The 71,405-nt window shown below is 50.0% G+C and overlaps 1 protein-coding gene across 1 annotated transcript; it reads left to right on the top strand.

Moving 5' to 3' along the window:
* The first annotated feature begins 18,286 nt into the window (after positions 1-18,286).
* Positions 18,287-68,664, top strand: Vdr (vitamin D receptor). Its single transcript, XM_032885736.1, is given in 11 exon segments — positions 18,287-18,311; positions 36,786-36,860; positions 40,562-40,709; positions 49,539-49,669; positions 55,507-55,691; positions 55,924-56,032; positions 58,331-58,502; positions 66,326-66,477; positions 66,673-66,789; positions 67,935-68,248; positions 68,250-68,664. Coding segments are annotated over 11 exon segments (1,656 nt in total). The 5' UTR covers positions 18,287-18,289; the 3' UTR covers positions 68,481-68,664.
* The last annotated feature ends 2,741 nt before the right edge of the window (positions 68,665-71,405 follow it).

The following is a 71,405-nucleotide window of genomic DNA, read 5'->3' as shown; positions in this document are numbered from 1 at the left end:
GATGTCTTCCTCTGTCTGGGAAGATCTTCGGTTCATTTCCTGAAAGCTCATTTTCATGCAAGTAATGGAACTGAAAGTAAGAGTGTAAGAAGTTTGGGGAAAGGCCCGTTTCAGAGTCTAGGAACGTTAAAAAATGGTTTCACTATCGTGACAAACTGAGCTATCAAAGTCAGTATGAAAAAAGAAAAAGAAAAGAATAATTGGCATTCACGAGTGCGCCCTGCGTTCTCCCACAACCTTCTAGTACTTTCTGCGCTCTGTGTGCTGATTGCTGTTTACTTATGTATGGAGACGGGCTCTCACTGTATGTATTTAAGGCTGATCTCAAACTCACAATCTTCCTGCCTCAAATCCCCACATGCATTATCTTACTATTCATGGTACCTGGGCTGAGGAAATGGCTCACTGAGTTAAGCACTTGCTACACGAGTGAGGAAGTGAGTTTGGATCCCTAGAACCCCTGGAAAAGCCAAGCAGCTATGGTAGCCACCTATAAGGAGCCAGCACTCAGGAGGCAGAGGTAAGCTGAACTCTGTGAGTTCAAGACCAGCCTGGTCTATCTACATAGTGAGTTCCAGGACTGTTTGTAAGACACTCAAAAAAAAAAAAATACAATGCACGTATTTAGATAATTGCGAGGCCATCTTCCCCTTTGAATCTGTTAATTTTTTGGCTAGTGGATCTAGTTGGCTAATATTTTGCTTAAGACTTTCCTTAATTAAAAGTGAAGTGATGGTGATCTTGGGCATTTGCTGTGATTTGCTGTATACACTACTTTCTGTGCTCACGTGTGAGGCGAGCGCCCATCCCTGCCCCTGTCCTCTTGGTTACTGCTGTGGCAACCAGCTTTACACAGCTGTAACTTGAAGGCATTTTCCTCAGCTCCCACATCCAATTCCCTCTCCCAGGTTCCAACTTCAAGGCCTGGTGTTCGAGGGTTTGGAAGTCTAGAAGTTCATGACAATTAATAACCCACAAGGCAACTCTTGGCCCCGGATGGACAGACGTGGGTCCTGCTCCCCTCTCTCCTCCCTGGCATACAGGATCCAGAGGAGCGCTCTACCCAGATTGCTCTGCCATAATTGTGTTGTCTGTTTTTATTGTTCCTTTTTCTTCCTGGTTCCTCCTGCCCTCTATAAAACACTTTACTTTCCCAAACGAATCGCCTACACCCAAGCCTTTGACTTCAGGTTCTGCTCTCCTGAGCGCCAGTTATGGTCCTTACCTTTTATTGAGCTTTCCGGTCGGAAGCTAACTCGACTTCTCTCCAGCAGGCGTAAGACCCCTCAGACTGCTGTTTCTTAGTCAGCCTTAATACACCCCATTCCCAGGAATGTAGCCACTTCTAAAATGTCTTGGCTTCGAGTTCTTTATTCTAGTTTTTCAACCATTTAATTTCCACAGCATCTCCAGCTAGATCCCTTCAGGCCCCTAAACGGCTACTTGTTCTTCTTTCCTCCTGTGTCAGTTAGGCCTGACATGAGCTTGGCTGTATTATTAAAGATTCAACTTTTACATCTCTGCGTTACATAGTTTAAACTTTTTAAAAAAAAATTTGTGATCTGTTAACTTAGTTTCTTGCGCTTTTAAAGTAACTCATTCTCCCCCCACCCCCTTATTACGCAGGACACTCATCCTAATTTTGAATTTAGAGCTGTCTCGGTGCAACTGCTCTTCAGCTGTAGCTCACGGACTGTGAAGCTCTCCCATAGTCTGCAGGGCTATGGCTGGCGGCTTTACACTTCAGCTTGCCTGTCTGTCTTCCTCAGGAGTCCCGTGGCTGTGATAAAATATTGTGACCAAAAGCAACGTGAAGAGGAAAGGATTTGTTTCAGCCTCCGTATCCCAAACACAGTCTGCATGAAAGGAAATCAGAGTGGGAGCCTGGAGACAGGAGCTGATGCAGAGGCCATGGAGGGGTGCAGCTTACTGGCTTGCTCACCGTGACGTGCTCAGCCTGCTTCCTTATAGATCCCAGGGCCGCCAGCCCGGGAGTGGCATCACCCTCAGTGAGCAGGTCCCTTCCACATCCATCATTAATCAGGAGTGTATACCACGGGCTTACCCACAGGACAATCTGGTGGGGGGTATCTTTTCAGTCGGGGTTCCCTCTTTAAAACAGCGCCAGCTTGTGCTGAGTCGATATGAAAGTAGTCAGTGCACCATGTGTACCTGCTTCACGGGTTGTCACAAGAGTGCCGCGATCTGCAAAGGACGTGAAAGAACTCCTACCTCGGAGTACGTGTCAAGCAACTGTCAGCGTTGTATAGTCTCATACAAGGACTATGTTAGCTGCACTGACAAGCTCCAATGTTTCATACGTACTTACTAATTCTACGTATTTTCTGTTTTACATAGTAGCTTATTTTTCAAAAGCCTGTTTTAAAAATCTCACATTGTATAGCACTTTCTCACGTGCTTTGATATTGCCTGCTGTGGGGTTCATGGTTATTCCCCTCACCCCCACCCCACCCCCTTTCCTGGACCAGACCGAGGCAAAGAGGCCAGAAGTTAGTCAAGATCATGTGACTCGTTTTGACCATTAAGTATGGCGGACTTTTAAAGCACAGTTATGAGGACTGAAAAGATAGCTCGGCAGCTAATAGCACTGGCTGCTCTTGCAGAGGCCCCAGGTTCAGTTCCTGGAACCCACATGGAACTTCTGTAATTCAAGTCCCAGGGGATCTGATGGCGTTTTCTGACCTCCCTGCACACCAGGCACACATGTGGTGCATGTGCATACATTCAGGCAAAGCACTCGCATAAAATACAAATAAATAAGTAAATGCCGAACCAGATAAAATACAGTTCAGAGCAACTTAGAACCTTGGCCCATCCAGCTGGTGACAGCCTGCCAGGGTGTCTGTTGACACCTTGAACAAACATAAAATAAAAGAAGAAACTTCTGTTAGGTCAAAAGTTCCAAGGTAGTTTTGTTGTTATCGTTGTTTTGTTTCGTTTTGATTAATTTTTAATGATGTATATGTGCCGTGAGGGAGTTGGGTGTGTGCACTTGTGTGCAGGAGCCACAGGGGTCAGAGGTGTCAGGTCCCCTGGAGCCAGAGTCACAGGTGGCTGTGAGCCACCAATGTGTGTGCTGGAACCAAGCTCCAGTCTCCAGCCAGAGCGGTTCGTTCTCTCACCTGAGGAGCCATCTCTCCGGTTTGTTTGCTGTTGTGAAACAGTGTATCTTGTATCTCAGGCCGGCCTCCAACTCCTTATGTAACTGTGGATGACTTTAAACTTTGTGCGTGGTCGCATGGAAGGTATGTGTGTGTGTGTGTGTGTGTCTGTGTCTGTGTGTGTGTGTGTCTGTGTGTGTGTGTGTGTCTGTGTGTGTGTGTGTGTCTGTGTGTGTGTGTGTCTGTGTGTGTGTGTGTCTGTGTGTGTGTGTGTGTCTGTGTGTCTCTGTGTGTGTGTGTGTGTGTGTGTGTGTGTGTGTCTGTGTGTGTGTGTGTCTGTGTGTCTCTGTGTGTGTGTGTGTGTGTGTGTGTGTCTGTGTGTCTCTCTCTGTGTGTGTGTGTGTCTGTGTGTGTGTGTGTGTCTCCAAGTCAAAGCCAGGAAGTTCTAGCTCTCCTCCTGTCTCCAAGCCCGGAGTGCACGGCGCTAGGGGTTATGGGTGCTTCCAGGTGCCGAGATTTCAAATCAGATCCTTCAGCTTGCATAGCAAGTGCTCTACTCACTGAGCTGTCTTCCCAGACTCGACCTTGAGCCTCCTGTCTCTATCTCTCCAGTGCTGCATTACAAGCACGTCCTACTATGCCGGTTAAGTCGCTCATTTGACTCTTGCCCCCTCTTGCTCTCTCTTGTTCTTACCCTCTTCCCCCCCTCTGTCCCCTCTCTCCAAGTGCTCGTTGCAGGCCTCTACTCTACTCTTCTACTTCTCTCTCTCTCTTTCTCTGCCCTACTACCCTCATAACTCCCCTCCCTGTGCCCTGAATAAACTCTGTTCTGTACTAAAAACAAAAAATTAAAAAAAAAAATGTGCTCATTTGGTGTTGCCGGAGCAACCTCCCCTATCCTGCTTGATCTTGCTTCTTCTGAGTTGGATTGTGGTCAGAGAATGCAATTAGTATGAAAGTGATTCTTTGAATATTGAGACTAGGTTTATGCCCCAACATGGCCAGTTTTCATAAACACCCTACCCGTGTTCAAAACAATACTTATTCTCTTAAGTGCTGGGTGGAACGTTCCGTCCTTAGAGCTTAAGTCACGTTTGTTCGTTCTCGTCTCTATCTTCACCGATTTCAAATTTTATCTTTATTTCGTTTTATTGGTATGTCTGGGTGAACGTATACACAGAGACCAGAGAGGGTGTGGGACCCCTTGGATCTGGAGTCACGGGTGGGTGTGAGCTGCATGACTTCCGGTGCTGGGGTCAAGGTTGAGCAGCAAGGGTTCCTAACCACTGAGCCACCTCTCGTGTTCTTGTGCCCGCCCAGGCTCCCTGGCATTGGGACATTTCTCAGTGTGACTCTGCAATTTTCATCTTGCTATCCTGCCCTTTGGCTGTCCGTGTCTGTGGCTCTGTCATGGCACACACACGAGCTTAGCACCATTTGAGAATCCTGGCAGACTCTTCAGAGGCATCTGAATTTTAAGTCAGTCTTGTTCTTTCCCTAGGATGTTTATTGAATGTTTATCGGTGCGCGTTGACTTGCCTTTTTGGGTGCTTTACCCTGCTTTTGCCTCTACATCTGACTACGGCTGAAAAGTCAGCCTCAAGCCCGGTCAGATCGCATGGTAGGTGGCCTTTCTCTCACAGCTTTCATTTTCCTGGATGTGAGCTTTAAAACACAGTTCTCCCGACATCCACTGGGCTTTGTGGTTCCCCAGTGCTGGAACTACCTTAGCCATTGCCTCTTTGCATATGACCTGGCCTTTCTAGAACCCCGTTGCCCTGACGGAGCACAACTCATTTCCTTCACTCTCTCTGCCATATCCTTTAACGCTCACGTTTCCACGTCTTTGCCTTCCTGCTTACATTCCTGGTCCGGGGTGGGGGTGAGGGTGGGGTGGCTATAATTTCCAGTTCGCTCATTTCCCCCCTCAGGTATTGCCAAACTGCTACTTAATCTACCCAAAAGAGTTTTAAGATTGAACACAGTATTTTCTATTCTTTCTAGAAATTCATTTGTTTTTCCCCCCAGTCTTAATACTTATAGTTTCTTTTTACCTGATTTTTTTTAGTTTCTCTTTTATTTATTTAAACTAATTAAACTTACTTTATACTATGACTGCATGTTTTAATATCTGAAGTTCTTGGAGTTCTTTCTGCCTTGCTTTGTGTCTGTGTGTCCTGGGACTTTGATAGCAACAATATTTGAGGACTGGGATGGGACAAGCCACTCCGCAGAAACCAGCTCTGTTGGATTACACCAGTAGCAACATGGAATCACTGTGCATATATTTGTTTCCATTTGTTTGCTTTTTTTGAGTCAGGTTTGCTTTGTGTAGCCCTGGCTCTCCTGGAACTCACTCTGTAGAACAGGCTGGTCTTGAACTCACAGATCTGCCTGCCTCTGCCTCCTACATGCTGGGATGAAAGGCATGAGCCACCGCTGTCCAGCCCTTTCATTTATTCTTTTGGGGGACACTATTAAGGATTCAATCCAGCACTTCACGTACACTAGACAAGCATTCTACTACTGAACTCATTCCCATCTTCTCCTCAGTTTTAACTTGGAGGCAGAGTCTCACTCCATTGTCATACTAGCCTTGAACTCACTCTGTAGCTCAGGCTGGCTCTCTCTAAACTTTGACTCTCCCACCTTAGCCTCCACAGCTGGGTTACCTACCTGTGCCAGTAGGACTGGCTTCTAGGATCACTTTAAATATATCATATACGGAAGTTTTAGGATCTGGAAGCCTGTGATTTTGAACTGTAAGCCCAAAGAAGCGCCGGGTTTTGGTTACAGATTTAGGGTGTTATTTCCTACCATTTAGAATAACCAAAGCGAGCTTCCCCATGACTGGAGAGGCTCACGGCTCAGCCTCGCTATTGACAGCTCCCAGGAACACTTTGGGGGCTCTCCCCTTCACACAAGACATTTCTTGAATTTTATTTCCCACCACCACATCCTGCGAAGCCATTAAAATGAGTGAAAGCTCGAAGACATTTCTTTTTTTTTTTTTTTTTCTTTTTTTGGAGCTGGGGACCGAACCCAGGGCCTTGCACTTCCTAGGCAAGCGCTCTACCACTGAGCTAAATCCCCAACCCCTCAAAGACATTTCTTTATCTATTTATTTTATGGGACTAAAGACCTACCCACGGCCTCCTGAACGCTAGGCAAGCTTTTTACCACTGAGTAACACCTCTAGCCCTTTTAATCGACTTATTTATCTGTTTTGACATGGGCTCTTGCTAATTGTCTGGTCCTGACTTAGGACCTACCTGCCTCTCTGCCTCCTAAATGCTGAGACCACAGCTCACTTTCTTTTGACCTCTGTGGATGTCTTTCTTCAGTGCCAGTTTGGTGATTAACTTGGGATTTTAGAAGGTTGTTGTTTCAACTGGGAGGTATCGAACCCTTCCAGTGATGAGAAACGAACTATCTTTTCAACCTTGGCACAGTCCCTCCCAAAGGCTCTGTCCTTAAAGGGTACGTGATGTTTGGAAGAAAGAAAGAAAGAAAGAAAGAAAACAACACAGCAATAAATTTTTAATTGCTAGGGATCAAATGTCAATCAATCATCTAATGAAGGAAGATAACAAGCGATCCCGGGAGGGACTGTGACTAACCACAAAGCAGGGATTGTGTCTGCTCACATGAAGAGCTTTGAAAAGGAAGTAAATGAGCTGTAAACAGGAAAGGAGACGTCTTACTGTTGGGCCTGAGTGCACCGGCACAGCCTGCAGGAGATGCGGTATCAGTTCAAAGTCTAAGATCCAAGGAATCAGGGGAAAGGTGGAGGGTAGGGTAACAGACGCGCTGGGTTCTATCTCGTGTCAGCGCCCACACAGAGGACAGCATAACTCAATTCAGTTATCCTAAAAAAACGCAAGGGGTTTTGGTTTTTTTTGTTGTTGTTTTGTTTTGTTTTGTTTTTTCACATTCACCTTTGAGATTCGCTTCTAATTCCCATACGATGAAGCATAAAGTTACTGGGGGGAAAATAGCATCAAGAATTCCGTTGTTGGGGATCATCATTCTCGGTTGGGCATCCTGTTCAGCCAGCTCTTTAAGAAACCACAGGCTACATTGTCCTGTCTAGAAACCTTGATTGCTAGTCGAATATGGAGCCCTCTCTGAACACGCAGCACTATGCCGGGTTCTGGAGCACACAAAAGCATGGTTCTTTGCCTCAAGGGAGCTCCTGGTCCCAATGTAGCTATTTAGTGCCAGTGCCAATGTCCTGTCTATTACCTGATGGTTACATTTATGAGAGGGATCTCAGCTTTTCACACTGAGTCTCTCTCTGAGCATCAGTTTCCCAGCAGCAAAAGGAACATGGTAAAGAACACCGTGAAGGTGGTCTTTGGAGAAGGCCACCGGATCTAGGTTTTAAGTGGACTTTTTCTTCAGTTATAACATGCAGAGAGGCAAGACCCCAAAGAATGTAGTGAGTTCTCATAAAGAAAATGCATACAATTAATTGCTACCCAGGTCAATAAATAGCCAGGCCCCAGAACAGGGAAACCCCCAACTACCTTGTCCTATGTCAAGACCTCCAACCTCTTTGCCAAGGTATCTCCCATTCTAGCTTCCAACCCAGTGAACATCCCAGGCTTTTAGCTGAACCTACCCAGCCGTTTGAGCTAGCACAATGCCACTCAGGGGACAGAGTGTAAGCATACCACAGTTCTAACCTGGTGAGACCCTTTTTCTGTGGTGAAAGTTCCAAGCAGATGTTTCTGGAGTACTCTGAGAATTTGTTAGACGTCCCTCCAAATATTTTGAGCATTTATCCTATGACCCCTCCCCCTAGGGCTATAACAAAGCATGAAGAGGCCATGTGAGTCTATAGGACCATGGATGTCAGCATCCTGCCTTCCATTAGGACTCACAAATGCTGCCTGGGCCCTTGGAGCAGATCATCAGGGGCTCTTTTTAAGACTGGCATGTCCACTAGCTTGCTGTCTACAGCTGCTCAAAGGGCAAATACATCTTTGGGTGACACTGGACAACAGAAGCTTAACAGTCTGCACCGTGACAGATCCAGGCCCTGGTGTCAAACAGTAGGTCTCCCTCAGGGTGAGGCCATTTTGGGGAGGAAAAGCAACCTATGCCTTGGAACTAACTGCCGGAGCTTGCGAAGTCCTGGCGGGTACTCGTAAGCGCACAAAGCAAGCGGAGCAGTCTTCAACAGGTCAGGAAAATCTTTCTTCAGTTTAACCCTTCACCTTCCTCATTAACTTCATCCTCAACTGCAGAAGGCAGGCTACAAATGCCACTTTGTTCTAGAAATCAAGAGACAAATTCCCCCATGGGTCTGGGTCTTTCTAGACAAAGAGTACAGTTGGCATAAAGCCAAAGCAATTATGGCTTACATGAGGTCCTCTAAGGATCCTATATGGTCTTGCTCCTGTGCTGGTGTGAGCGGCTTCTGTTTCTGAGTTTAATTTTCACTCTTGCAACAACCCCAGGCAGCCCAAGCCTGGGACAGTCAGATTGCACTCCTTCCAACACCCATACGGGCAGCACTCTGGGCAGTTCTCTCCACCTGGCTCTATGGTTGGTCCCCCCACGTCTCACAAAGCAGAAGCAACCAGTCGGAAGTGATCAGCAAAGGCTCCTTCAGGCCAGTGAAACTCCCCCCCTCCCACGACCCCACCATCTGGGGGCCTCTGGTTCTTGGCTGATCAGAGCTGACTCTCTCAAGCCAAAGATCTCTAAGCTACCCTAACTTTAAAACATACTAGTTGGGCAGGAGAGACGGCTGGGGTTGAGTGCACTGCTCATGCTTCCAGAGGACCCAGGTTCAATTCCCCGCAACCACACGTGGGGGCTCTTAACTGTCTGTAACAGTTTCAGACCACCTGGGATTCTACCTAAAAACAACCTATAAAGATCTGACACCTTCACACAGGGCAAAACACCAATGCAGATAAAATAAAAAATAAACACATTTTAAAACAATCAAACAAAAATACCATACTAGGTAAAAAGTAAAAGTAACCTAAAACTCTGTGATGGGGATGTGACGCATTGCCAAGTGTCACTTACTATGTCCCTGGTTTTAAGATTAGGTACCACCATTGACGGCATAACTATTGATTCCTCTTTTCATTATGTAAGGCCAAGAATTCCAATTCTCTCTCTATCTCATGACCCCCCCACCTCATCTCTAATCTATGAGATAAAAAGATCAAAGGGCTGGTGAGATGGCTCAGGAGGTGGTAGTCTTGCCCCATGAGCCTGATATCCTGAGTCTGATCCCCAGAGATTGCAGTAGAGAGAACTCATTCTGAAAATCATCCCATGACCTCTGCATATGAGCTGTGGTATGCACCTAGCTCCATTCACATGTACACACGCCACAGATATAATCATTACACGTTAGATTAAATTAAAAAGTAATTCGAGCAGTCTGGAGGCAGAGCCAGGCATATCTCTGTGAATTTGAGGCCAGCCTCATCTATATAATGAGTTTCAGGACAGCCAGGACTAGAGAGAGAAACCCTGTACCTAAATAAAAATATTTATTGTCAATAATATAATATTTCTATTATGTATCTTATATATTTCTATAATTTGTATATTATAGTATCATTATCATCATTATTTAGAAAAGCATATAAGCTTTTTGGGGGGATTTAAGGCCTGAGTCTGATCTTGAGTCTGAGTCCACACTGGGCTACCTCGTAAGGTTTCAGACCTGCCTGGGTTCTAAACACAGCCAACCTACGAAGATCAAGGAAATATGCAGCTGAGACCCCAGAGAGCAGCAGGATTTTAAGGGGCTCTGCTAATGACTCCAATTAGCTAATAAGTTCATCCATCCTTCAGCAGCCCCCCTGGAGTCATCAACCCTGTGACTGGGATTTATTCTTATTCTATTGCTAATAAATCACACGCTCAGAGAGATCCAGCAATTGACCCCACGTTGATCAGCCAATAAGAGAGACGCACGCAACCCCAACGTGCCTCTCCCTACACTCTCTATTCTTGGGACCTTACAGAAGGGTGTCAGGGAGCTTTCTAGGCAAAGAGAGATCACGGCTAGAGACTCCTGTGTTTTCCAAAGTTAAAACTCTTTCAAACCCAACTGAACATGGCCAAACCGAAGACTCCAATTAAATCATCCTACATCCAGAAGCTTTAACTTTCCGAGGGAGAACGTCCATGAAGGGGATATAAGACAGTAACTATGTCTAGCTCCCTTTCCCAAAACCAGTGTCTCCATCGAGCCAAAGAGCAGCCCGGAGAAAAGGGGCAGAGTGGTGTAGACGCTGGGCATCAGACTCATCTGCTGAGTCGCTGTTTGATAGCTCACTAAGCATAAAGTTTGACAGCGAATCTGTCGTGCAGAGACTTCTGGATCCAGACGCTCCCTCTCTCCTTGCTAAAGCAATGGCCTCTAAGAGAAGATGTTCTGTGTGGTCCCCTGTGCACAGAGAGGCAATATTCTGACTTTTTTTTTAAATTGTTTTGAGTTTTGCTTGCTGGTTTGTTTAAGACAGGATTGGTGTGGCCCAAGCTGGTCTTCAATTCTGTGAGGGTATGGCCTCGAACTCCTGCTGCCCCATCTCCCACGTCCTGAATTCCTGGAAAATAAAATCGCTGAGAGAGAAAAAAAATCAAGTGTTAATATGTTGGTTATGTTCAAGAGACACCAATTCCACCTTCTGGCCCTCTTATCGGGGAGCTGAGTGCCAAATCTGCTTTGTGAAATAAATATCTCAGTGCAAAGAGTAGAGGCCGGGGACAAAGGTCCAAACGTATCAAGAATATCAGTTGAGGTTAGGGCTGATATTCACTCTGGTTGTCGATGAGTCCCACCCCGAGTTATAGCAGGACTTGCGATATCTTAGCTACTGGTAATAGTTCTAAAGAGATTTCTATGCGTGAGCACTGACAAATGGCTAAGATGCTTATTTAACACATCAAAGCATATCTGACTGCCAGGTTCTCCCTGTGACCCTCAGTCCCTGCCGGTTACAGGGCCCCCTCCTGGCTGTCATATCTCACCGTCTACCCCAAACTTTTCCAGCCCAGCTGTCTTCCCTATAGAATAGAATCTAACCATTTGGGTACCTGGTCATTTTTATTTACTCTCTCTTGTGTCTCCAGGCTGATGCACCTGGTTCCCCTGCTCTCCCCTCTCCCGTGCCCTCCCCCTCTCCTCACATGACTCAGGGTCCTGTGCACTCTGGACTCTCCCAGATGCCTCTGCCTCTGACTGTGCTCTCCCCTTTGTTTACAATAAACATTCTCCTCCACCATAAATACATAGGGGCAATCATGTCCCTCCCTTTTTAATTTCTCTTTTTCACTTGGGCATGACAGTTTCTCTCCTGCCCGTAGGCTTTCACAATAAAAGCATCTCGAGGTCACTTCTCAGATGCAGGACATTCCGACAGTGCACAGCACAAGACACCTCTGCCACCCTGTCCACGATAACTCCAGCTGGAAAGGGTGGTGGACCGCAGGCCCACAAGCTTTAACCATGCTGACGTCTTTGACAGCTCAGAACAATGAAACGAGGGCTTCAGAGTGGGGCAGCCAGGATTTGTGGTGCGCTTATCCCAGGCTGAAGGCCAAAGGCAGAAACGAGGAGCTGTCAACGGCCACCTCTTTCTGGAGTCGGGGCCCCAGGGGAGAGATGTTTAACGCATTCCTGGGCTGCTGACGGAATGTCCTCCCTGTTCTGAAGAAATACATAGGCGTGTCCAGGACCTGGGCTACGGGGCTTCTGCTCACTGGTATGAAGGAAGGGAGATGGTTGCCCAACCACCCACCCTGGAGACTGTTTTACACGGGGAGGGATTTTAGAAGGCAGCCAACTTTCCCTTGCGGACTTCTGCGGCAGCGCTGTGACAGTAGCGTAACTCTGTTGCCATCTGTGTCAGCTCTGAACCACAGAGCCTCTCCACTTACCTCTCTCACTTGGCTCTTCCACAAGACCTTCTTCCTTAGAGGAACAAACTACATATTCCCCGATGGGCTGTAAATGAGATTCTTTTCACCCCCCTGCAGGACTATTCACGAGGCTTGCAAAAAAAAAAAAAAAAAAAAAAAAAAAAAAAAAAAAGAAAGAAAGAAAGAAAACAAAACAAAAAACCGCTCAGACAGTACCCGGATGGGAAAGGAGTGTGCTCTGAACATCTGACTTACTCCAATGGTATTAATGGTTGACTACGGGGGTTGGAGAAGTGTCATCATTGTCTGCTGCAGATTTGGACAGGAGCCTAGCAAATACCTGGGAGTTGGGAGAACTCCGTGCTGCCTCTGCTTGGAGGTACAGGTAGAAGTCTGCACCTTCCCATCTGACACCCCCCCTTCCCCAGACATGCTGACTGACACCGTGTGCGGGCCAATGGATTGGCAACCTGGACTTGAAGATGTGGGAGCCGATGAGAAACAGATGCCCAAAACCCTGGAGGATAGACATGAGCTGGGCTGCTGGGAATGGGGCAATGGAGCCAGAAGGATTTAGAGCCAGAAGGATACCTGGCAGTACCTGACTATGTCTAGAGCAGGCCGGCGGGTCTGCAGCTCTCACTCACGACTCAGAACAGTGGTAAGGTCACACTTGACTTAAGGCCACCAAAGCAAACTTTGGTAGGCAGCGGTTGCCTCAGGGACCTTGTGGTCAGCATAGATGAAATCCCCAAAGCCTTGATGCCACCATGGAGCCCCTGTGGCGTTCTTGATGATGCTCTTACAGTCTCTCATCTCAGACTCAGTTCTCCAGAGGTGTCCCATGGTGTGCTGGACTCAGAAAGGCAAACCTCAAATCCTGATTGAAGTCTACAATCTAGAGTGTGTGTCTGTGTGTGTGTCTGTGTGTGTGTGTGTGAGAGAGAGAGAGAGAGAGAGAGAGAGAGAGAGAGAGAGAGTGAGAGAGAGAGGGGGAGGGAGAGAGAGAGAGAGACAGACAGGCAGACAGACAGACAGACAGAGAGCTAGTGGGGGAGGGAGCTAAGGAGTGGGGATCTAAAGAGGGAGGGAGGGAGAGTAAGAGAAAGGGGGGGCTCAAACCTAATTAATCCATTAACATACCAAAACAGACCTGGTCACCAGGTTCTCCCAGCATTCCTCAGACCCTACTTGCTATAGGGTATATCAGGCACGCCCTGCCCTCTACACTAAACTTTTTCAGTCCAGGGGCTGGGCTACCCTTCCTGATATAATCCAGCCATTTTAATCTACCTTTACTTTCCTAGGGTCTTGGCCATCCTCTTGGCCCAGGCTGCACCTCTTGGCTGGAGGCTCCCCTCCCCCCCTGCCCTCCCACCTCCTCACCTCGCTCTCCCCCTCCCTTTCCATAGCTCAGGGTCATGTCCACTCTGGACTCTCCCAGAGTTCCCTGCCTCTGGTTATGTTCTCCCTTGTATCTACAATAAACCTTCTCCTCCACAACACCTAGAGGCCGGGCTGTCATGTCCTTCCTTTTTAGAAATTTCTTCTTGTTTTATTTTTTTTTTCACCCAGAGAGAACCCATTTCAGGGCATCTCCTGTTTCATGGGAACTTTTCTGTACGTATTCTGGGTCGTGACAACATGCACCTTTACTGCACGACAGCTGGCAACTAGAAAGCCGTTACCCTGGAAGGCCCCTTTCCTCGCTTGCAGCTCCTCCATTTATTCATTTCATTTGCATCATCTGAACACAAACATGAATCCTAAAAGATGGCTAAGTTAATCTTCCCAAACTTTTAATTTCATAAAAGCATCTACGTGAGAAGACAGTTTGGACCTTTCTCCCACCACGACCCTGCAGCTCTGTGGCTCTCGGGGCATCTTTTTTCCTGGCATTTGTTGAGTGAGAGGTTTGCTGTCTGTCTTCCCATGTGCTCATAACAGTAAAATATTGAGGAGGAGGAAAGAGACCTAAGGCGGGAGAAAGCCAATGGTCAGAGGGAAGCGGTCCATTGGTAAGCACAGGTCTGTGGGAATGTCAGAGACAAGGATCTGCTTAGGATCTTACATCATGGCTAGGAACCAGAGAGGGCCAGCCAATCCCTGAGACATTGCTCAGGTGCAGAAAAGAGGGGCTCATCGGCTGACGACAGGCCACGTCCGCCCACACCACCCATAGGCACCCAGGGCCTAGTAGAGATGGCCAGAGACCAGCGTTTTTACCCTGTGGGATACACAAGGTGGTCTGAAGCCCTGAAGTCCCTCCTGCAGAGAGCATGCGCCTTTGTTAATATACAAATGGCTGGGTTACAGAGCTTTGATGTAGTCCCTGGTAAAACTGACCAGAGGTAGTCTGACCATGTGACCAACACCACCCCTCTAAAGACAACAGAGAATGAATGGTATCTTCAGAGGTGGGGAAAAAAGAAAATTCTTATTTTACTCAGAGGATCTAGCAGATGGTTCCTGCAACAATCTAGCAGAAGTTTGTTTTGTTTTGTTTTGCTTTTTTGAGACAAGGTTTCTCTCTATGGCCTTCCTGCCTGGAACTCTCTGTAGAGCAGGCTGGCCTGAAACTCACAGATCCACCTGCCTCTAAAGGAATTTAAAGCTACTAGCTCTGAAGTAGAGTTACCGGAGAATGCTCTCTGCCCTCAAGGCTTCCAGGAAAGGAAGTATGAGCTAGTAACCTCCCTTCCAGGACCTGGGGGTGGGGGGTGGGGTGTCAGGAGACAATGGCAGGTTCTAGAAGAACAAAGGGAGAAAAAAAATACTGCTTTTTCCACTGTTACAAAATTACTTTTCTGAGAACAAAGCTGGGTTAGAACAAATTCTTATTCAATATAAATACTAAGTATCTTGTTCTAAGGCGAAAACCTATGATAGAGTAACACACACCACAGCTGATCATTGGTGCCTGGAGATGGTGGAAAGGGTTTGATGGACAGGGGTATGAAGGAGAGCAGAGTCCGGAGAGCCAGGTGAGAGGTGGTGGTCCAGGAATTGGGGGAGAACGAGGAGGACGTCACTAGGTGTATGGCTATTGGACCAACCACGGAGTATGCTAAACAGTGAAGACATCTAGAACCTTGTAAATTCGCCAAACCTAGAACATCTGAGTTCACCGTGGCGGCTGGTTTTTTGTTGTTGTTGTTGTTTTTAATTTTTTTGTTGTTTTAAGTAACATTGAGGGTATTTATTTATTTATTTATTTATTGTTCATTGGTGACTTGACTGAATGGATGTCTGTGTGAGAGTCAGATCCCCTGGAACGGAGTTACAGAAAATCGTGAGCTGCTATGTAGGTGTTGGGAATAACTGAACCCCAGGTCCTCTGGAAGAGCAGTGTTCTTAATGGTTGAGCCATCTCTCCGCCCCTCTCCGCACATGGTTGGGTTTTTCCTAGACTGTGATCCAATAGGTGAAAAGTACATGGAATTTTGTTCTTTTGGAGAGGCAGTATGAAAGAAATGATGCCCGTTAGTCAGAAAGAAGCCAGGGTTCCAGTGGCTCTGTCATTGCCCAGCTGTCAAAATGCCAAGTTTTAAGATGGGGGAGGCAGTTTTTGCTGCTCTGTCTTCAAAGATTGACACGAAGTTTGAATAAAACATCCAGAGAATTCCTTTCAGACTCTTGACCATGCTCCCTATGTTAAATTCCGGGTCACTGCTGTGAAGAAGACTCATAGCCAATCAGTATGGAGTATGTTAGCTCTCATCTTCCATCCACTCCTGCACAGGCTCCTAGGATTGCCCTAAGGTGTTGGCTGTTGAGATTTCTTCCTGTGCTTTTCTTCTCACGAGAGACTCAGCTTTCCCATGATGCTCTGGGAAGTGATTCTTTCATTTAGAATAAATGATTTTTTTCCTCATTTAGAATGAATACCAGACTAGGTACCAAATACCAGTAGGGTTGGCTCCCAAAAGGTCACTTCTATCCATTCATTTGACACAGATTGTCCGTCCCTGAGTTTAAACACCTTGTTTTCTGAAATTGTTAGTCCTTCCAGAATGTTCCCATGACAGTCCCTTAGAGAGCTGCCTCACAGCTTCCCCCCTCAGACCCCACTGTCTGGAAACTCTTCCTTCTGTTTATCCTCTTTTGGTTTCTTGTAGGGACAGTCATCAAGAGCTGGAAGGGACTGTATTTCTTCTACTCGAACACCCCTGTGTCAGGCTTAGCTCTCCTCTGTCACTGGCTCACCGGGTCTGCCTGGGCAAATCACTCAGTTCTCCTCCCTGTTCCCACGGAGCCTCCTCAACATTATCTTCCCTGACTAAAGGAGGTCACCAACTGTCTGGTGACATTGTGGGTATCTGTATTCTAGAACATTCTTATGTTTATTTGTGCATACATCCTCCTACTCAGAGGGAGTCCTATCGACCCATTTCTTTCAGCATCTGGTGAGTAGAGAGTAACCTTTATCTAATTTTTCTACGAGTTCTCAGTAGCCACCCATAGTTCCAGGTCTTGAGGTGTATTTTGTGCCTGTTTCATTCCTTCACACAAGGTCTCTGTGGCAAGAGAGGATCTGGGAGGCAGAGACCTCAGAAGTTAAGGCAAAGCCCGCTGGAATGAGACGCAATTAGCCAGGAACATGTTCCGTCGCTGTAGTTAACAGAGGAATGTCGGGTAGGAGAGAGGCCGCAACTCCAACCTCCATTCCCGTCTCCTTGTGCTAATCCTAACCAGTGGAGTCCGGCTGAGCGCCCTGCAGGAGAAAGTCGTCGGCGATTCCCCACTGGCGCGCCGAGGACGGCTCCCTGCAGCGCGCCGCGGGCATCGGGGTCCCGGGTCAACTCAGGTACGGGTGACACACCTGGCGGAGGCGTCTACAGCAGACTGGGTAGAACCACGGCGGCGGGGGTGGGTGGCGGATACGTCACAGGTCACCACCGGCAGAAACGTGTATTTGCACACACGATATCATCAAAGATTGCCCCACGGAAGGCAGACGCCTGCGCTGCGCTGTGACCGGCGATCCTAGAGCCTCGCACAAGGCAGGGTCTCCAAGGCGACAGTGCAGTGGTTGCTTCCAAGTCAAGAAAGTTTCAGAGCTGCAGAGGACTGGACCTAGTGGGCGTGGTTGAGGGGCAGGGCGATCCGGAGGTGGGGCCTTGCAGGGGCGGGGCCAGGTGCTGAGCAGTCTCTGCTTGTCAAAAGGCTGCTGTCGAGCCCCAAGCGCAGGGAGCGCCAAGCAGTGTGTCCACCGCCAGACCAGGTGCGAATCGGGGAGCAGGGGGAAGGGGGTCCTGGGTGAGTGATTAGACCCGGAGCGGGCGTCTGGGGTCTAGAGGTCTGAGTGTCCAGGTACAAACACTAGAGTCCAAGACTCTAAAAAAGCAAAAGTTGGGGACTGAGAACCGGGCTGTGGTGCCATGAGGTTGGGACTCTGAGAGGGCACCCAAGTCTGAGAAAGCTGAAGTTGCGATGCTCAGGACGCTCAGCTTAGGAGTCCTTCGCTAGGCGGGTGCTCAGCACTCGACAACAAGAAGCGTTTGTTTCTTTCCTCGGACGGGCGCTTTGGCTTTGGAGTCGGGGAGTAAGAAAGGGAACGATTGGCTGTCGATGGTGTTAAGGTCTCTGGAGGTGGAGTGTGGGGAGCCTGTTTATTACCCCGCGGAGCCCATGTGTGATCACCTGTGATAATGGAGCGGACTAATTTAAATGGAATTTTCTTTTCTTGACTTTCTAAAGTCACCGGTGCTTTGAGACTAGTGTGCTGGGTTTCTCTTTCAGGAGAGCCTGTCTACAGATGTGCGAGGTTGGGGGGTTTCAGGGGCGAGCATGGAAATTGAGAAAGGGGTTTTAAGGAATAGTTTCTGTTTGGAGAGGGAAGGGACTTGATCCAGGAGGAGAATCTAGGTATGTGATCTCCAGGTCCACGGTCTCCTCTATGACTATCCCCCCACCCGAGGCGGAATCTGCCCGGGCTCTGGGAGCCTTGGCTCTCTGAGCCTAAGCCACCCTTCTCCTCCTGCTGCTGCTCCTCCTCCTCGTGCTCCTCCTCCTCTTCCTCCTCCTTCTCCTCCTCCTCTTTGTGGTGAGTGAGTCAGCCTCCTGTCTGGGCCCAGAAGCAGTGAGAGGGGCCAGAGCCCAGGCAAGCAGTTGGGCAGGCATTTTCTGGGCATTGCAAAAATTCCCTTGGACAGAGTTCAGGTCTGCTCCAATGCCCTGAGGAAGGCATCTTCTTCATGACAGCAGGGGGTAGGGGTGTCAGCAATGGCTGTTTGATGGACAAGGGATGATTCCAGGAGATGACCATGAAGCGACAGTGGTTTTGTGGTAAATCCATACCTCTTCCTATTCTTACAAACTAGAGGTACAGCCCAAGACTGTGGACCTACCAGCTACTGGTTCCATTTCTACTTTGCCAGGTACCCATCTTGTCTCATAAGACAGGCATGCAGGAGAAATCAGAAGGTTCAGGGATCAGAAAATGCAAGGAATGGTTTCCCCAGGCTTGGGAGTGAGGACCCTTAACTCTGTGAACTAAGGGTATTTTACAGTTAGGGGACCATCTCTATTCCTTCCTTAGCTGAAGACTAGAAAGAATTGCATGGGTCTCACTGAAATACTTCTCGGTACTGGCATGCAGCCAGAGCAGGAGGCAGTAAGAGTAAAAGTCTCTGGTTTTGTTTTGGATACTAGAGACCCCTTGAGCAGAAATAGGTGACCTGGGGGCCTTACCCCGTACCCTTTACTAGCTTGTCTGAGGCCACAGGGAGGCCATAGTAACATTGTCTCAAACTGCAAAAGGTAGGAATCCCCAGTCAGTGTTCCTGGTCCTCTGTAACTTGGTTCCCGACCAAGATGGAGAAGGGACTAGGAAAGGAGAGAAAGAAGGAGAGTTGGGCAGCTTAGAAGAGAGCCTCATTCTTCTCCAGGTACAATCATAAGGTCTGCATATTCTCTAGAGGCCCTGATGCGTTGAGCTCTACTTACTTATAACACAGTCTCTCAGTCTCCCTCCCACCCACCCACCCACCCACCCAGCCCACCTTTGAACTGATCTCTTGGAGGGACTGAGTCCCTTGAGAAGCCCCCAAAGACCCCCTGAATGTGCCTTCAGCACAGATTGCAGATGCACAAAGCCTAGGCTTCCAGAAGGCCTAGGGTCTAAATGGCGAGACCAAGAAGTTACCCAATCTTATACTTTAGGGATTGGCTGAGATCAGCCCCGTGGCTGCTGTTGTCTGCACAGCAGAGAGGCAAGGCCAGGGTGCCAGGATCTCCCACTCTAATTTGTAGCTGGAGAGTGGGTCAGGGGGCTCAAGCTTCCGTTTGCCACTGCTGTGAGCTCATGCAGGTGGAGGGAATAAGGACAGGGCCATATTCAACTGGGAGCCTTCTGTGTGTCCCAGCATGGTGGCAGCCCCCTCCTCCAAGGGGTGCCAGCAGAGGAGGGCTCAACCTCCAAATCAAGCTCCAGGAGGAACGGCAGCTCTGGCTGTCTACCGTTGCTGTTCAGTTCGGGGAGGCTCTGACTGGGCTGAAGCCAGCCTAGCAGCAGCTCTGGACTACCAGGCCCTCCCTTTTCATTACGCGTCTCTCCCGTTTGCCCTTAACCTTGCTTCACGCCAATGTCTGATGGATGCGCCAAAAAAGAAAAAAGAAAAAAGAAAAAAAAAAGCGACCGTATGATTTATAATCCGAACTGGGATTCTCATGAGCGAAGGGGTTTTTGTGTGTGTGGCGATGCCAAGACATTAACCCAAACCAGGGTAAGCTGGATACTGAACCATCCAAACCCAGGAGAGGTCACAGTGAGTGATAAAGGGACAAGGGGGTTGGGGGAGACTTAACGCTGAGGTGAAGGTGGGGCAGCACGATCCTGAGGGCAGCCCCAGCACCCCAGCCCACTCTCTGGCCTTGTCAGCCAACTCCAGTCCTTCCTTAAGGGTAGAGTTGCCCCTGGCCACTTTGTCCCCAGACTCAGCCCACCGCTGAAGCGACTTTCTTTTGTCCTTCACTTGTGACTGCCCTTGCCATTGTTTTGTTTTTTCCTGTGCCACTGCAGCTCAGAGAGAGATGAGAGGACCTGCCAGCCCTTCTTTAGCCTCCCCAAGGGAGCTGGGATAGAGTTAGGCTAAGACTCAGCCACCTACTCGCTCTTCCCTGTTTCCTACAGCTGCCTTCTTGGTCCTTCTAGCTTCTCAGACCTCTGGGGACTCTCCATGTCCAAAAGAAATCCCACTCTAATGTGAGTGAACAGCCAGGGGAGGAAGGCTATTCAGATCTTGTCCATGTAGATAAGGAGCACAGGCCAACGAGAATCAGAAATCTAGGAAAATGACAACCGAGACAGGCAGTGGAGCTGGGAAGACTGAGTCGGGCATAGAACTGCTACCCTTGGATGCTAGTGTTTGAGTTTCCTGTCTCTGACTACTGGAGAAATGGTCCAGGGTGGGGACAGACACATCTTGCTCAACCTAAGTGATAGGCGTTGGTGGTAGTGACAGCATCCTATGGTAGTGACATGTGGAAGAGAAACTGCCCTCCCCTCTGAGTCCTGGGCCTTGTGGTTCGGATACTCAAGGCAGCCTCTCTGGAGAGTCCCCAGAGGCCAGGTGTGTGAGCGTTTAAGGCATAGAATACAGGGGGGGGGGGAGTGGAGCCTCCATGACTATGGAATGACTGTTTACTCTGGCAAGCCAGAAGTCACTCTTTCTCATCGCTTATAATGAAAAGATCGAGTAGGACCTCTTGGGAAGTCCCGCCTGCCTGTACAGATGGGGGAGGTGGGGAGAACCCCGTCTCCCTGCACTGAGATGGCTCGGAGAGGGCAGGGTGGCTAGTGGGCAAACGGCAGAGGCTAGAGGAAGAGGCGGAGGGAGCTGTGAGAGTCTGAGTGCGAGCCACGCTTCTCTGAACCTGCCCTGCAGGTCTCGTGCCAAGGAATAAAGTAAGCAGTGTTCCCAGAACCAGATGCCACACAAAGTCCTCATTCTGCACAGGGGAGAGCCCTGTCGTTAGCAGGGTGTAGGCAGCTGTACCAGCGGGAAAGTGGAGTTTGGGCAGCACCAAGCTCCGTTTCCTGGGAGGCTACTACCTCTCACTGGACTCCTGATGCCAAGCCGAACCCTTTAAGGACTTCTGCAACGTGTGATATTCCAGACACTCTGGAGCTCCCAAGCCTTTGCTGGTGACAGGACTGGGATGTGCCACCTGCTGGCGCTGGAACTGTAACTCTAGGAACAGTAGCTCACTGGGCACTAGATACCAGATGCTGTGCACTTGATGGGTACAGCCTCCCAGTCCCATTGTTCTTCTGTGTTAAGAGGGAAGGACTCCTGTGCCCATCCTTTACATGGAAACACTGAGGCTTAGAGCGGTTGCAGTGTGAAGACGGAGAGTCGGGACTGCTGAAACCACAGTAGAAACCCCAGGAACTCTACCCCCCTGCGTTCCCAGGACAGTCGCAGACACTTAGGGCCGTGGCTTCCATGTTATTGGCTCGTAATCGGTGTTTGTGAGCCGTGGGGTCAGACTTACTCACTCGTTAGAACGAGCTGACCCGAGTGTAGGCTCCCCTGGGCCAAAGGTTGCTCTGGGGCTGGTAGTGTCGCGAAGGCTCCCTCCGACTCCTGTGCCTCTGTTGTGGTCTTAGATACGAGTTCCATTTCAGAAGCATCCAAGAAACTTAGCGTCACACGCAGAGTCCAGCAATACTTAGATGGTCTGGAAGGCAAAAGAATCCTCTTTCCGTTTCAAACGGCTGTGGTGTGCTAGGTGAACAGGTTAGAGAGGCCACTGTCCCAACAGCTCGTCTGAGCTCCTCTCCCTTGTCTGGCCCCACCCTGCTCCGACTGTCTCTTTCAGGCGCCTGACCCCAGCCTGCTTCCGTACCTGGAGAAACGGACTCTAGCCAGGTCTCCGGTTCGGCCTTTGCTGAACTCCTGAGGGCACTTAGAGGCTTCGCCTTGGCGCTAACATTCCACAGTGCCCTCTAGCAACAATCGAGGCTTGGAGGCTGGGTTTGCAGCTGGGAAGAGCAGGAGAAAGAGAGTCAGAATCCTGGATTTGTCACTTTGGGGGCAAATTTCTTTTTTATTATTTTTTAATTTAATTTTTTTTTTTTTACTTATTCACTTTACATCCCGCTCACTGCTCCCTCCTGGCTACCTCCTCCCACGGTCCTTCCCCCAGACCCTCTCCCCTTCTCTGAGCGGGTGAGGGTCTCCTGGGTATCCCCCTATCCTGGCACTTAAAGTCTCTTCAAGACTAGGCACTTCCTCTCCCACTGACAGCAGTCCAGCTAGAAGAACACATCCCACGTACAATACAGGCAACAGCTTTTGCCCATTTCAGTTGTTTGGGGAGGGGGAGCAAATTTCTTAATCCCTCCAAACTCCCATTTCCTTATCAGTAAACTGGAGGTGATCGTAGCCTCACTGCAGAAGTGCTGAGAATTAGCAGAGGAAAGTCAAGTGCCCGGCACAGAGGAGACTTCTAAAAAGCTCTTACAGTCGCTCAGTGGACATGGACTAAGGATGTTTCTAAGCTGATAGCACATGGGAGGAGAGGAAGGAGGGGAAACTGTGGCCGGGTTCCAAGTTGATAGCACAGAACCCCATTATGAAAGATCCTGTGGGATCTCAGGAACGCTTGTCCTAGCATCTGGCTAAATGCAGATTTGGTAAACTGGTGTCTCATTCCTCCGTGTGTGAGACGAGGAACCTGGGAGAGTCGCCGAGCTTCCGTCGACTCCCGTTCTTCAGTTGCCTTTTGTTTTTGTCTGTTGTTTTGTTTTGTTTTAATTGAGAAATAATATATCGCTCAAGAGTATATAACATGCTTACAGAGGTTATACAGCTACGCTAACCACCCAAGTTAGGAGGAGAGCATTTACAGTAACTCATTAAACTTCTTAAAGTATATGTGTGTCTGGGCTGACAAGAAGGATCACCGGGTAAAGGCGCTTGCTGCCAGGATTGACAAGCTGAGTTCAGGCCCCAGAATCCACATGGCAGAAGGGGAGAATTGATTCCTGCAAGCTGCCCTCCGGCAGCTACATCTATGTTGTTGTGGTGAACGCACATGCACACACACACACAATAAATAAGTGAATAAATAAATAAATGTAAAAATGCAATGTGTGCACATGCGTGTGTGTGTGTGTGTGTGTATGTGTGTGTATGTGTGTCTCTGTGTGTAGGCATGTGGGCCATGTGTGCACATGCATGTGTGTGTGTCTTTATGTGTACATGTGTGTGTGTAGGCATGTAGAACATGTGTGCACGTGTGTGTGTGTGTGTATGTCTGTGTCTGTGTGTCTGTGTGTCTGTGTGTAGGCATGTAGGCCAGAGTACAAGCTTAGGTGTTAGCCTTAGGAACACCGTCCACTCCTGAAGCTCATTAATTAGGTTAGACTGGCGGTGAGCCTCAGGGATCTGCCTGTCTGCATCCCCAGTTTGGGGTTACAACTCCCTGACACACTGAGATCAAGCTAGGTCCTCCCGATTTGGGGGAGCAAGCACTTTACCAGCTATGTCTTCTCTCCAGACTAAACAGTCTGTCAGAATGCTCTCGTCATTCCCCAGGGCGAGGTAGGTCCGGGCTTGTTACCCCTTGCTTTCTTTTATAAGTTTTCACGTGGGTTTTTGAGACAGTGTCCAGTGCTGGGTTGCACGGCCTCGAGGGTTTTACACACCGTTCTCTGTCACATGCCTTTTCACGGGACCTATGTGCTCTTCCACACCGACACACATCAGTTCATGCTGCGACGGAGCATTCCGTTGTGAAAATGCCACACACGGTATGTCCTCCCTCTGGTGGACAGTCATCTGCGTTGTTTCAATTCAGGGCTACTGTGAAATAATACTGTGCTTGCCCATGCTTGGAGTTGATATTAAAAACAAACAAATAAACCAGAACTCAGAATCCCCCCTTTGGCTGTGAATGGAAGGTCCCTTTCCTCCGCCCTGGTTTTCAACACCCAATATCAACTTCATCTCCAAAATGACAGGATTGTTCTAGACAAGTCTATGTAGCCACCTTTAGCTACTGTGGTATTGTCATGGCCCTGGTTTCTGGCTGGTGGGTGTGATTGTCTGAGGCACTGTGGACAGGTGGGCCAAGCATTGTGAGACCTCTGTGCCTGATCTCTAAGTTGTATCTTTCTGGCCTTCCATCGGTAATAGACAAGGGTTCGATCCCAAGCCTGCATGGTTGCTAAAATTTCACAACTCTTCAGTCCGTCCCAGAGCCTGATGTTAGCGCTGAACCATCTGCATTAGCTACTTGGAGCACTGAGGTTGGGACTATGATGGGATTCCATATAGGGATTCTAAGCTACTCGAGACACCAGTGTGTGTGTGTGTGTGTGTGTGTGTGTGTGTGTGTGTGTGTGTGTGTGTGTGAGAGAGAGAGAGAGAGAGAGAGAGAGAGAGAGAGAGCTCAAGACACCAGGGAAGAGAGAGAGAGAGGCTTCATTGGTCAACTGTTCAGAGTCTGACCTTGTTTCTTAAGCTTTCTGACTTGTCTTGGAAGCAACTGGAGGGCTGAGACAGGGGTACTGCCCGAGAAGTTGCCATAGGGAAAGAAGCCAAGTGCTATCAGTGTTGAACAGCCCAGGGATACTGGGGAAAGGAGTTATTAACTGCCCAGCATCCTGGTAGATACATAAACAGTCAGCTGCCCACCTAGCCACCCACCCACCCACCCGACTAAAGAATGTGGCTGGCTGGGCGGTTGCAAGGGCCACCCTAGCTGTCAGTCAACTCTGTAATTACTCCAGCCAGTCTGTGCCTGTCGATTTACAGAGCAGACAAGTGCCTTGAGCCTCGCTCGCCTTGGATGCCAGGCCCAAGGCTTAACTAAATCCAGGTCCTGTCTATCTTCCCCCCCTGCTGCCCACACCCCCAACTCCACCCAGCATCTCTCCGTAAACCAACCTTTGGCCCTTATGAGGTTAGCATATTATATAAGAGTCATGGTAACCAAAGGTTAGTAAAACTTAACATGTTCCAGGCACTATATCAAATGGTTTTTTTATACCTTTTTCTCCTTGCTTATGCCACTCTGATTTACGAAGAGGAAATGGAGATTCAGAGGATTAAGGGGTTGGCTTTCCTGCCCAAAGTCATTAAGTTACCACGAAAGAACCAGTACTTCAATTATGGCCTTTCTGAGCCTGAGAGGAGCTCTCTTCCCACGGCAGCTCCTGCTTCTGTAGCGACCTTCGTCCAGCTCAGACCTCAGATCCCCTCCCCTTCTTGTTCACTTGGAAAAGAGGTGGCCAGGGGGCTTTGGCCAGAGCAAGCAGGGCAGCTTCAGGCTGGCTGAGAGGTGCTGGAAAACACCTTCAGGGCAGAGTTCTTCGTTCAGAATGGCTCTGAATTTCCGGCCTCGTGCCAGGGATGGGAAGTTACCTCTGCTCAGCCTATTTGGCAAGCACATGCACATCTTGGGTGCCATGATGTTCGGGAGTGGAGGAGGGGCTGCCTCGGGTAAAATTCCATCTTAATGAACTCTGTTTGAGATCTGAGGCCTTTGTCCTGAGTGCAGCCTGGGAAACTGGAGGGAAGGGAATTAATTCAAGTTAGGTGTCTCCTAATAAGGTTCTCAGATGTCCTGATTCTGGGAAAAGAGAAAGAATCAAATCCATAGCAGAACCCCTTGGACAGCAAGGGCTGAGTAGTTGAGGACAGGCCCCGGGTGAGGAGATCTTGGACCCGACAGCGCTGTGACTATGTGTTCATTGTCGTCCTCCTCTCTACCATGAGCCCCAATAACAGATCCCATCCCAGAAAAGTCCCGACTCAACACAGGGTCCTAGCGCATCCCAGAGTCGTCCAGATAAAGTTTACCAGGTACAAAACACCTTGGTGTGTAGACAGACCGAGCATGCTGTGGTATGAAGGTCAGGGACCAGTAGCCGTTTACACGGTTACGTTATCTTTAAAAGCCAAGCCGAAGTTCAGGTGAATCGTCTGCGGTGATTATACCCACTGGGCACAGTCACCAGCACCAAAATTGACGGAGCAGGCACCGTGTGCCAAACACGGGACTAAGCCGTTGGCAAGAATTGGCCCATGGACTCCTTACAGGCTTAGAAGGTGTGGACTGTGATTTCTCTCATCTCGCAGATAAGGAAACAGAAGCTGAGAGAAAGAGAGAGAGAGAGAGAGAGAGAGAGAGAGAGAGACAGAGAGAGAGACAGAGAGAGACAGAGAGAGACAGAGAGAGACAGAGAGAGACAGAGACAGAGACAGAGAGAGACAGAGAGAGAGACAGAGACACAGAGAGAGACACAGAGAGAGACACAGAGAGACACAGAGAGAGACAGAGACAGACAGAGAGACACACAGAGAGACAGAGAGAGACACACACAGAGAGAGACACACATGTACACACACAGAGAGAGAGAGAGAGAGAGAGAGAGAGAGAGAGAGAGAGAGAGAAGGTGGTGGTGAGTACAGCCAGTACAAGGGAGGACTAGGACTGGGCCCAGCCAGGTAGGCTGGCCTCAGAGTTGCCCTTGTAGCCGTGTCTTTCTGAACGCTGAGCTCTGCGTCCATGCAGGCTGGTGCAGGGGCCAAGGCCAGAGAGTGAAGCTGTAGGGCGCGGTGAGATGGACTGAAGGACTTTGGGCTGGTATTCAGATGGGGCCGTTGGAGGCCTGCACTGCTGGAACTACATCCCAGCGTGGCCTCATGATCCAATTAGGTTTTCATAGCAAGCTAGACATGTAGGGTTTCGTTTCTTTCTGTTTTTAAGTGAAGTTCACCCACCTCTCCCTGTCCCTCTTTCTTTTTTTTTTTTTTTTTCTACAATGCATGTAGGGTGTGTGTGTGTGTGTGTGTGTGTGTGTGTGTGTGTGTGTGTGCATGTGCGGGGTCAGAGGTCAATCCCAAGCGCCTTCCTCTGTCCCTTCTATACCTGTTTTGTTGAGACATTATCTCTGACTGAATCCTCACCAGGACTACAGACCCAATACCCACCATGTTGGCTTTTACGCGGTGCTGAGGATCCAAACATTGGTCCTTATGCATAGCAAGCACTTTATATCTGTTGAAATCTCTCTGTTCTTAAAAACAATGATGTTTCCTTTTTTTGGTAGGAGGAGTTGGAGGCAGGGTTCAAGACAGGGCTTCACTGTATAGGCCTGGCTGTCCTAGAGCTCAATCTGTAGACCAGGCTGGCCTCGAACCCACAGAGACCCACCTGCCTCTGGGATTAAAGGAGTGTGCTGCCGCCACCCAGCTGATAATTTGAAAACCCGCACTCCCTGGTGGGGGGGGGTAGGCAACAGAACCCAGGGCCTCCTGAGGCCCCTTGGGCTCTATTACTCTATTTTAGCAGGTGAGGGCTACACAGAGGAAGGTGGTGAAAACCTCTCCCTGGAGGAGCAGAGGCCAGAGACCCTGTCTGTGGTGAGTGATGAAGAGAGGGCTTAGGTGACGCCCCAAATTCCTCCATTCCCTACTCCCTGCCCTTCAATCTCCCATATGCTACCTCTCCAGTCAGTGATCCGCCACGAGCATTAGAGGGAAAGTCATTAAGAGAAAGTTTTGTTTTTTTAAGCTAACAAGGCTAGGGGTGTGTCTCAGTTAGTAGAGTGCTTGCCCAACATGCACAAAGCCCTGGTTTGAATCCCCAGCGTGGCATAAACGGGTTTGGTGGTACACACTAGTAACCCCAACACTTGGGAAAGAAAAGCAGGGGACCAGAAGTTCAAGGTCCTCTTTGAATCTGTAGGGACTTAGAAGCCGGGCTGGACTACCTAAGACACTGTCTCAAACAAACAACAAACAAAAAGCAAGCAAACAAAACCACAAGGTGCCAAACAGTTGAAGGAAGGGGTGCTGCTGGGCAAAAGGAAACAAAACCACACGAACAATAGAGCTTTGTTACAAACCTGCTGCTCAGCATAAACTACAAAGGGCCTCTGTGCCTGTGCCTCGGGCTGGGAATTGAACCTGGGACTCCGGCGGTCTGTGGTCCAGCACTGAGCTCCGTGGTCCAGCACTGAGCTACACTCCCAAGTCCTGCTCTGCACTAGCTTCTCCCCAGCTAGACGTGGTGGTCCCGGGAGCCAGCCGATTGCTGACCATGCTCGTCAGATCCTTAAACATGTCTTTCTTAGCGCCTGCCTTCTTCCTGAAGTTTATCCCTCCTCTTCAATACCTGGGAGAATCCTAGTAAAGCAATGGCTAACGCTTCTGCAGACGGAGCATGACTTTTTATTACACGTTCGGAAATGTTTTATCTCAGCTGATTCAACCGTCTGGTGAGGTTTGTATGGTTTACTTGAGGCTCAGTGTAGGAGCTATGCGTGGAGACCTACCATCCCTGGCTCCTACAAGGCCAGAGCATCATTTTTCACCCAGGACACAGGTGGTGGCAGGTGGCAGCCGGTGGCAGCCGGTGCTGATAGACGGTTGTGAGCCCAGTGCTGTTCATTACTGAGTTGCTATGTCTCTTTAAAGCCTGACTCCAGAGGAAGTGGCAGTGGGCAAATGAAAACGACCTAAGAGGATGGTGGCCCGTGGCCAGCTTCTACCCCCACTGCCTGTTACCCTGAGCTATTATTCCAAAAGCCGGGCAGAAAATAGCTCACTCGAGGGAATTATTTTTGTCTCTGTTAAACTTCAATCCAGAACCCGGCTACAGAGCTGTTTTTCAGGTCAGGAGGAGTTCTCGGACAGAAGGGGAAGCAGTGGATGGAGGGGTCACCCACCTCTCCTCCCAGGGGCAGGAAGGGCCATGGCCACTGGCCTAGCTTAGATAGCTGCACACCGGATGCTCAGCTGGCAGAGGCTCCAGGTACACGGTGAAACGGTGAAGCCGGCCTGGGTAGGGAAGATGGTGGTGAGAGAGCTCGGTTGATCATCACCTCCTCTCTGCAAAGCCTAGCTCCAGGGTAGAGCAGGCATGGGGAAGGCCCTAAGCACAGCCTGCTTTCTGTTCTAACCCTTTCTGGAACCAGGCTCTGTTCTGCTGGCAAGTTGGAAGACAAGGGGCTTTCCGCCTCGTAGTGGGTGGGGCTACGGCTCAGGCCGGAAGCTGACCATGGAGCCACTTTATGCTTAGGTCCTGGCTTGTGGGCAGCAGGTTGCTGACTACCAGAAGAGAGAAAAGCCATTCCTCTCAAGACCCAGGGATTAACTCCTCCTCTATCCCGAGGCCGCATTTATTAAAAGCTGTCCCTGTAAGTTAAATCTACTCCATCTCCCTCTGCAGGGAGTACCAAAGAAAACCAAAGAGGAGGATATCCAATGGGCAGGAGCTGGGCAAGGATCTTTCCTTCCACCCTGTGGCCCTGGGGGAACTTCCCCCAGCAGTATTTGGTTTGATACATTATATTCAAACATTGTTCTCCCTTGGAGCTTTGAGGGTAAGGTGAAGCTTGGGTATGGGCCACCGGTGAGTTTGGACATCTGGTCTCAATACGGGTTGGCGTGTGCTCATACACAGCTCGCCACAGCTGCCCATGATGTAAGTTGTTTGTGAGCGCTGTATATTTTCGCACCCAGCCCCTTCCTTGATGTGATTCCTGGCAACAAGGAGGTGACTTGGCCAAGAAGGCAGGGTAGACTGAGAGGCCGAGCAAAGGCAGATTTGGAGATCTGGAAAGTGGGAGGTGTCTGCTCTTCCTGTGCCTGGCAACCGTATCTTGCTACTCTGGACAACTTGATGAATGGAAGAAGGGTTGACTGGGGATGCGGAACTGCCTTTTCTCCAGCTTCTGTTGACTCTGTTAACCCATTTGTTCTTTTGATAATCTCTCATGAAACTTTTTTGTTTGGCCCAGAGCTGGGCTGCAAAGTTCTAGCACTTTCCTTTGCCTCACCCTTGTAGCTCAGTGACTAATGGCTCTACGAGAATTCCCCTGGGGCTCTGGGTCTATAGCACATCCAGTGGAAATGAGGCCAGGGGCTCCCCTGCATGGTTTTGTCCTTTCTTGTGCTTACCTGCACTATAACATGTCATCCTCAGTCAAGGGGTCCTCTTTGTCATCCCCTGTGGCCGTAAGCTTCAAGAGGGCCAGAGCTACACCTCGCTCTTCATATACTTCCAGCCTCTAGGGCAAGCTTTGTCTTGTAGTCGGTGCTGAGGCTAGGCAGAAGTCACCATCAAAGATCAAGGCTCTAGGTTCAGTCCTCAGTACAAACATCAGGTAAGGCAAGCCAGTATCCACCACTGTGAGGTCAGGAAGAAACGCCATTGCCCCTTGCCCTCAAATGGGTCCCCAAAGGGATCTACACACAAGAATGGCAAGAGCCCGAGCAAATGAAAAGTCTGGAGGGGGTTTCTACCCAAAACCTGGGGAGCAGCTGGTGTCCTCTAAGGCTGAGGTTCATCCACTTGACCTAGGCCTTGAGAAGATAAATGGACACTTGGGGACATCTCTCCTCACTAAGGACCCAGAAGATAGAAAGGACACCATATGGTAAGTAGGTCCCTTATGGGAGCTAGACCTTGCCAATCCTGCTTATCTCAGAGAAGCCCGGAGCCTGTCACTGCTTCCAATGCAGGCCTCAGAACCTGTGCCACCTAGAATGAAAGGAAAAGCCAGTGAAGATCCCACTACAGCCAGCACCAGGTCCTCTTACAGGACCTAGGAGATGAGGCAGCCAGGGTTTCAGGGCACCGCATCTCTGACTGTCACCTCCCAGCTCCAGTGCACTGGTACCTGCCTTTCCCTGTACAGTGGTGGGCAGGAGTAGGATAAAGGTCAGCTGTGTCCTCAGAACAGACAGGAGGACAGCTGGGGGACTGCCATGAATTCAGTCCCTCTGTGGGTGGGACAGAGATGTGAAAGAGGACAGAGGCCAGATTACAGGCCAGGGGTTAGTAATTAGTAGCAGCTGGGGAACGGCAAGCGTTCTCTTCCTTCTAGAGAGAGCCTAGATATGCAGGCCAGTTTCTCTACCTATGTAGAAAGAGAGAAGTGATCCATTTTCCTCCCCTCCGAGAAGCCAGTGTTTTGTAAGCCATGGCAAGTGGACGGACTGGCTAGTTGTTTATGCAGCCTGCAAATGCATGACTTCCTGAGTAACATCTGGGATGGAGATCCTAGGGCAGAGGGTAGGATTCCTGTCCTCCCCGGTCTAGAACCTGCAGCCCCCCCTCATTCTTCTGACTGATCAACCAAACGCACTCTGGGATGATGGTCTCTCAGGAATCTCTGGTCATCACAGCAGCCCCAACGTTCCAGCACTGCTGTGTCCCTATTTGTGGATGAGCAACCAGGGAAGGACACTGAGGGACAGGGCTTAGGTAGTGAACAGCGTCTCTAGCTGGCTTTAGAGGTCAGACCACCAGTGTCTTAGAGAACTCACAAGGACCTGGAGTATTGCCCTGTCACTGATGCAGACAGAATCCGAGTGACTGAAACAGCATTGGTCTCAGAGAAAAGAAACCTGGCCAGGGCCAACCAGAGGAAGGAGCCGAGGGCCTCCAAGCATTCCAGCATTCTTCCTGAGCTCCAGGGAAGCAGCCTCCAGAACCCCTCAAGCATCCCAGCCTGGAGAGAGAGAGGCACGGAGCACCCAAAGCTGGCCTTGGGGTTGCCTTGTTCAGTGTCGTTTTTGCTTTTCTTTGTTTTGTTGAGACAGGGTTTCTCCGTGCAGCCATGGCTGTCCTGGAATTGGCTCTGTAGACCAGGCTATCCTCAAACTTAGATAGCCACCTGTCTCTGCCTCCCAACCACTGGGATTAAAGGAGTGGCCAGCCGCCGCCACCCCACCAGGGGATGTTTCAAAAGAAGAAACATTGTATCTACTGTCTGTAAGAATTTTCAAGTAACAAAGGCCCATTTAGCTCTCAGCTGTATCAGCATTAGCAGGGTTGGATACTCACAGGAGTCTGGATTTCCCCACGTGCTTGAGGTTGTCTCAATTTAAACTTCTTGGTCTCTAGTCACTGGAGGAAAAAAAAAAATCCCCTTGTCCCACCAACTCTTCCCTATACCCGATCTCTCTGAGCAACGCTCCCATCCTGGTATCCTAGGAAGACCCGCCCACATGGAGTAAGATCAGGCCCTGTGTACCCCCTTCCATGTCAGTGGCTTCTAGCTGTATTGACTCCTTGCCCACCAGCTATGAAGGCTGAAACCAAGAGCTGTGCGTGCAGAGGCAGTAGTGAGCACGTAGACCTCATCCACCTCTCTATTTCTCGTTATTTGTTGTGTGAGTGGGGTTGATATTAATTGGTAACAGCATTGTTATCAGGGCTTTTACAGGGGCCTTCCCACAACCGCCTTCAAAGAATGAACCCATCCTATGGCTCACTTTTCTTAGGCCTTGTGGGGTCTTGGCGAGGAAACACTCTGTTCTGTAGATATCTCTTTCCTTGTGAGGGCCTCAGTTTTTCTCTGCTGTCAAACCCGAGAAATCGGCTTTGTGTCTTAGGGTAGGGCTGACTCCCTCTGTGCTCCACCAGCCCCCTGGGGGCTGCCTATGCTTTCCAGCAACCATGGGGCCTCCTGCCTGTTACCTGGAGAGCAGTAATCAGCCCAGAAATCTTGTTGACAAAGCTGAGAGCAGAGTTTCCACTGGAAAAAAAGCAGCCTGCAGGAATAATTGTTGCTGATAAGAAGTGGAAACCCACCCAGCAAGCCATGTGTCTCCCGTCTCATCACCTAGGGCCTCCCAGCTCTGAATTTTACCCAGCTCTAAGACACCCAGTCATGATAGGGACCATCAGCCAAGAGATTCTTGGAAAAATGGGAATTTGTAGCCCAGTTTCTCTGGCATGACTCTCTAACCGTTGACTCTGTGGGGTACCAGGTCATGACTTCGAAAGGTTCTCTGAGATGTATATCTGAGATAGATATTCTCAAAATGGCTGATTAAGAACCGGCTTGAAGGGTAGACTTCCTGTCAACTGCCGGGACCGTCAGCCACTGGATTTATTATGCTTCAGTTAGAGGTTAAATGTGTTTGCTAAGCATAATAAATGTGCTGAGGTGCTGCCGTGCTGAGGACAGAGGCAGCAGACTGTTGTGATTGGAGCACAGGCGGCCACACGCAGGCTTCAGCCGACCCCTTCCCTCCCAGGGAGGCAGACACAGCCTCGCCCTGTACAAATCAAGAGCTTACCCAGGATCGATGAAATTGAAATGCACCCAGAGTTTCCTACCTCTTCACCCCGCGGCTGCCCCATTCACACCATTACACTGTAGGTCTTATTATTTTATGACAATGTTCTGTCTGGTGACAGAGAAGTCCACTCCTCTGATTGCACAATGATCCCATGTGGTGGCCCCTCTAAGCCATCCCCCCAAAGACCCCAAGGGAATGGCTTCCTAGGCTCCTCTGAAAGAAGCCGGCTTGGCAGAGCGATTGAAAGTCAGGTGGTTTCTGTGCATCATAGACTTTCTAAAATCCATCCAAAGAGAGTGGGTTGACATGAGAGATGGTTCTTCTTTTTCCATTAAAACCGACGGGAAATTTCCAGAAAGGCACTAAGGTGGTTGGGTTAGGTGGTAAGGTGGTAGCAGCTTACCTTTCAAGGCTGAGATTTTCTGGGACAACTGGTTACCACAGGGGCTTCTCGTTGGGAACTGTAGCCTGCGTGGGGTATTTCTAGCCTTTCTCACTCTGGTTAATCTATGCGCGTAGGGGTGGGGGCAGTGAGCTAGAGGTAATTCAGAAGTGGTCTGCTTGGAGAGTACCTTCTCCCCTTCCCCATTTCACTCTGCACCCTGACTCCCACCCCAGCTTCGGGGAGGACATGCTGAGATGGGTCTAGACAAAGAGAGTAGGGTCTGAAGGGGGGTGGGGCAGAAGGAAGGAAGTGTGTCACGGTGGCAGGCCCTGACACCGCTGTGCCTAGGTGACAAGTTAGAAGGGTCATACAGAGCTCATCCTGGACACAGAAAGATGGTAAAATTTAAAGAAAGAAAGCAAGCAAGAGACGGGCATGCACACACAAGGCCACACGCAGAGTTCTTAGCAGACACATAGGCCTGCTTACTCCAGAGGAGCCTGCTTACTCCAGAGGAGCCCGCTATGCCGTTCTCTCTGTCGGTGTGAATGTCAGGAAGAGGGATTCTCTCCCCCTGTGAGGGAAAAGACTTGGTTTCCCATTTTCTTCTAAAAGAGCGGGGGCCTTTTAGAAGTGAGTGTCAACCTTTAAAAAGCCGTTTTGATCGCTGTGGTCCCAAGCTGGCTGAAGACCCCTCTCCTGGGCACTCGTTGTCCCCTTGGGGTATATCAGAGTCATACTGTTCATGGGACATCATGCTCTTCCTGTTTGTTAGCATCTAAAGACGGACATGCCACCAGGCATGCTGGGATCTCTCTGGGGGCCAGGGGTCAGTTTCAGTGATGGCCTTCGTACGATGGGACTTTCTTGGAGCTGGAGAAGACTTCAGTGGCCACTCACAGCTCAGTTACCCTCAGGACCCCACAGAGAGGTTCTAGTGAACTTAATCTGAGAGCTCGGGGTCTTTGCCGCCGGAACATGACAACTGTAGTTTTAACCGCGCAAGTGGGGGTGTAGGGGAGGCAACGGTTGTGACATCAGTGTTGGGCAGGAACTGTGTGATCTCATTTCTTGCTAAGACAAGGTCAGGGCTAGGTCAGGGTCAGGAGCAGGATGCTCTGGGGACAGCCCCAGCAAAAGCGGTAGGATGTTCTCTGTGCTCAGAATGCGATCGCTGGTGAGGAGATTTACAGGACAGGGGGCATGAAGTGTTTTTTCCACTGGTCCCCATTTTAAGCCTGTGTCTCTGACCCACTTTCATATCAACTTGACCTTGGACCCAGAAACTGACTGTAGCATAATTTCTCCTGAAAGGCCCATCCAGTGTTTGATTGGACGGCAGACGACTGTGTGGTGGGCAGGATTTCCCAGGTGAGGGAGCCGGCCTTAGTTCTTCTCTCAGGCCCTGGGGGTTTGTTGTCTGACTTAGTAGTCATGAAGGCTGTCAGGGCTTAAGGCTGAGCGATTTCCCACTGGGAGTGTGGCAGGGTGGACGGATACTCAGCTAAGCTCCAAATGCAATCAGCTTCCCTCGGTTTTCCCATCCCCGAGTCAGGGACAGTGACGGTGCTGCCTAATGAGGGTGTGGTGGGGCTTTAAGTAGCGAAGCCTGTGAAGGTCTTGGAGCAGAGCCCAGTGCAGAGCCATAGGTGTCTGCTCTGATGACTGTCACCGGGAATGGGAGGAGTTTGCAGGAGGCAACCCTGGCACTGGAGTTAGCTTGCCCTTGTTTGCCCCTTGCTGGTACTGCCCACCACCGGGCAAGTCACCGAAGACGCTCTGAGCTTGTGTTTTGGTATCTATAAAACAAGGGTTCTCCCCGTGCCCCCCCCCAGCTCAGAGACCACTGTGAGGATTAAACGAAGTCAAGTGTGTGTGTCACTTAGCAGCCCTAGAAGTGTTAGGTAGACTCCGGTCTTTTTTCTTAAAGTTCAAGGGTGATGGTCTACCTGGATGAACTCTGACCTCGGGAAGCCTCAGGGATTGAAGATGGGCATGCAATGATGCCTCCCCTTTTACCCATTGTTCTCATCCCAAACTTCCTAAGGAGCAGGGAGGAAGCCTAGCAGATCCAAATACTGTCGGGTAGTGTGGGTCAGCAGTCCCTTGAGCCATGGGAACAGAGGGCAAGTGTCTCTGGGCAAGTGGCCTGTTTTCCCCTGCAGGCACACCTCTCATCACTCTCAGCCTACAGTGGGCCAGCCTGGATCGGATCATACTGTCTAAGTTATACATCCACCACCTTTTCCTCTGTTGTTCCTAAGGAGCGGGTGGTACCCAAGGGGTGGCAAAGGCTTGGGGGCCAGGCTGTTCCCTTCCCTACCTAGTCAGGCCGCTGTGAAACAGAGATCTCTGGAGAGTGGCAAGAGCAGGCAGCCTGGACCCTCTCCGATTGGAGTGTGGATTAAAATACCTTTTCAGGGTTCAGGTTCCAGGACCCTCGAGTCTATGTTCTTCTATGCTCGCCTCCTAGTGTTATCAGGGAGGAAGTGTAGTGTGAGCATATGTGTGTGAACCTGTCTGTCTCACAGTGGACAGACAGAGGAAGAGTGAAAAATTTCCCAACCCCACCTTGGAAACCAGTCATGTCTGTAGGACTCAGAGTCTGGACCTGAGTCTGGGAAAGAGCTCAAAGTGGCAGGAAGCACTGTCTCAAGGCTGTGCGGTGCGGTGTTTTTAAGCTCCCCCTGACCCCTCGCAGCACCTTCCATCCCCACTCCCACTCTCCACAAACAGATCACAGATGCCTGCCCGGGGCAGTTGCCCTGGCCGCAGTCACAACCATCATAGTTCCTGGCCCTGGAAGTCTGCAGTCCTGCCTGGCTCGCCATCTAGCACTCAGCCGCATTCTAGGCTGCCCTGTGTTCTACTTCCCAGGGTATCCCCCAAATCTGGAAGAGGACAGCAGGGGATCAAGTCTTCCTCAGACAGGGGGGACCTTGCGGGAGGACGCAGAAGGGAGAAAGAGGAGATGGGACACACATCCAGCAAAGGCCAAACACAGTGGAGGACCCCGCTGACCCAGAGCCGCAGCTCTCACCGGGTTCTAATTGCCACCTTCACTTCTTGCAACTCTTGTGTGCACTTGCCCTCTGCCTTGAGGGACAACCATTCTGATTACTATCCAGTCTCCTCCTCCTCATCCCTGGCAGCAACAGCTCCAATGTCCGCCGAAGTCACTTTCTTCCTGTTTTTATCTCAGGACCTAATCCCCTGCCCCACCCCACCCCCAGAGTCTCCTGTGGCATGTTGGGCTCCTTAGAGGACTGGCTTGGAGATGGAAGATAGCTTAGGTAAAACATCTCCCCTTGTTCGTTTCAGAGTTCTTTTGGTCGGACAGATCTGTGAGACTTCCCAGGAGAGCACCCTTGGGCTCTACTCACCCTGCTCCTTCAGGTAGGTGTGTCCCCAACAACTACAAGCTTCCTAGCTGTCTCTGTGCGTTTGAGTGGCAAGGAGAGGTCGCTGCAGGGTATCAGGCAGAAGAAGGGCATGAACGCTGCCCAGTCTTGGCACACGTGGGACCCATAACAGCAAAATCTGTGGCTGGTACTCTGGTATGGAGGATAGGGTGAGAACTAGAGCTCCGGGTCAGTGGGGTCCTCCAGTGATTTGATCTTCCTGGATGTGTGTCCCATCTTCTCCCTTCTGCACACCCCTGCTCTCTACCTGTGTCTCCTGGAACGTCTAGCGTCTGAAACTCTTGGGTCCTGAGCCTACTCTCTCTATCTGGATTCTGGCTTCCTAGTTGCAGTAGTAAATCCAGACAGAGCTGGCTGTTCTCCCAGCTCTCCTGCAACGATCCTGCTCGCTCTGGGTTGCTTGCTGCCAGATCTAGCCTTTCTGTCCAGCCAAGTGCCATGGCTCCCAGCCCCGTGCCAAAAGGAACCCCCCCCCCAGATGTGACAGCAATGTTTCTCCTGTGATAGAACTGCACTGTGCCATGCTGTGGATCTGTGACTCCAGCTGGCTTGCATAGCGACCTCTTCAATGAGGTCCTGCGATGTTGGACTCGCCTTGTTGGACTGAACTAACTGGTATTCTTCCCCATCTCCCATTTCATTCTCTTTTTCCCACCAACCCAACAAGGTGCCGGGAGCCCAGGTGAGCCCAGCTCTGTGAGAACACTATGGTGTAGCTCCAGTGACCTGGGGTGAAACCACAAGCATCCCAAACAGCTTCTCCCGGTACCCCATAATGATATCGGGCCCTGAGATCCTTGCCCACATCTTAGATGCCTGCTATGCTCTAGAATCTTGTAGGAGTCGCCCCGGACTTGGAGTCATCCCATTGGCATGCAGCCACAAAGTTCACGCTTGAGAGACACACAATTAAGCTAATGAAAACCATCAGACACACAGACACACACGCGTGCACACACACCTTAGGTTTTAAGTAAGTTTACAATTTTGTCTTTGGCCACCTATGGTGCGTGGGCACCAGGTCGCACACATCTGTGAGGAGATGGACAGGAGTCACTTTTCCTTTTATTTTTAATTGTTTTGAGGTCAGTAAGTATTTCAGGGGCGGTTGGGATGGCTCAGTGGGTAAAGACACCAGCTCCCAAGCCTGACAGTCTGAGTCCATTCTCTGGGACCCATTTGGTGGCAAGAGAGAATCAACCTGCCCCCCACCTGTCTAATGACTTCGACAAGTATACCATAGCGTGTGTGCAGCATACATCACACACACACACACACACACACACACACACACGCACGCACGCAAAACAGATAAGTAAATGTAATTTTAAAACTTACAAAGAGAGCTTTCAGATATGCATAGAAGTGCACATAAAGCGTTACATTTTAATGGAGATGGATAGATAAACCTGTCACTCAAAGAAAGAACATCACTCCTACATGATGCTGCGTGTTCCTGTCCGCCAACGGCTTCATCTCTTTGGGGATTTTCCTTGTTTTTGTTTTTTGTTTGTTTGTTTTTTGTTTTGTCTTTTAATCAAAGTATGTATATACGGTATATTTACGTATGTGTGTATATATGGCATATTTACATATGTGTGTAAATATGGCATATTTATGTATGTGTGTATATATGGCATATTTACATATGTGTGTATTTACGGTATATTTATGTATGTGCGTATGCACCTGCAGGTATCATAATCCATAAGTCTGAAACTAGCTGCAGAGGAAATATCAGTAATCTCACTCTTGATGTGTAGCAGTTCTCAGGAATAGAGAGACCCAGAGCAACCATCTATGTGACTTTCTTTTGAGAATGACAGTGCCATATCCTTGCCTACCTGCTCCCATTCTTCCTTTGTCCCGAAGCTCTTTGTGATATTAAAAACCAAAGTGTTTGTACCATACATTTGCCAGTAGCAGTAGCTGTCAAGGTTGAGACTTCTCTGGGCTTCCCTCGAGGAGACGTCATATCCATACTGCCTTATGGCCAGTGTTCGAAGGGTGGTGTTGGGGTGCAGTAAAATCAGACTAATGAGCGTTGAGATTCCACAAGCCACAGAAACCCACTCTCTCACCTACTGTGCCTGAGCCTGAGGCAGAAGTAGGCTCAACCGTATCTGAGAAGCAGGTGCTCATCCCTCATCCCTATCTGAGAAACAGGTGTTCATCCCTCATCCCTATCTGAGAAGCAGGTGCTCATCCCTCATCCCTATCTGAGAAACAGGTGCTCATCCCTCATCCCTATCTGAGAAACAGGTGCTCATCCCTCATCCCTATCTGAGAAGCAGGTGCTCATCCCTCATCCCTATTTGAGAAGCATTTACTTATCCCTCATCCCTATCTGAGAAGCAGGTGCTTATCCCTCATCCCTATCTGAGAAGCAAGTGCTCATCCCTCATCCCTATCTGAGAAGCAGGTGCTCATCCCTCATCCCTATCTGAGAAGCAGGTGCTCATCCCTCATCCCTATCCAAGAAGCAGGTGCTCATCCCTCATCCCTATCTGAGAAACAGGTGCTCATCCCTCATCCCTATCTGAGAAGCAGGTGCTCATCCCTCATCCCTATCTGAGAAGCAGGTGCTCATCCCTCATCCCTATCTGAGAAGCAGGTGCTCATCCCTCATCCCTATTTGAGAAGCATTTGCTTATCCCTCATCCCTATCTGAGAAGCAGGTGCTCATCCCATCTCTATCTGAGAAACAGGTGCTCATCCCTCATCCCTATCCGAGAAGCAGGTGCTCATCCCTCATCCCTATCTGAGAAACAGGTGCTCATCCCTCATCCCTATCTCTCTGCTATTTTCCTCCTGACCCACTTGTCTCAGATCAGAGAGATAATGGCTCTGAGAGGGCTCACAAGAACTGAGGGATTGAGTCCAAGAGCATTTTAGGGAGACCTGAGGTATCACAGAGTCAGCTCTGAGCCTCACAGAAGTCAAGAATCAAAGTCAGTCAGCAAAGCCGGGGCCAAATTTACTAATGGAAAAGAAAGGTCAGCCATTTCTCAAGAAGGGCGTACAAGCAATCCCTGTCTCTCCCTTTTCCTCAGGTGTGAGGTCCATGTCTAGCTGATAATGCCCGCTTATAGAAACCGTCTCCGAAAACAAAATTAGCTAATTGGTCATGACTCACATGGCTCAGAAGGACATCCAAACTCACACAAAGTGCACCGGAAACAAAAATAGAAAGACACCACTAAGGACACAGGGCCCCAGGCTGCCTGGCTGCAAGGAGCAGGCTCTCTCAGGACAAGAGCTTGGGTTTACACACCATTGTTCTTCTCCTGTTCCTTTTGGAGGCCACACTGAGTAAGGCACTGGCTCTGATCTGCCTGGCCAGGGAATGTGCCCACATTTCTTCAGATCACCCCCAAAAGCAGACCATCTCTCCCGATGAGGACAGTGGGGTACAGAGATGCCCACTGCCTCTCCCAAAGCAGCCGGCAGGCATAGGGTTTGAATGAGGCGTGGTCCTGAGCCTTGTTCTTTCTGTCTTCATGAGGGCGGCCATGCAGCAAAGGGCTCCGAAGAGCTCACACTTTGTCTCCAGGGACGCGTTCTACCAAAGAACTGCCACCCACTTTCCACCATGAAGGGAAGGGTAGCTGGTGGCGATACTAAAGGAGCCAGCCACATCTGACCTTGACTGTGACCTCCCTGCTGTTCTTACAGGGATGGAGGCAACAGCGGCCAGCACCTCCCTGCCCGACCCTGGTGACTTTGACCGGAATGTGCCCCGGATCTGTGGAGTGTGTGGAGACCGGGCCACGGGCTTCCACTTCAATGCTATGACCTGTGAAGGCTGCAAAGGTTTCTTCAGGTGAGTCCCCTCTGCAGAGGGAAGGGAAAGAGGGAAGCAGACCTTTTCCTCAAGAGGACCCTATGCTTTCTGAGGAACATAGCGGCTCTCCCAGTTACAGCAAGCAACAGGGTCTTTTCTCTTTGGGTCCTCTCTGTCCCGCTGGTGTCTGGTGTCCTTGCAAGTGAACCTCCCCCATGCTGAGGGCTGCGGCTTCCTCATTTTAAAGCCGGTCATGTCTCTGGGGAAGCCCCAGAATTTAGCTTTTCCGCTTGCCTCTCCATCCCTCTAAACTCTTCCATGAAACGAGAGAGACTCTAGCCTTCAACCTGACCTCTTCATTCTTAGCCTGCTTTACCCCAGTGAACCAGCGAAAGCTTTCCAGTTAGTGTCAGGGGCATCCACCATTCCTGTCAGGTCAGTTGGGGATGGTGTCTCCTCTTTCTTTTCTATTATTTATTCTTCCCTCATATATTACATGCAGACCGCAGTTTCCCCTCCCTCCTCTCCTCTCAACCCCTACTCCCACAACCCCCTTTTCCCTGGTCCACTCCTCCTCTGGTTCCCTTCAGAAAATGGCAGGCCTCCCACAGCTATCAACCAAGCAGGGCATATCAAGTTCCAGTTCTTTCTTCTTATGTGAGCCCAGGGATTGCAGGCACTGACTGTCTGTGGTGAGTACCGGGAAGGTCCAAAGATGGCCTCAGGCAAAGCCAGTGATGGAGGGCTAGAGAAGATGGGAGGATGGAAGGATTTGGGAAGCAGGAAGCTTGAAAACTTAGCATTCAGCTTATATTGGAGAGAGAATGTTCCAGAAGTCACTCCCTGGGAAATAACTTGTGACTGCAGGTGGGTAGACAGAAGAACAGGGCATTGTCAGGAAGGCAAGAACAGATCAGGTTCAGAAGCAGGCAGCAAGCTCAGCCTGGCAGTCTGAGGTGGGAGGAAGAGGTAGGTAAGCTCCCCTGGCTTAGGGAACGAGAGAATCTGCTTCAGGTCCCTGGGGTGGGCCACTCCTCCATCCATCACAGGGGTCTGACTCACCAACCCTTTACTCGGGAGCCAGTGTTCCGTGGCCTGGAGCCATTTTGATCTCTGGGCACTAGGGTTTCTATTGGTGCTAATTACCTATTTGGCCTGGCACGGGCTACCCTCTTGGCTTCCCAGAAAGCTGCTCCCTAGTTAGGGAAACCAGACCAACTGTGCCACTGGCTGTTGTCTCGTAGTCACATCTGTCAGACCTCATGGTAGTATGAAGCCCACACTGCTGGAGGGTAGGTCTTCCAGAGTTCAAGTCCTATGTGCCAGGTGCCACCTGGACTCCATGCTGGCAGGGCAGGTGTGGCAGCCACCTATGGGGAGAGAAGGGAGAGTCTGGGTACACACTGAAACCAACACTGTCATAGAACTGGCATGGTGTTGTCCACACCATCAATGTAATGCCCTCCTCCTCGCTGAATGCCGCTGTTTCAGCTAACCGACTCTACACACGTGCCCGTATCTGAGATTTACTGAGATGATATGCAGAAAAGAACTCTGGAAGGCACAGAATGCAGGGTGACTTATGACTTTTCAGCCACACAAGCCAATGCTAATCTCCCTTGGTGGAATTCTGCCCTGAGAAAAGTTTCTGTAGCCATCTCCCAATACCCTTCCTGGTATGTTTTCTTTCAAGCACTCACCCGCCAAACTTGACTGGACATAAACCTAGGAGCTGCCACATTTGAGACTCACCAGAGGTCATGTTACCAATCTCTAAGGGACTCCAACAGCTCCTGGGGCTGCTTCACTCATTGATGGCACCCTTACTCCCAAGTCACCTCATTCTTCCTCTCTGTCTTTTCCCCTGAGACCCAGCTATGGAAGATGGAACCCTAAGGGGCGATTTGGTGGATCAGGATAGCGAAAGCCCATTTCTCACTAGAGGAGACCTAACTCCGATACGTTTGATTGATGACCCCTGTCATCAGAGATTGCTGTGGCTTTCCTTGAATTACTTTTGGCCTATAAATAAACGTAAACAAATTCATATAGACACAGGTGATGCTCGTTGTGTGTGAGTCCCGTATTTGAAAACGTTCCCAGCTGCCAAAATTTACCAGGATCGATCCTTGCCACACCTGGGCTGTCCTTTATGGATGCTACAGAGCTGAGTCACCTGGCACACTCCCTCTCGGGAAAGGCTGGGCAGGGACACCATGCCGCTTTCTGTTCTAGCTCTCACTCTACACAAACATCTTTGTGTTTTTGTCCTCCCCCCTCCCAGCCCCCACCCCCGCCCCTGTAGACCTGGAGAGCATGCTAGACAAGTGCTCTACCACTGGGCTACCTCTCCCGCCACGGTGTCCTTTTAGCTGTCTACCGACTTAGTGCTGGGTTGTCTGTTTTGGATTTTTTTTTTTATAGTTATTGGTGGTTTTGTTACCTAAAATGGCTGCTAAGTTTAGTAGCGAAGTGTTGTGTACTGTTAAAATTCGAGAAGCCACGGTGCGACTTGTGGAGAAACCACATGCGTTGAGGCAAGTTTCATTCCCTCCGTGCGTGCGATGCACTTTGTTGGAAGCTTACTGCTAGCAAACCAACCTTGTATGTGTCTCAACAAGAAGACTTTAGTCAGAAAACATATACGAATCCAGATGACAAAAAATGTTATAACCCGAGGGTCACAGGTGACAGTGCAGCATTCAGGACTCCAGGGTTTTCAGTGGCTTCAGAGACAGATCACCGCTCCTGTGGTAACAAGAATTGGCCATATTCTTCCTCCCCTCACCCAGTTCACATAGTTGCCCGAATACTCCATAGACTTATATCCGCCTATTCGTCAAAAGGCATCTGGTGCCTTCTCTGTTAGACACAGCCTCCTTGGGACCACAGAGGTCCCTGAGACCAAGATACAGTTCTTCAAGAGCTCCCTCTATCCCCTCACGGCAGCTATGGGGAGGATTTTGCCCTGGGCTACTCCCAAGCACAGAGACAGGCTGTCTCCTTCACCCGTTAGTGTTTGGTTTGGGTTCTAACTACTGAGATACTGGTTATAGTGAGCCCAGGACATCCAAGGCTCAGTCAAGTCCAAGAGTGATTATGAAGCTTGAAGTCTGGGTCATGGTTCAGTTGCTCTGTGGTCAGGAGTTAAGAGTCCAGTGCCGGTCAGTTCCTCCTGTGGACTGTTCCACGTTCTATGCACTTCCCGTTCTTCTGGAGAAAATGAACACCACAGATGATATTTCTGGTATAAACACAAGGCCTGCAAAGTAAACTTGTGGATGCCCAAAGCGTCAAGAAGCAGAGTCCAAGAAGGTCCCAAAAGGTGACTATATAGAGCTACCTCACGAGATAATAACTATAGTGGATAATCTATAATAGGTTGATGTAGATCGATTTCTGGTCATGAATGGCTCTGTCTGAGGGTCTGTTGTTAAAACAAAGGCATAAAAGACAAAGAAGATTGTCCCAAGGACTCTCTGATGAAGAAAGAGATCAAGGTTGATGAGGAAATTTGGGGGGTTGGGGTGGTCCCGGAAGCTAAATTGATAGTTCATTGTCTCCTTTTTGCCTTCCCCCATCCTATTAATATCTGTTGACAGAAACCTTGTAGGCTGGGGGTGTAGCTCAGTGGCAGCGTTTGAGTATCTTGTTTGAGGCCCTAGACTGAACCCTGATCCTGCAATCAAATAAACAAACAAACAAAAGCAATGTGAAGCTGGGCACTGTGAGTTCCAAAATAGGGGGAAAAAATGTGTTTTCTTTCCTTTGCCAGCCCCATTGTCCTCCGTGGCCTTGCTGATTATGGGTCTTCCAGAGCACAGTGGGTGGAAGGCAGGCGGGTGAGAGAGTCCAGGAACACAGGGAGCGTTCTGCTTTCAGGAACATCGCCCGTTCTGTCTGGCTCTTCTAAGAATTCACTGTGAAGGAAGCAGGGAAATGGGGAACTGTTCAGCTGATTCAAACACAAAGTACGTAATGGAAGTCGAGTGGGTAGGAAATATGGCCTTCTGTGGGCACACATCGGTGACTCACTAGGAAGTCTTTGCTACCAAAGAGAACTCTGCCCAGTTCAGCTCTCCCATGCTACAAGGTGTGGATGGTTGTTGACAGACGGCCCCAAGAGTCATGTGCTTAAAGGAAGGAGACCAAAACATGGAGGGGAAGGTCAGTAGGACTGTCAAGAGAGACAGCCACACAGACACAAAGGAGCTTCCATTTCCTTTGGTCGTTGTTTTTGGTATCTTTAGGAATTGAGACCATGGGAATCGGGGTGCTAATCTGAGCTATGCATGAATTCACTCTCATACCCCGGGTATAGGCAAAATAAAGCAGGAGGCTCACATGGCCGCATGCTACCCCTCCACTTCCAACCCACTCAGCCAGGGACTGCCGGTCACCCCCAGTCTTCTTCGCCCCAGAGGCGTCCTTCACATGACCTCTGCTTCTGCTCTTGTGTTGGGAAGGCATGAATTGGATTGTTGCTCTATTTTGGGCCGAGAGGTGATAGATTCATGACGGAGAGCCTAGAGCATAAGAACGGAAGCGTTGGAACCCCACAGATCTTAACTACGTTAAGTTGTCAACCTTACTAACTGCGGGGCATTAAGCAAGCGTGCTTACCTCCACTGTGCCTCCTGGCATTGCTTGTAGAATAAAAATAATGATTATTCTGCCAAAGAACTAAGGGTACTGGGGAGAAATGCCAAGGGTTTGTGAGGAAGACTCTTGGGGATAATAACTGCTAGGGATCTCTTGTGATACCTCACTTTCTGAGCCCCTTTTCTCTTTGTCTTTACTGTGCTGACTTAGATGCGTGTGAAATGGGTTAGCAGGGATCTCTGGCGGGAGTGGAAGGGCGGGCGAGGCTCAGGTAGAAATAATTAAACATCAGATAAAACCTGAAGGCTGAGCCGATGAGCTCTGAGGGAATGTCCCTTCAGTCAGTCTCTGCAGCTGGACTGTGGTCACTGCCAGGGCTGTGGCTCTGGACATCAGGTGAAACAGCCCGCAAGGGAACAATGCTCTGGGCCTCTGCTGTCTGTTGAGTCCTGGGCTGGGCCCCGGAAGAGTGAGCTGGGGGCATGACGTCGGCTTCCAGGGTCTCAGGGTGTCAAGGGCAAGGGTGAAATGGACAGTCTTCAATCTCCTTGACACTCCTGATCTACCCACGGGAGCGATCTCTAGCTTGGTCATTTAAGGGTTCATGCCTTCTGGAATGTAGTGCTATGGTCTTGACCAGTGTTAACCTTCCTGAAAGTTTAGATGAGCATCTGCCGAGACTCTGTCAGTATCGCTGCAAATGGCCACACCACGGAGCATGCTTGCTTTGCTTTGCCCAGCAAAGCTGGGCTGTATTTGACAAAGAGACCTGGTCTACATGTGAGGTGCGCAGTGTATTGTTCTCTCTCTCTCTCTCCCTTCCTCTCTCTCTCCTTTCCCCTCCCTCTCCCCTCCCCTCTCTTTCTCTCTGTCTTTCTTTGTCTCTCTCAGTCTCTGTCTCTGCCCCCTCTCCCTCCCCACTCCCTTCTCTGTCTCTGTCTCTGTCTCTCTTAGTCTCTCTCAGTCTCTGTCTCTGCCCCCTCCCCTTCTCCCTCCCCACTCCCTTCTCTGTCTCTGTCTCTGTCTCTCTTTGTCTCTCTCAGTCTCTGTCTCTGCCCTCTCCCCCTCTCCCTCCCCACTCCCTTCTCTGTCTCTGTCTCTCTGTCTCTCTTTGTCTCTCTCAGTCTCTCTCTCTCTTGTCCTGTGTCTGTGTCTCTGTCTCTCTCTGTCTCTCTGTCTCTCTGTCTCTCTCTCTCTGTCTCTCTCTGTCTCTCTGTCTCTCTGTCTCTCTCTCTCTCTCTCTCTGTCTCTCTCTCTCTCTCTCTCTCTCTCTCTCTCTCTGTTTCTCTCTCTCTCTGTTTCTCTCTCTGTCTCTGTCTCTCTCTGTCTCTCTTTGTCTCTCTCAGTCTCTCTCTCTGCCCCCCTCTCCCTCCCCACTCCCTTCTCTGTCTCTGTCTCTCTCTGTCTCTCTTTGTCTCTCTCAGTCTCTGTCTCTGCCCTCTCCCCCTCTCCCTCCCCACTCCCTTCTCTGTCTCTGTCTCTGTCTCTCTCTGTCTCTCTTAGTCTCTCTCAGTCTCTGTCTCTGCCCCTCCCCTTCTCCCTCCCCCCACTCCCTTCTCTGTCTCTGTCTCTGTCTCTCTCTGTCTCTCTCAGTCTCTGTCTCTGCCCCTCCCCTTCTCCCTCCCCACTCCCTTCTCTGTCTCTGTCTCTCTCTGTCTCTCTGTCTCTTTCTCTCTGTCTCTCTCTCTCTCTGATACACACACACACACACACACACACACACACACACACACACACACACCCCATACTGTGAGGTGAGGTAAACACAGCAGTCAACTTAGGTGATGCGCTCCTGACCTCACACAGTCTCCCCTACCTAGGACTCCGCACAGCTCCTGTACCCTGCCCAGGCACTGGGGTCTCTAAAACTCAGCCACAGTCAGAACCGAGCGGGCCCTTGACACCATGTTGCTGGCAGAAGCCACCCACTTCTCAGCCTGAGGCCCTAGCCCCTGGCACTTTATGTTTTTGTGAACTTCTTGTCTCTCTTACGTTTTGATGAATTGATCTCTGGCACGAGAACTGGTCAGTGTCCTCCCTGACCCCTGGCTTTCTAGAAACTGACTCTATATTTAGCCTGGTTGCGCCACCCCCGGTCCCCTTCCTGAACTAGGCTATAATTGCCTGCCAGCCAGAGAATGACAGGGTTCGGACTCGGGAGCAGCAGAGGCACTGGGGCTCCCGTGGAATGAGAAGGCTCCTGTTTCTCAAAACCAAACTCGCTCATAGGCAATTAGCTTTGCGGGGAGGCGGGGTAGGGTGTGGATCTTTAGGACAAAGCACAGAGCCAGGGCTGGGTGGCCTGAATGCCCTGACTCCTTGTGGGCCGAGACGAGATGACAGCCACATGTCTAAGTGCCCACAGAAGGTGGGAGGACAGAGAATGATGAATTGGTCTCCACGCCAGCAGGGCCTATGACCCAGAAAAACGTCTTTATGGAAGAAGACACACCTAAAAGGCCAGCTCTGGGGGGCTCGCGGGTCGGAGAATGAGGCAGCCAGTGAACTCTCTGTGGCTCCTAGGGCATGAAGCCAAAATGTCATCTTCCACACACCATTCCTTCCCCTGGATCAATATTTAGAATTCGGGAAGAGTCTTAACCATACCTTAAAATAATAATTATAATTGAAAAGCTTTCTAAAGCTTCTTGTGTTTTGAGAATTATGACAACACTCACGGGACAAATGTGCAATTCTGTCACATTCCTTGACTTGCCTGCTATGACGGGCCTTAACCTGAACCTTTCTCTCTGAAGCCGCTCTTGTCACAGCGTTCTACCGCAGCCACAGTCCCTCACTGAGGAGCATAGGCAAGACCCCTGGAGGCAGAGGAGGCACAGACAGGCCTGTGAAGGGCTCTGGATACTCTGCCTGGTGTCTAAGAAGCCCTCTGCACCACCAGGGACTGCTCAAGGCTTTGCCGTGCCGCTTTGAAAGGCACATAGAGGAGTGCGTCTTGGCACCCGTGGTCTGGGAGGGTTCACAGCCAGGACTTTTAGCTAGACACGATGGTGGGCGGAGAAGAGAGCAGCCACATTAAGACCTCAGACAAAATGCCTAGTTGTGAGCAAAAAGGAAATGAGAATTTGCTCTGAATTAGAAACATCTGGTCTTTCCAGGAGGTTTGGAGACTCGTGGGCATTTGTGGGAACAGGTGAGACCTCAAGAACCATGTCGGGAAGGAGAGGAAGGGAGGGCACAAGGCTCATGTCCCAGAATAGAGCAATGTGGCAATTCTGACCTCATCCCTGGGTCACCCTGATGGTTCCCAAGTCACTTTTGTATTCTGCTGTGAAAAGGACTGTCCTTGTAGCAGAGGTATATATGCAAAAGTTGAAAGCTTCTTGTCCCCACAGAGGTGGACAGTAGCATGCCACCCAATGTCCCCACTAGCTTTTACAAGGAGAGACAGGGGGTCTAAACTTAGAGTCTCACCGTCCCTAATAGCCTGGCATCATCCACGTTCATCACAACCCTAGCTCTGTGGTTGCCCCCTTGTGTGAGACAGCTCATCAGTGGAGGGTACTAGAGCCAAAGTCCAAGGCCGATAGAAGGTGCTTCCTTCATTGTGAGCTGTGCTCAAGGACCAGCTGCCTGGGGCTGTTTATTGAGCGCTTTGAGTGTCTAAGCATTGAAGGCAGGCCAAGAAGATAGAGGCTGAACCTCAGATCCCTAAGACTCTCCGATCTGAAGCCTTAATTTCTTACTGAAGATTTTCTTTTATTTTTTTAAGATTTATTTATTATTATATAAGTGCACTGTAGCTGTCTTCAGACACACCAGAAGAGGGCATCAGATCTCATTACAGATGGTTGTGAGCCACCATGTGGTTGCCGGGAATTGAACTCAGGACCTCTGGAAGAGCAGTCAGTGCTCCTAACCACTGAGCCATCTCTCCAGCCCACTAGAGAGTTTCTTAACCTCGGCAACCCCATCTGTGAAGTGAGGTGGTCGTATCCAAGGGTCTGTGACTGTTGTTGGTAGTCACGGGGCCTCCCTCTGGTGTCTTTTCCCCACCCATTGGCCAGTCTGGTTGTCTGAGGGCTGTAGTTGTCTCAACCCCCATATTCCAATGACTGCAAAGTTTGATTGGTAGACCCAGTGCAGAGTGGGCTTGGGGGTCACTGAGGGTGGTCCAAGGGAATAGAAAATGGGCATCTGAGGGTTTGTAGTCAGGTCTCCATAGTTACAGCCGCTGGAGGCTGTTCTTGGGAGTTAGAAGCAAGAAGGCCAGCAACTCAGTGCAAAATTGTGCTGTCCCATCAGGCGGAGCATGAAGCGCAAGGCCCTGTTCACCTGTCCCTTCAATGGAGATTGCCGCATCACCAAGGACAACCGGCGACACTGCCAGGCCTGCCGGCTCAAACGCTGTGTGGACATCGGCATGATGAAGGAGTGTGAGTGTCCGGGGGTCAGGTGGGAGTGGGGTGCACAGCTATGGTCACAAGATGGCTGTGGTTACCTCATTCAGGTTTCTCCACAGAGCCCCAAGGACCCTGGAGCAGGGCAGGGCATGGGCGAGGCAAAGCTGGTGGCAGTGCAGTTTGGAATATGCCAAGGAGTTGTGGGAAAAGAGAGAGCCCATATAATGCAGCAGATGCTGGGAGGGGCTCATCTGGGCCCTGGGACTGGAGCATGGGCACTGTGTCTTCACAGAAAGCCCCTGCATTTCCATGCTTTCTTTGCTGTCGGCATCTGAACTCAGACCCCACACCCTGGCTCCAGGACATAGCATAGCCCATGTCCTGCCAATCCGTGGGCCTGCCGTCACTCTCTGAAGTCCTCGGGTCTGAGAACGTAAGGAAGGAGGATGAGGCCGAAGACCAAGAAGATACACCAGGAGCAGACCAAAGTCAGAGAATAGAGAGAGGATCTTTCATGGGAGCGATAAAACACGCTTGTCCCTGGGAGGCAGAGGCAGAATCACCTTGGCTCTCCTCCGTCACTAAGGCTCCTCCGACCTGATCCCAGCTCCCAGCCAACACTGGCAGCCCCGGAGTTTCCAGACCTTGGTTGCTGCTCATACCACAGCAGCATGCAGGTCTGGACATGTCATTGCTGCTACCTAGTCACTGCCCCACCCCACCCCTTGTGTTTATACTGGAGAGTGAGGCTCGGAGGCCCAAGGCTAGCTAGGTGCTCTCAAACATTCTTAGTGGGATCTGGTCTGGGCCTCGTGCTCAGGTGAATGCACAGAAGTGGCCGACTCTGTAGAGCAGGCTACCCCTTCAGAGAAGGTTCCTTCGTGTCCTGAGGTCCCCACCACCCAAGAATGGCCCTGGGTTCCATTGTTGGACTCACTGGAATGCTGTTGCTTACTCTTGAAGATCCTCTGAGGCCCAGAAAAGACAAACACTGGGACTGAGATCGGAGAGCAAGCCAGTGGTTACCGGGGACTACAGTCCAACTCAGGACCTTTTCTAAAACCCACAAGAGCTCCACAGGCAGTACCCCAGCCCGCAAGTGCCGAACCAAGATACACGATATCTCACGATGCTGCCAGACAGACAGAAGCAGATGGCCTCCTCCAAAGCAGCTCTGGGTCTCATCTAGGTCCTCCATGAAGTCTCACGTGTCCTGTCTTGCCCTCGGTCTGGTGCTCCCAGCAGGGAGCCATAGTTGGAGAGGAGGAGAGGCCAGAGATCCAACTAGAATGGAACCATTTCTCACCCCTCTGGAGAACATGTGTCCCCCAAGAGATACAATTCCTGCCTTGGATCTAAACTGTGTCCAGCTTCTAAGTCTGGGCTTGAAGTCCCTGGCTTAGAACCCTCCAGAACCGACCCTTGCACTGGCTTTTGTCCCTCGAGACTTTGCCTCTCCTCTCAGAAACGATCACTCTTTCCAAACACTGGGAAGGGGACTATATACCCAGTCTCTCTCTCTCCTCTAGCCAGCCCTTGGAAGGGAAATGTGGGAAGTGGAGGAGCAAAGACAGGTGGCAGGAACCAATGTTTATTGACAACCTGCTATGTGCCAAATATTGCAAAGAGAACACAGATTTTCTTAAATTCTCATAGCCCCCAAGCATGTGAATATTACTTTTTTTAGCAGCTAAGAAAGTCAAGAGGATTAACCTGTTATGCCTCTGGGCTAGCATGATTACTGGGCTAGTATCTATTCTGCCCTAGGTCTGGCCTGTGGGCTCCTTCCTTAGGAAGCCCCTTAGGTACTCCCAGCAAGTCAGAGCTCTGCCTGCCGCCCCAAGGACCAGACTTAAGCGTTGTCCCTCTGAAGATTCCTTCCTCTGTCTTCAAGTCCTAGATGGTTTCATGCCCTTAGAATCCAAGACCCTTTGTATTTGAAGTATGTTTCTTACTCTTGGACATAGGAGGTACTCAGTCAATGTGTTCAATGATTGAATATCACCTCTCACCATGCTTCTGTCTCCAGAACCCCATCCGTCTGTCTATAGACCAGCAAGCTTAGCCTAGATCTGATACGGTCTGTGTCATTCATTTGGGAAGAAAGTGTCACGTCCCCTCCTCTGGCGTTTTGAGGTCACCGGTGACATCACGGTTAAAACTGTTCTGTGTTTGCAGATCTTGGCTTCCCCAACTTGAGCCTGGGCTTCATTGGCTAGGGAACATATTTTACCTGCAAATAACTGTACAAGACTATGTCATGTCCCCCAAGGGATCTGCAAGGAGAGGAGACAGCAGCACGCACTGACGGTTCGATAGCACTCATTTACAGAGTTCACTAGACCTCTGTTGCTAGGTTTCTGGCTTCACTTCAAAAGCACCTCCTCCAACCAGCCACAGGAACATCTGAGCGTCAACTCACCAAGAAAATCGTTTTCAAAATGCCTAAGAGGCTAATAGGCCCTCAAAGTAAAATATTTCACAAACGGACAACATCGTAGGTGAATGGCGTGTGGTTGTCCCAAGTCAGTGTTGCCTTGTGGCGTCCCTGGACAGGAACCAGAGAGTCTCAGGTTTCACCGCCCGTCACGGGCGGTGCGTGGCCACTAGTCAATGCAAGGAGTGGGAAGACAGATTGTAAAGATTAACTTCGATCTTGTTTATTTGTTTGTTTAAGCTGGGGCATGTCACAGCACACATGAGGAGGTCAGAGGACAGCTAGGGGGAGTCAATTCCCTCCTTCCACAATGTGGGTCCCAAGTACTGAGCCCAGGTCATCAGACTTGGCAAGCCACCCTGGTCCTTCACCCTGAGGCGTGCTGCTTGCCTCTGAAGGTTAACTCCCGTCGTCTTTGCCTTCTTCCTGTAAGCCAGTGACAGTCTTTGTCCCTTTGTTCATACTCTTTAGCTTCACCTGGGACACTTTGTGTCAGGACTCCAAGTCTGAGAAGCAGAATTCCCCTGAGCTGTTCAGCTGGGTTCGGTTGGAGGCAGACGGACTGTGGGCATCACCATTCATTCCAGAACCAGACTGCCCAGGTCTGAACCCTGGCTCTCCCATCGTTAGCTGTGTTACCCTGAGCACACCACATACCTCTCTGGGCCTCTGCTTCCTCTTCTTCAAAGAAGGGATACGGGTGATGCTTACCTAAAGGATGGTTATATGTGACTCCCAGGACAGCTCGAGATACAGAGCAAGACTCTGTCTCAAAAGAAAAAGACACATGGGGTGGGAGGGACGGCTCAGTGGCTAGAGCATTGGCTGTTCTTCCAGAGGACAAGTTCAATTCTCAGCACCCACATGGCAGGACTGCCTGTAACTACAGCTCCAGGGGATCTGATGCCCTCTTCTGGCCTCTGCAGGCATCGGACATGAATGTGATGCACAATGCAGGAAAATCACTCCTAAAATTTAAATAGTAATAATGATAATAATAATAATAATAATAATAATAATAATAACTTTAAAAAGAAAAGAAGCCATACTTCTAAAAGCAAGCACTGATAAACAGAAACAATAGCAGAGATGTCAACAGAAGCCCATGTCAAGTCACACAAAGACCACAGAGCATACAATTCCGGGGTCGTCCCTGCGTCTGCAGAGTCTGAAGCGTCATCTGAGAAAAGTTTTTGGTTACTCAGGTGGCCCCGCACGGGTCAGTCTGTCTTGGGAACATTTTGATGAGGAGTGTTTACAGTGACGAGGTCGGCTTTCGTGGGTTATTCCGTGAACCTGCGTGCTATGGGTGCCGTTCCTGACACTTTGGAGTCCAGTCAATCGGGTGCAGTCCTCTCCGGCCTTCTCTGTGCTGTGAAAATGTCTTCCAGAGCCTATCACAAGGGCACACACACTCTGTCGGTGTCAGACTACTTGGCAAGCTCCGGGGCAGACATCCCTGGCGAAGCTCTGTAACGGGAGACGTGTAAAGAATCGTAAGTCATAACTGCTGCTCCTAGCATCCCAGGCTCTAGAAAAGAAAGCCTTGGGCTTCCTGTTTCTCTGTCGGCGTTCATTAAAACCTGTACTAGCTATGAGTCTTCGAGAGTGGGAGACGTAGGTACCTGTGAGTGTGGAAAAACACTGATCACGCGGGAGTAGGCGAGCACACAGCCCCTCGGGGAAATCAAGAAAGGCTTCCTGGATAAGGGGGCAAAAAGCTGGCCACTAAAGAAAGACTAGAATATGCATAGCTGCTGGGCAGAGAAGACCGGGGGACAGGCATCCAGAACAAGTGTGAACAGGTCGTGTTTACAGCTCAGCCACGCCAACGTGCCTAAAACAGAAGCTGTGTCCAAGGATGCAGTTGGACTGAGTTAGGAAGACGTTGGAGCATGGAAGGCTTTGACTTCGATTTGATCCCGGCGAACAGGGAAGATGCAGAAGGTTCTAGGGAGAATAACATCACAGGATCCTGGAAGGGCTACCGAAATCAGTCAGGCTCACCGACATGCCTGTGGACGCCCACAGCGGGACAGCAAGCCTCCTGAGCACCTGTCTCTTTCTCTGCCCGCCGTATACAGGGGCAGGAGAGACCAGACACCTAACTGTGGTTCCACCGGCCATGACCTCCAGCCCTTTCTTTCCTAGGGATGCTCCTGGCCTCCTAGCTCCTTCCCCCAACCCTGCCTGACCTCCTAGGCGTTGAGCAAACACCTTCTGTGGGAAGAGGGTTGGCAGCTCTTTGGGCAAATGAGTCAGCCACCTGGGCGTGGCTACCTCCCAGCACTGCTCCCAGTCTGTGTGCCCTGGGAAAGAAGACTCCGTCTTTCCCAAATGTTTCCCTTTCCTGCTCTACCTGTGGCTTTGATTGTCCCCTCTGGCCTACCATAGGTACTACGTCAGCCTGGCCCCACCCTCCATTGACTGCCCTCATCCTCTCCCTCCATGAGGGGCTGAGGTCAATGGACTTTTCTTGAAGCCCAGAACCCATTTACTCTGTGGTTCCAGTTCCTTCTCCTGCTCTTGTGAAACTCCTCAGTTCTGTAGGCAGACGCCCTGGCAGCTTTGAGTGCAGAGCGAGTAGGTACAGGCTGAGGGCCCTAGTGCCCACTCCTAACGTCAGGCTCTGCAAGCCCTGACCAGGTGGTCTGTTTGCCTGGCTGCCGTGCCAGGCATCCTGCTCCCGCCTGCCCTTGCAAGCAGCTGCCCAGCGCGGGGTGTCAGGTGCCATTGCAGAAGCCCCTGCACCAGCCTGCTGGTGACAGGATCTTCCATGAGCGGTTAGCTACCTACTGCCAAGTGGAAAGGGTGCCACAGACCAGGGCTATGGGCCTCCTGCCTCCGGGGAATCCAAGGGGGCTCAGAACATTCCGTTGTCTTTCGGAGAATCAAAGGAGCAACGTGTTTTCCTGTGGTTTAGAATTCCATATGAAAATGGCTACTTCACAGGGGTCTGCCTGAGCATCTCACCTCCAGCACAGGAAAAGCTTAGTTATGGACCATGATGCATGGGCAAGGGCTGGGATTTAACACTGTGCCAGGCATTTCTCCTTCTCCATCTCTTCCTTCTCTTCCTCCCTTCCCCATCCGTCTCCGATAGAGACCTTGGAAAAGACCATGTGCCCCAAAACTGCTCACTTTTTATGAGCAAGGGGAAAAAAAAAGTCTAGAAATTCTGCTATTTTCCCCAGGTCCCACAACTGGTCCTTGAGAATCCAGACTTCCGAGTACCAGACTTCATTCCTCTCAAACCCTGTCCTCCCCTACACACCCGCCCTTTCACTATAGAAAACCCAGTGTTCTCCATGTTAAGGTATTGGAGTTAACATGGCAGCTGGGTCCCAAGGAGCCCATCCCGGTCCTTTCGTAGTGGAGGAAGGGTTCCTGGAGTTTTGGGCCATGACTCAGGACTCCTGTCTTGCCCCCACAGTCATCCTGACAGATGAGGAGGTACAGCGTAAGAGGGAGATGATAATGAAGAGAAAAGAGGAAGAGGCCTTGAAGGACAGTCTGAGGCCCAAGCTATCTGAAGAACAACAGCACATCATAGCCATCCTGCTGGACGCCCACCACAAGACCTACGACCCCACCTATGCTGACTTCAGGGACTTCCGGGTACGTCTGTCAGCCCGGGGCTTGAACCAGGCTAGTGGGGAATCAGGTATAGACGAGGCCTGAGGAGCAGGGATGGAAGGTTGGGAACCAGGGAAGGTTCGGAGGCTGAGCTGCCCACTGTGAGCCCTCCCTCTCCCTGCAGACCTTCGCTGAACCCTTTGCTCCCAGAGGCAGGAGAGTGGCCCTCAAGTAGGGACCCCTTTGCCAAAGAGTATCCACCTTTGCTTTCCAGCCTCCAATTCGTGTGGACGGAAGTACAGGGAGCTATTCTCCAAGGCCCACACTCAGCTTCTCCGGGGACTCCTCCTCCTCCAGCTCTGACCTGTACACCACCTCACTAGGTAAGGAGCACCTCTACCGAGAGAGCTGGGGGGTATTAGAGCTCGCTTGCCCTCAGGCTGTAGGGTTAGAGACAGAAAGAAAGGGGAGATGTTTATGCCCACTCGTCCTGAGGCTAAAGGAAAGAGACAGCAATCTCCCATCTGCATACCGTGTGTGGCATGGGGTCCTCCATACAGCCCTTCTTTCACAGAAACGGGGCTGGCTATGCAGTGCACATGCTGGGAAGAGACCGAGCTGGGGTTCTGGCTGTATAGATGCGCTGTCTTGGTCCAATCTCAGCCTCTGAGATATACTCTATCCTTGACTTCCTCCCTGGAGGGACCTGGCGGTCAATATTCAATGTTTTGGTGCTGGACTCTTTGGAAGGTGGGAAATTGATGTAGGGAGGTGACCTGTGATGTGGGAAGGGCCCGATGGTCTGAGCACTGGGGAACTAAACACCACGGCTTTGGACAAACTGTCGCCCACTACTCCTGAGAGTATAGCACACTGTCCCTTTCTGCTTTCGGCCCTCTTACACATTCCTCTGTCACCCTGTGTCAACCATCCTCCATCCGCCCTGCCCCTCCCCTTCTACCTCTCAACCAGTGTCCTCCTCTTGGGGCCCGGGAGAAGGTAGGGATGGAACCCCCACTCTGGGTGATTACAGCCTTCAGATATTAGACCTCTAGTCTCATGTGCACACATGTGCATGAGTGCGTGTGTGCAAGAGCGTGTGTGTGCATGCACTCCCAGGCACACGCATGCTAAAATTTTCAAAGCTTAAAACTAAAGTTTTAAAAGACTGACTAGTATTGTGAAAATAATAGCAAGTCAAAATCCCCTGTTGTTGGATATTTTTTTTTTTTCAGAGCTGAGGACTGAACCCAGGGCCTTGCGCTTGCTAGGCAAGCGCTCTACCACTGAGCTAAATCCCCAACCCCCTACTGTTGGATATTTAGATTGGTTCCTAGTCTTTTAGTTTTTCTCTTGGGTAAATATTTATTCCATTTCTTTTTCTTATAATGAATACATGCAAGTGGGATTACTCTGCACATAACTGTAATATCCTTATCTCCCTCTCTTCCCTCTCTGTCTCTGTCTCTCTGTTTCTGTGTATCTGTTTCTGTCTCTGTCTCTCTCTGTCTCTATCTCTCTGTCTCTCTCTCTTCCCTCTCTGTCTCTCTGTCTCTCTCTGTCTCTGTCTCTCTCTGTTTCTGTCTCTGTCTCTCTCTGTCTCTCTGTCTCTGTCTCTGTCTCTCTCTCTGTTTCTGTGTGCCTCTGTTTCTCTTTTTTTCTCTCTCTCTCTCTGTGTGTGTGTGTGTGTGTGTGTGTGTGTGTGTGTGTGTGTGTGTGTGTGTGTGTGTGTTTGGGACCCCCAACCCATGGGGCAACAAGTTCCCTTTGTAATGTTCAAGTAGCTAAGGTAGAGAATATCTTTATTTTCCAACCATACATTGGAACCAAACATAAACTTGATTCTGGTATTTGTAAAGATTGAAGCATCAAAAAAAGTCTTTGTGTGCCTGTATGTGTGCATGTGCATGCGTGTGCATGTGCATGCATGTATGTGTGTATGTGCACATGTGTGTGTGTGAGCAGGTGCTAAATAAAAGTAGGCAGATCCCTGTGAGTTCAAGGTCACCCTAGTTTACGTAGTGAGTGGTCAGCCAAAGCTATAAATTAAGACTCTGTCAAAACAAACAAACAAACAAACAAACAAAACCAAAAAAGCTGGTTTTAAGAGTTTAGCCCCTCCATCCATCGCTTTGGTTTCCACCTCTTGAGAATTAATGTTACAGGCACACAGGACCACGCCCAGCAGCAACTAGAGGCTTCCCACTCCAAGTTTCAAACTGCTTTTTAGATTACCTGCACAACTATACCTCTTTAGGAGCATCCATCATTGCAAAAGAGTTCTTGATGCTTCAGTCTTTAAAATACCATCATCAGGTTTACGTTTGCTTCCTGTGCACAGCTGGAAAATGCAGATGTCCTCTACCTTGTAGTTACTTGGTCATGACCAAGAGGAGCTTGTCACCCATGGGTTGAAGGGCCCCAAACACATTTTTTAATTGAGATCAATAGGAATGGCATGCTTTGCAAAGTTATTGCTAAGAGGGATTTTTTTCCCTGAGTATCTCTGGCTCCTTGAATTTACTGCCTCTAACAGCTATAAGAAGAGATGGGAAGAGAAGAGACCAGAGGGAGCCTTGGGAGGAGCAGACCCTGGAAAAGGCAGTCACCATTAGATCCTCACAGGAAGGTCTGACCTGGGTGTCCTTAAACAGTTCCACCTCTTTCCTCCTCATTCTCAGACATGATGGAACCATCCGGCTTTTCCAACCTGGATCTGAATGGAGAGGATTCTGATGACCCGTCTGTGACTCTGGACCTGTCTCCTCTCTCCATGCTGCCCCACCTGGCTGACCTTGTCAGTTACAGCATCCAAAAGGTCATCGGCTTTGCCAAGATGATCCCAGGATTCAGGTAAGAAGCTCTTGCCGCGGGCGGAGAATTGTCAGAATTCTGTGAGGACCTGGGAGATGCTTGGCAGCTTCCTCCAAACACAGCCTCAGGCTCACCCCAGAGTGCCTGACCAGAACCCCTGGACTAGACCAGGACTATACTTTTGCACACGTAGCTGCCCAGTGTTATGTTGAGAGCCATCCTCACTTTCCAGAGGATGAAGTGAAATCCCACTGAGGTTTCATGGCCACCTAAGATCTTTTTACGATGTCAGAACCAGCCCAAGGACCACCCCTAGCTCCTGCAGTGGTTTCCTACTCAATTCCTCTGGCTTGCGACTAGTCCTGACATCATCCCTTTAGACTCGATCCTGCACACGCACTTCTGAGGCCAGGATGAAGTAACAGCGAAGACAACATATAGGACTTAGGGACTTGTGGAAGAATTCAGGAATCTTAGAAAAGCAGGGTTCACTGGCATACATGACCTGGCCATTCTTTACTCAAACCTGTATCAAAATATCATCTCCTGGTCATTCTAAGCTTTCTTACCAAGATAGGTAGATAGAAAGACCACTAGAGAAGGCGTTTTGCTGCACAGACCCCTTCACACAGATTTTCCCATTTACATCAGTTTGTTTCAATAGCTGCATTTGGAGCTGGGGAGATGGCTGGGTGCTTAAGAGCGCTCACTGTATAATCATGAAGACCAGAGTTCAGATCCTTAATACCCACATAAAGAAACCCACGCCAGGACTGGAAAGCGGGCTTAAGAGCACTGACTGTTCTTCTGAAGGACTCAAGTTCGATTCCCAGCACCTACATGATAGTTTACAACTGTCTGTAACTCCAGTTTTGGGACATCCAGTGCCCTCTTTTGGACTCCACAGGTACTGCATGCATGTGGTATATAGATGTACACCCAGGCAAAACACCCAGATATAGAGATTTTAAAAAAAAAAATCCAGGCTAGTTTGGTACAAATCTCAGCATTCAGAGGTAGAGAGGATTCCTAGGGCAAGCTCCATCAGCCAACTCGAGGGCTCAGGGGACCTTGCCTCAATATATAAAGTTAGAGTGATCAAGGTGGGGTACACAGTGTCAACCTCTGGCCTCCATACACATGCCTACACATATGTCTATACACATACAAACATGCACACAGAGACCTGCACACACAGAGACACCTATAGACTTATATTATAAAATATAATATAATATGCATGTATTGTATATATTATATGAATATAATTATACATAAATATAAATGTATGTATATTTATATATGTGTATACACATATATACATATAAAAATAAGATAACAGCATGTATGTTACTTATACCTGAATATCCATGCAGTGTTAAATATTTTTAAAACCATGCAGTATCGTCACCCTTAATATATATATATTGAAATATAGTTAGATCTTTATTTGTGTATATTTAATATCTTCACTGTTTCCAAAAGTTCGTCAGGTACATTTCTGTAAAACCCGTACGTAATGTGGTCAAGAAATAGGAAGAAGTCAGTCAACACAAAGTCGTGCTGTCGTCACTTCCTGTGGGAGCATTACCACTTCCTGAACACTGAAGCTAGGGTCTGGTATTGGGTCGTGGGAGCTGGAAGTGATTTGTCCCTGGCTACCTTTGGGTAGAAGCTAACAGGAGGTGACTTTCATGGTTTTGTACACACACACACACACACACACACACACACACATACACAGTCACACACACACAGAAGCACACAGAGACATATAGTCACACAGACACATAGATACACACAGTCACACAGACACACACATAAGCACATAGACACACACAGAGACACACAGTCACACAGACACACACACAGACATACACACACACACAGAGACACAGTCACACACACACACACACAGAGGCACACAGAGATACACAGTCACACAAACACATAGACACACATACAGACACAGAGACACACACATACGCAGTCACTCAGACACACACATAGACACAATGACACATGCACGCAGAGACACAGACATAGAGACACACAGACACACAGGCACACACACACACGTCACACAGACACATACACACACAGAGGCACACAGAGACACACAGTCACACAGACACATAGACACACACACAGTCACACAAACATACACAGAAGCACACAGAGACATATAGTCACACAGACACATAGACACACACAGTCACACAGACACACACATAAGCACATAGACACACACAGAGACACACAGTCACACACACACACACACAGATACACAGAGATACACAGTCACACAAACACATAGACACACATACAGACACAGAGACACACACATACACAGTCACACAGACATACATATAGACACAAAGACACATGCACACAGAGACACAGACACAGAGACACAGAGACACACAGGCACACACACACACACACACACACACACACACACACAGCCATGCACATGCATGCACATTCAGCTGTGGCGACAGGAGCAAGGGCAGCTCTGTCAGCCAGCTGGTCACACTGAGTCGCCTGTGTAGGACGAGGCCCGGTTCACCCTCAGAGCCCTGCTGTGGAACAGGCAACACATTTCATTTAACACGAGTTCCATCTCCTTCTATCGGACTTCGCGCTGCTATCTGCAAACGCCATGTCTTCCAAAGTTGTGTTTTATGTAAATAACTGGAATCAAAACACTCCAAGGTACTGAAGTCCTTCCGGCAGCAACTGGCTTCCACCTGATTCTGAGGAGCACCCTCCTCTATGAGCACTATCTTCCCTCCCCACAGTGTGGGAGAGGATGGACAGGTGGCCCCTGAGAACCCCTGTTTGGTGTTTGGAAGCCGGAGAGGCAGCTTTTATTAAATGCATTGAACAGCATCTTTAACCCAGACCACCCAACACCCACCCTTCCCAAGTACCTCAGCTTGTTCCCCTCCCACATCGTCAGTTCTTATCAGTTACTCTCCAAGGCCGAGACATCTACTCCTTCCTTTCCTTTCAGGCCTCATGTCCCCACAGCGTTCACTAGCTAAGCGCTGTAGCCACGGCTCACGCGAGGGGCACATGAACAGACAGGAGAGCCACCCAGATATTGCTGCAACGTGGGCTAAATGGATGCTAAACACCCTTGGGTTGGCTTCTCTTTTGTCAGTGTGGCCTGAGAAGTTTCAGAGCAGCCTGCTTTACAACCAAAAATGGACCAGGCCTTGCCCGGAGCTCTGGAAGTACAGGAATGTGGATACCCTGACTAGACAGAAGGGATGCTGCACCTGGACAGGAGCCAGCCCGGCAGCTCTCTGGGTCTGCGGTTTCCACGCTAAGGAGTTGTGTTTTTCTGAGAACAGTAGTTGCATCCCTGGCAACTTTGATCTCGTTGCCCGAAGGCAAGGGAGACAGGTGGGGAAAGGCAGACGAGACTTCTGTGTGGGTGAGGGGCGTGGGGATGGGATGAGGCTCCCGCATGGGCATAGGACCAAGTCAGGGCAGGACTTTGATAGGCTCTTCTGGGCTTGCACGGCACAGGAGTGCACCCTTGGCTCTGCTCCCCCATCCTACCTCCCACTCTTCAGTCCGCTCCAGCTCACCCACAGACCTCTCTCTCCATGTTTCAAACGAAGTACATGGAGGAGGTGGTGTCTGCCAGGTTGCGCAGCCGTGGTAGAGACCGAGCATGCGCAGGCTGCTGTACCCAGCAACGTAGGGTACCAGACCCCAGCTGCTCAAGCCCGGTTTCTTAAGCTAAATGCTTGCCGCCCACTTCCACTTCTGGGGACTCCTCCAGTCACAGGCTGGAGGTTGCGATGCTCCCTCGCCCTATAGTCTCGTTTATCCTTCCATTCAGCAGCTTTCTTATGTAAACTGTGAGGGATTGAAGTTGATTAGAATATCAGCTCTGGCCTGCAGGGATCCAAGGTCTGATGGGAGAGATAGACAAGTAGACAATGGCTGCCAGGAGATAAGAACTCCGCTGGAAATTTGCTGGAGGTACTATACCGTGGGAAGACAGGCAGGGAGGGGCGGGCCAGACAGCAACAGAGTTCCAGGGAGCATCTCAGGTGCCCGGAAGTGGCCATAGCTGTGAATCGCTACTGCGAAGAGCACCGGGTTAGTACTTGCTAGAGCAGAGCGAGCTCCCTTCCCAGTTTCCTGGAACCATGATTAGAAAGTCCCTGCATTTCCCCGCTGTGGTGTAGTGTGGACTCCTGGTAGGTTTCCCTGACAACAGTAGTCCGTCTGGATCACAAGAGACACGGACAGACGGCTCCTATTGAAATCCCGTTTCAAGCATCAGGCCCTGACTGCTCACTTTTAGACACCAGTTCTGAGCAATGACCTTCCTGGCATGGAGGAGGAGAAGTGAGAAGTAGCTAAGATGCCTCGTGTGTTGCTGTGTTGCAACATGATACAGCCTACCTACTAAGAACTAAGCTAGTTTTTATGGGCTTCTATACTTTTTCTTAATTCCCCAAAATTTAATAGTGAGCTAAAACTCAATGGAAGCGGTGTCAGCATTATTGGGGTTTTTTTTTGCTTTTGTCGTGGTGTCTTACTTCAAAGCTCAGGCTGGTCAAGAACTTACTATGTAGCCCAGGCTGGACTCAGACTTCCCGTATTTCAGCCTCCTATCACTACACAGTTAGTTTTTACTTTTTAAATGTGCATTCAGTACTTAGATACCATATTGTTAATCTGTTTGTCAACGATAAAAGTAAGACAGTGTAATTCTCTAAAAAAGGCTTATTGGGTGAAAGTGCGTTCCAGCCAAGCCCGAAGGCCTGAGGTCATTTTCCCAGAATCCATAGGGAAGGAAAGACCAGAGAACTGATTCTCCAAAAGTGTCCCCCTGACCTCTACAAGTATGCCATAGCACATGTGCACACAATAGTAATGATAAATACATTTTCTTTAAAAAAATTTTTAAACTAGGGCTGGAGAGATGGCTCAGTGGTTAAGAGCACTGTCTGCTCTTCCAGAGGTCCTGAGTTCAATTCCCAGCAACCACATGGTGGCTCACAACCATCTGTAATGAGATATGATGCCCTCTTCTGGTGTGTCTGAAGACAGCAACAGTGTACTCATATACACATAGCTACGGTTAGGATCTCTCACAGCTAATGCAGAAGTCTGGTGATTTGATGAGCAGCTAGAACATGCACAAGTGTACGGTCCTATTGCTTAGGGACAGGCAGAATAACAGGCCATTGACCAGGCGCTGGGTAACAGCCTCACAGCTGGGTCCAGAGGCTGTGAGCTTGGCTCTTGGAGAACTCTGCAGAAGCCAGTCACAGCCGTTCAACAAGCCGAAGTGGAATTAGCCATGAAGTCTCCAATCGGAGCCTTCCAAATGTTATATCTATGGGGTTTCTCAGTCTTGGCCCTTGGCTAGCCCTCTAGCCATGGAAGCCGTTCACTTCCAACCCTCTATCAACTGTTTCCTGTATTTACATGCGGAAGTGCTGTGGAAAGTGTCTTCTGTCTACGGGAGACCTGCGGAGGAGTCTAGACAGTTGGGAAAGGAAAGGAAAGAAAGCCAGAAGCCAATTGGCTCCCCACCCCCAGCCATTGCTTAGACAAGCCCAGCTCCTGACTCAGAAGATTGGCCTCTTGTCACACCAACCTGTTTATTGATCCTCTTGTATCCAGCGTTCAGTAATCACTGTGGGGAAAACAATAAGGCAGTTAGGACTTGGTGTTGGCTCTCAGTAGCTTACAAACAAAACTTAGAACTGGGAGCCGCTGCAACCCCAGCTCTCAGGAGGCAGAGGAAAAAAAATGCCAGCTGGGCTGGGCTACCTAGAGCCCCTGGGGTCCAGAAGAGGGGACAAAACAGAGAATGGAGGAAGACAGAGGCAAGGACAGGAAGGGAGAGGCCAGCTGGTGTCAGGGGGAGAGGCAGATTTCTGGAGGGTGGGATGCCCCAGGACAGCATGCTGGTTTTTAGGCCAGCGAGATGGAGCATTAAAAGAAGTTGTTTTTGACCCCAGCGAGATGCTTAAAAGATAAAGGGTCAGGGTTGGGGATTTAGCTCAGTGGTAGAGCGCTTGCCTAGGGAAGCGCAAGGCCCCTGGGTTCGGTCCCCAGCTCCAAAAAAAAGAAACCAAAAAAAAAAAAAAAAAAAGATAAAGGGTCTCACTGTCAAGCCGGAAACCTGAGTTTAATCCATGAGACCCGTGTGGTAGAAGGAAAGATTCTCCCAAGTTGTCCTTTGACATCCACCCATATCCTATAACTCACACACACATCCCTCCACATACATACAAGACAAATAATGTAATTTTTTAAAAATCAAAGGAAAGGGACTGGAGAGATGGCTCAGCGGTTAAGAACACTGACTGCTCTTCCAGAGGTCCTGAGTCCAATTCCCAGCAACCACATGGTGGCTCACAACCATCTGTGATGGGATCTGATGCCCTCTTCTGGTGTGTCTGAGGACAGCGACAGTGCACTCATATACATAAAAAAAATAAATAAGGTTTTTAAAAAAAAAAAAATGGAAGGAAAGAGCTGTTCCCGGCTCAACTTTGCATATTCAAGACCAGAAATGAAGGAGTACCTAGCAATCCAATGCAGAGTGGTCCCGTGTTGCAAGAATGGAGGAGGGGTGGCATTGGAAATGGAAGAGAGGCCTGGAAAGGCCAACCACTGCCAAATTGTGGACTTGATCCTGTAGTGTTTGGTTCTAGGGAGGGTCTTAGGCACAAGAATAACATTGCCCTGGGACAGCAGCAATAGGAAAGCCAACGAAAGGCTTGAGACTCTGGGATCCCAGTAGGAGGCTGATGCACAAACCACGGAGGGAGGGCCGTTATCATAGTGTTCTGTTCCTGTGAAGAGAACTCCATGACCAAGGCAACCCTTGCATTGCATTTAGCTGGGGGGTGGGAGCACACTTGCTTATAGTTTCAGAGGGTTCCGGGAAGCAGACATGGGCGGCACTGGAGCTTTATATCCTGATCCACGGGCAGCAGGCAGAGGGAGAACCACTGAGTCCTGTCTGGGCTCTTTAAACCTCAAAGCCCACCCCCCAGTGATACACACCTCTCAACAAGACCGCACTTACTCCGCCAAGTCCACACCCCCTCATCCTTCCCAAATAGCCCCACTCCTGGTGACTAGGCATTCAAATATATGACCTGGTGGGAACTACTTACATTCAAACCCCCCACAGCTATGGAGACAGCTCAGTAGATCAAGGGCCTGCTGTGCAAGTGTGAGGACCTGAGTTCAGATCCCCAAACCCCACTGCAAAGCCAGATGTGGCCCTTCGCATCTGTAACCCCAGTGCCAGCATAGGGAGGCAAGTAGGTCCCTACGGCTCACTAGCCAGATAGTCGATCAGAAACAGCAAGAGACCCTGCCTCCAGACACGATGTTCGATCGAAAACATTGGACATCAACCTCTGGCCTCCGAACATATACATACACGCAAACCAAAAAACACGATGGAACTCTGAAGAAGTCAAGGGCTCAGGAGGTGTCCTGGGGACAGAAATGTCTAAGGTTGCTACTGAGGAGAACTAGACAACTGGAAACACAGAAGGTGTTGACAGCAGCTCTGGCTACACCTTTTGCAAATCTGTGTTGTGTGCTACAACCCACGGAGCTTCCTTTAGCTGTCCCTCCCTGTCCGGGATAGCTTTGGCTATCCGTCACCGAGCTACTGGGACAGCCCTGGGTTCTCTCCCTCCAGATGCTTTCTTTCCTGTTCTAGCCAGGCTGGAACCCCTTGACGGAAGAACCAAACACACGCTGGTCAGCCAGCCGGGTCAGTCCTGCCCAAAAAACTAACCGAGGGTTCGTGACGTGAACCGATTACCTGACTTCTCCCCACCTGCCTTCCCTGACAGGGATCTCACCTCCGATGACCAGATTGTCCTGCTGAAGTCAAGCGCCATTGAGGTGATCATGTTACGCTCCAACCAGTCTTTCACCATGGATGATATGTCCTGGGACTGTGGCAGCCAGGACTACAAGTACGACGTCACCGATGTCTCCAAAGGTGTGGTGGGCGTCCTGCTATACTTCCTCCAGCTCCCAGACTCTACCTCTATCCCGGCACTGGACCTCTGGGGGTTTGACCAGATACGTGGAAGGGGAGTGGGCAGCAAGAGAGAGGAGGGAAGGGGTAATGCCCAGGGGTGGTTTCAGGTAGGGGTGAATGTCTCTACCTGACCCTGTCTGCTCTCTTTCACAGCTGGGCACACCCTGGAGCTGATCGAGCCCCTCATAAAGTTCCAGGTGGGGCTGAAGAAGCTGAACTTACATGAGGAAGAGCATGTCCTTCTCATGGCCATCTGCATTGTCTCCCCAGGTACGGAGCCTGGCAGGGAGGAGCTGAGGAACTTGGGACACGGTGGGAACTGTGAATGACAGAGAGCTTCTCAGAGCCAGCAGGGCAGTCTGGGGGAGGAATGAACGAGAGAAGTGATAAGGAAATGTTCACTTTGCTGGGTTTGCACAGCTCAGAGGCCTGTGGAGGGGTCGCTCGACACACATGGCTTTGTCTTATGCAGGCCAAGGTGATTCATAGGATTCTGAGGAACCAGATGAGCAGGGTTCCACAGCTTATTCATGGGACTTGGGTGTTCCTAATACTCAGGCTCTGTTCTTGCATGACCTCGGATGAACTTTCCAGTCTCCTGAGTTCCTCCGATGCAGGCACAAAACCTTGGGGACTAATATATGCTTCTGCCTGAGTTGACTTTGGAGGCTGGAGGCTGTAACCCAAAGGGAGGAAACACTGAGAAGGAAGTTGTTGTGATCTTGAAGAAATTGGCGATAAAACCCAAAGAACAGAGCCCTGACTCAGCCTGGACCATGTGTGCACAGGGGACAAACTAGTGGCCTATGGCCAGGAATGCCTAGTCTGAAGGCCCAAGGGACAGACATAGGCTTCCCTCCTGCTGTCTAGCTGGCGTGTGTTTTCACTTATTCACACGCTCAGTAATGATTAACTGAGCATCTACTACGGCCAGACACTGGGCTAGGCACAGGGAGTCGCAGTAAAAAGGATAGACTTCTCTCCCATGAGAGTTAAGGGAAAACAAATATTACGAGAATTTTGAATATGAAGATGCTACCGGAGAGATCCTGGCATAGGTCACGGGGGCGTAGAGATGGAGGGTTACCAGGAACGACCTTCTTCAGAAAGAGCTTTGCGCCTGTTCCGTGATAACCAGTCAGTCAGGGGGGGGATAGACGAGAGCTGATTTCCAGGCAACGGGGAGGTCTGTTAGCCAGAGTGGGAAGTACCTGAATTCCAAAGCAAGGACTGAACCTAGAGACAGAAGGAGTAGGGTGAGGTGGGAACAGGACCAAATGAGCCCGCAAAAGGGCTTGGTCCCAAATGCAGGGGATGTCGTCAGGGGGACGCTGGCATGGGGTACCTGGGTGACGGTGGATACTGGTGAAACTGAGCAGTGAACATCCTGTCTCCCTCCGTCCCCTGGGACACAGACCGACCTGGGGTCCAGGACGCCAAGCTGGTGGAAGCCATTCAGGACCGCCTATCCAACACGCTGCAGACCTACATCCGCTGCCGCCACCCGCCCCCAGGCAGCCACCAGCTCTACGCCAAGATGATCCAGAAACTGGCCGACCTGCGGAGCCTCAACGAGGAACACTCCAAACAATACCGCTCCCTCTCCTTCCAGCCTGAGAATAGCATGAAGCTCACACCCCTTGTGCTGGAGGTGTTCGGCAATGAGATCTCCTGACCAGGGTGGCCCACAGTGGTGCCTGGGTAGGGCCGCTCCTCCAGAGCCCTGTGCCCAGGCCCTGGGCTGGTTGCAGCCCAGCAGTGCCTCCTGCCCTTTCTGGAGTTCAGTCCTTCCTCTGCCATGGCCTCTGTCTGTCTGCCTCATCCTTTCTCCTGCCCAGCCTAACACCTGGTCTCCCTTTCCTGTAGACCTCGGGTTGCTCCTGTCCCTTGAGACCTCAGTTAGGAGAGGCTGCTGTTTATCTGACAAAGGAACTCAATTGGGGATAGAGGGCAGGGGCTGAAGGCAGAACTCTGCCTAGGGGTTGCCTCCGCCACAAGGGGCTGCTGCTTGTGTCAAGGGAGGCAGGCAGAAGAGACGCATTCACTCCTCAGGGACAGGTACCTGCACCTCCCCTCACTCCAGCCCTACCTGCCTAGAGCCTGGTGAGAAATCCGGCCCCTGCCTGCGAAGGGTACACAGCCTACCCAACACACTATGTCCCGTCTCATCCTGCCCCCGTCTGTGTTATTCTGACCCCGGGGGAGTAGGTCACTGAGGGGCTTCCTTCCTCTGCCTTTATACTCACGGCTCACTCACTGCCAAGATGACCAAATACACTACCACATGAACCAAGGAGCACTCACCCAGCCCTGCAGTTCCCACCTTTGAGGTTTTGCCATGGGAATTCCCCAGGGCCAGTACCTGTGGTACAGGGGGCTTCTTCCCCATGCCCAGAACCAGGGACCTAGAAACCACCATTGGAAAGGCCCCAGGGGATAGAATACAGGGCCCAAGTAATGAAGAACAGAGAAAGTCAGCCTCCCAGCAGAACAATGAATGGAGGTCCATCTATCTTGGTCATCAAGCTGAGGGTTCTGAAGCCTGGAGCTGTTGGGACCTCTCCTCTATAGCTGTTAGATGTGTCAGGACCAAGTTGTCCCCAACTTTCAGGAAATCCATAGCCCTGTCTCCATCCCTTACCCCGCCAGTGTTTTACCACCTACCCAAGAATGCAGGTCCTCTGGCCTCCCACGACCTCCCAATTTGACCACCAGGAGTATCCCGGGAGTCATCTTGGCTTCTCCATTAACCCCACATGAAGCAGCAGTGCCTCCCCCCCACACACACCAATAAGAGCTACCTTGTCTGCCCAATAGAATGGGATGGGAGAAGACCAACAGCTGCCCAAATGGGCCTCCGAGCCTCCTTTCCAGATGTAAGGCCAGATACAAACGCTCCCCCCTCAGGGGAAACGTGGAGGGATGGTCAGAGCTTGTGGTACAGTGATCTGGGGCCGGTTCCTCCTGACCCTCATTCTACCACCCAAAAAGTCAATGTAGGCCTACGAAATGGCCAGGTGATGGGCTAGGTTCTTATCTTTAAACTCCATTTCTTCCTCTGTAGCAGTCCAGGACTTTGGAACCCTGGTCTCACTCACCCCAAATGCACACATTGCTGATCATGGGTTATGGATGTGGGGGACCCATACAGAGGAGGTTCCTTTCACAGGGGGACTCATAGACAGTCCTTCAAGTGAATGCTTGACCTGGGGAACGCAGCCACATTGGAAGGGCTAAGGTCAGTGGGAACAGGGCCCCACGAGCCCTGCATGTGTCCTAGCTACATTTTTTCCATTCCCTGAAAACCCCGAGATGACAAATTTAACATGGAAAGAGCCATTAGTGTCTGCCTGGCCCTATGTTTCCCAGAATTCCAGTGGGGAAACATCTGAAAACAGCTCTCCCGTTCTGCAGAATGGCACAGGGAAGGCTTTGTTTTAGAGTCAGAGGTGTTTTCAGAATTAGACCCCACCTGTACTGTGTTCTAACACTGAGGGTGGCAGCACCTGATTCAGAGTGGGGTGTGTGTGTGTGTGTGTGTGTGTGTGTGTGTGTGTGTGTGTGTGTGTGTGTGAAAATACTGTACATTAATGATTATTGTTACTGCAGACAAAAAAAAAAAACTAGAGAGAGAGACCTTTGATTTTAGCTGCAGAACACATTGATCCAGCTTACTGCTCAACGGGAGGGAAAGTTTGAAAGTTGATAAGCTAATCCGGCTCCTTTACAATGAGAACCTGACGTCAGAGGAGAGTGTGGTCTACATGGGCTCTTATAATTAGAAGCATCCCCAGGCCTGGAGAAAATCTGAACTAATAGTCCTGGGCCATTTTACAGTGAGCCTGTTTCCACTGCCCTGGTGGTTGCACCAGGATCTGAGGAAGCCTTGGGTACTAGCGCCAACCTGTATCTGGGACTTTTCCTTCTCCCTGGGTAATAAACTCACCCACCCATCCTAAGGAGGGCAAGCACTCAGCCTCCCTGAGTGAGACTTGGTTTTAGGACTCTCCACATCAGCCCTGCATGCTGCTGTTGTCTTGTCAGAAACACGCGTCAGCCTTTAGAAAAGCCTCTGTCTTCTCAGCCCTGGCCTGTCCAGGAAACTCCTCAGGCATCCTGAGAATACCAGTTTCTCAGCCCAAGGGAAGTCTGGGAGGAAAAGACACGAGACCAAGTAGGTTTCAGAAGCTGAACTGAGAGGGAACAGCAGCATCCAGTTTTATCCTGAACGTACAAAGGCAGGGCCTTGAAAGAGCTCGCACTTCTGAGGTTAGAAATGGGTTCCAAAATGATAGATCAGCAAGATTTCCCGAAATAGGGGAATCCTCCTGCTGCCTGCGTGAGAGAAAGTGGGTCGGGGAGGAGTCCAAACCAGGCCACCAGAGATGGTTGAAAGAAATGACAAATCTGGTGGACGTCAGACATCACGGCTCTGAAGAGCTTCCTTCCTAAGAGACTTCCCGAGAGAAAAACAAAAGTGTGTTTTTCCAGGAGCTTGTCACATAAAAACCAATGAAAAAGCTTTGCCAATGGTAATAAAAGATGCTCACACATTGCTTCTCGGCCTTTTGGCTAAGATCAAGTGTAAAAGATGCGCTCACTTTCATAGCACTTGCTGTGTGATGAGGGCCGCTGTAAATAAATGCCTCGTGAAAACCAACTTGTTTGATCTTTATACGGATGTGAAAGATGCAGTTTTGTTTCCATGAGGCAGAGCTCACAATGGAGAGTGAGGGGTGGGGTTTAGAGCCAGGCACCTATCTCTGGAAGCCTTAATTAATTGCAACATTCTACTGCCCCCTACAAAGTTAGGTGGTGTGACAAACGACAGGCACTCTTGTTACCACGCTAAGGAGGACATGAGGGAGGTTTCCATTCAGAGATGG

Source organism: Rattus rattus, chromosome 1 (genome assembly GCF_011064425.1).
Source record: "Rattus rattus isolate New Zealand chromosome 1, Rrattus_CSIRO_v1, whole genome shotgun sequence".
NCBI classification, from domain to species: Eukaryota; Metazoa; Chordata; class Mammalia; order Rodentia; family Muridae; genus Rattus; species Rattus rattus.
This window is presented reverse-complemented; position numbering and strand designations above follow the sequence as displayed.